Below are 72,089 nucleotides of genomic sequence, written 5' to 3'. Positions count from 1 at the left end.
ATTTTCTGAGCAATAAAGAGCAATATTCTTACATCAAAGTAACCTCCTTCTATCTGGGCACAAGCCAACTTGCAAAAACGTAGCCTATAAAACGACGATGCAACGAACGTGATTAGAACACGTAATAATAATAATGATGCATGGGGCACAAGGCCTACTCACATTACAGATGAGGATACCTGTGGAGACATGTGGAGACCTGAAACCAGAATTTTTTTAATGAAATAGAAGAGGATTTGAGAAGTCACTCAAAATGATCCCTAATTTTTCTTTCTGAAGCACTAATCATACTTTCTATGGCAAAATTAACCCCCTCATGTTGTTCCTTTTTAAATTGAGTGTTTTCAGACTTACCACTTCATTCCAATCAAGATGGCTTCTGGTGTGCCATACTTTTGTCATAAGTAAGACTGTTAGCGCTCTAGTTGTTCTTTAGAACACTCTGGGACATTCTGTCATTAGGCTATACACGGGTACATCTGGGTGATATTTGGGCTACATTTAGGCTCTTTTGTCTCTGGTGGCCATCTTGGGAGACTGTATGTCAGAATTTTTTAATGAAATTGAAGAGGGTTTGAGAAGTCACTCAAAATGTGCCCTAATTTTTCATTCTGCAGCACTAATCATACTTTCTATGGCAAAATATACCCCCTCATGTTGTTTCTTTTTAAATTAAATGTTTTAACAGTTACCACTTTATTCCAATCAAGATGGCTTCAGGTGTGCCATACCTTTGTAATAAGTAGGACTGTTAGCGCTCTAGTTGTTCTTTAGAACACTCTAGGAGGCTGCAGTAGAACACAAAGGAATCAACTGACAGTCTCTGTCCTTGTTGGATGTACATGTTTTACTGAGAATGTCAGACTTCATTTTCACATGACTGAGAAAGATAATGTGAATTTACAGAAAATATGCTTTCAGTTTAGCTTATAGATCCCCTTCCAAACCACTGTGGGAAAATCATGAGATATTAGTTTTCTTTCAAACAATATTCATGATATCACAGCAGAAGGTTTTTTTCACATGGTAAAATCACCTTGGAACCCACCACAATTCCTAAAACGAGTATGGTACCATCAACAAATGATTTATAATGTAACTAAAGTCCTAAAACCCTCTATTAACTACAATGCTTTTTAATGAGGTGCTATCATGTATATTGGTCCCAAGATGGCTGCCAACACTTCTTGGATGAAGAGCTGACAGCCAATCAGATCAGATGTGTGGTTAGGCTCCGCCCAGATATATATCTTTTTTGAACCTAAATTACTCAAAATCCACTGGAGCACATATATTGAGACCTAGCAAAGGCACATCGGGCTAACAGTCCCTACAATTTTGCCAAGTTTCGTGCAAATCCATTCAGCCGTTCGAGCTAAAAGTGAGGCCAACCGCCCTATGGAAATTAACATGGGAAAAACACGTTTTGGGACCCCCCTTTTTTCTCGGCCCCCCCTTGATGAAACCCCCCCAAATTGTCAGGGGCTGCTCAGAAACAAAATGTTCCATTTTCCTGAAAATTTCAGCCAATTCCGTCCACAAACGCCAAAGTTATTAGACATAGAATTTTCAAAAATCCCATAGAGAAAAAATCCTAACTATATATACCTACTGGCGACCGCCAGTAGGTAATATATATATATATATATATATATCTATCTATCCCTGGCGGTTGTTCCCCGGGTAAGGAGTAACTGAGCTGGTGGACTCTCTTTATATATATCTCTGGCGGTTGTTATAAACTCTGGAACTCCCTTCCTATCTACATCCACAGCATTGATAACGGTCGAGCTTTCCCCAAGGCTATTAAGACCCATCTTTTTCCTTCAACTCAAGCCTCCTTTCTGTCTTCTGCCTCCCCCTCGGTCTGCTATCAAGCACCGGGAGGCCCCTTTGTTGGGGCAGCTGTGTGCTCTATAAAACCTATATATACACATATATATATATATATATATATATATATATATATATATATATATATATATATATATATATACACACACACACACACACACACACATACAGTCACAAAATATTGGGAAGCGAAATCACTAGAAAAGTATCATGAGGCAGGACGTATACCCCGAGGACTTAGCATTATGCTTGCGCCGAGCTTTGAGAAGCCTAATCCTATGCTGTTAAAAGAATGGGTAGAATCGAATTTAGAAGCGTCAATGCGTTTAGTCTGCCTATCAATCAAATATGCGCGGATTGATCGTGAAACGGATCTCAATGAAATTAAAAGGCTGAAAGAGGAAATTGATGCTCTCACAGATACAAACAATAAAGACACCGTAGAAAAGCTGATCAAAGAAATGCACGGAAGAAAAACAAAGTTAGAAGATACAATTAAGAAGAGGAAAGTGTGGAAATTCAGCAGGGACAAAAACGATTACGATAGGTGTCAAGTATTCACATTTGCGAAAGAATATGACCAGGTAAAAAGACATAAATTAAACAAAATGACCCCAGCAACACAAGGATGCAATGCCAACACAAATCTGGCTTCAACATCGACAGTGGTACCAGAAAGCTCTAGTTCTGATGGAAGTTTAATTTCTAGCGATGAAGACTCAGATAGGGGGAGTACAGGACAAACCTCAGAATCACTGGGCCCTTTATCGTACGTGGAGGAATTGGAATATATTTGAGAACAGAGAATCCAGTCCCTCAGGCCGCGATACCAACAGAAACAACCGAAAGGAACAGGAGCCGGCGCAAACTTAGACAAAGCAACAAGAGGGCGGAGAAACTGGCAGCAGAAAAGACGCAATTGGAACAAATAAGAAAGAACACCAACATTGACCAGACAATCGTTAATCTAACCAAAATTGAGCTTAATTAGGCGGAGAAACAATTATTAGCCCTGGGCCTAAGCTATGGTCCCGAAAGCAACTTCGTCTTTGTGAAAACAAGAGTAGATGTATACAAATTCATCAGAAAATTAAAATTGACCAAATATTTTGCCATCAAAAAGCCTGACACAACAGAACAACGTAAGACACCACAACTGACTCAGGAAACGGTGGGCCTTGCAGTAAGAGAAATCCACTTGCTAAGGACATTACGCAATTTAAGAACTGAGGAAGCAAATGAAATGTTCCCAAACACACAAGATCTCCTACAGGAAGAAAATATCTTGGGAGGAAAGGGAGGAGATAGTCCCTTCAAAGCCCCATCAACGTTTGTCCCAGTAATGCCAAGGGACGCAGTGGATGTCTTTCATGACAGGGTGGTGGATGAATTAAAATCTCTCTACAAAAAAACGTGCACAAGCAAATCTAAAACTGGAAATAAAGAGAAACAATATTTTCGATTGATGGCCAAACTAAAGAAAAATGACTCAGTAGTGATAAACAGGGCAGATAAAGGGGGCAATATTGTCCGGTGGGACAAAAAAATGTATAGTGAAGAAGCTTATAGGCATCTTAACGAAGTGGAATGTTACGAAATTTTTCAATGGAGCAGTGGTCCATTAAGCAAATGAACAATATAAAAAAAGATCTCAATAAATGGACACGAGAAGGTTTGATCACCAAGGATGAAAATAAATTCCTATTGAACAATCACCCCAAGCTGCCCACATTGTATCTCATCCCAAAAGTTCATAAGGGAACCAATCCACTACAAGGAAGGCCTATTATTTCTGCCCAGAACAGTACTTTCGAAAATACGTCTAAGTACGTGGACTTCTTTGTACAGGAATTTGTCAGGACATTGCCCTCCTTCATACAAGATTCTAGAGACTTTTTAGCCAAACTGAACGAAGTAAAGTGGGAAAATGAATACCTGCTGATAACTTTGGACATTAAATCACTTTACACGTGTATCAAACATACTGATGGCCTGTCAGCAGTAGAATATTATTTGAATCTACGCAATATTGAATACTATGGTCATAACAAAATGTTTCTTAATATGATACATTGGTGCCTCTATAATAACAGGTTTTTATATGATGGCATAATTTACAGGCAAAAACAAGAAGTGGCTATGGGGGCATGCTTCTCCCCCAGTTACGCATGTTTACATGTGGGCTGGTGGGAGGAGCATGTCCTCAGGGGGGGGGGGGGGGGGGGGGGGGGAACATAAAGCCCTTTATGACCGTCATATTGTACGTCTATGGAGATTTATAGACATATTTATTATTTGGAAAGGTACAGAGGTGGAGGCAATTAAATTCATGGATATCATCAATAACAACTCCTGTAACTTGGAATTCACACACCATATAAATGCAACCACCATTAGTTTCCTTGATATCCAGGTCAACATCAAAGCAGGACAAATAGAGACAAGTTTATTCCAGAAACCTACTGCAGGGAATACCCTGCTTCATGCAAGTAGTTTTCACCCTAGCCATACCATAACCAGCCTACCCTCTGGCGAATTCCTCAGGGTAAAAAGAGCATGCAGTACGACACTTGCATGTGAGGAAGCTCTCATCTTAACTAAACATAAATTGTTAGAGAGGGGCTATAAGGAGAAAAATCTGGCAGCTACCCTGCGTAAAGTTGCCTTAATCAAAAGAGAAACCCTTTTACAACCGAGGGTAGATAGCAACATTGAAGAAACCTCCCATACATTGAACACATGTGAAGAAAAAGAAAGGTCTAACAAAACATGCAGGTTTATCTCAACCTTCAGTAGGCAATCTAAGTCATTAGATAAATTGTGAATAAAGAATGGCCAATAGTGATGACTGATGGTATCCTGAAAGACATTTACACTAACAAGCCCAACTTCACTTTTCGTAAAGCCCACTATGAAATCTGACTTGGTGAAAACCAGTCCTGAGACTTTTAACAAAGATAACTGGCTTTCTTTCCGTAATGGCTTTTTCAAGTGCTCCTCTTGCCGAGCCTGTAAATTTGGCTCCAATACCACAACATACACCAGTGCATTCTCAGATCGGCCCATAAAGATCAAAGGGCATTATACTTGAAAAACTGAGTATGCTGTGTACATTTTAACCTGTGTTTGTGGATTAAGATACGTCGGGAGCACTAAGCTCCCAGTACAGGCAAGGATCTTACAACACCTGAGGGCCACAGTAAATTCGGACCCTACATACCCTGTTGCTAGGCACGTAAAAGCGGAACATGGAGGTAATCTCAATGTTCTTAGCTATTTTGTGATAGACCATATTCCAAGTAACCAAAGGGGTGGAGACAGTGAAAAACAACTCCGCCGGTTAAAAACCAGTTACATAGTGAAATTAGAAACTAAGAGTCCACGAGGCCTTAACATTTATGAAGACCTACACCACTTTTTAGGTTAATTCTGAGACATTGTGAAAATTTAAAACTAGATAAACAAAAAGAGGAATACCACCATAAAGAATCAAGAGAATTCCCAATGGGGTGTGTGACTGACAAAACAAAAAGGTGTGTTAAAAATGGTCCTGGTTTAACTTAGTGGGAAGATAAAGAGTTGTTTTGATTTTTATTACACATGCTCGCCCACTGAGGCTAGAGCTTTTCACCATTAGCGAGTTTTGCTAACTGGGTCACGAGGAATTAGGATTGGGTGTGCCTTTTAGGGGGCACAGACCGTCCACTTCCTTGTTTTTGGTCCCGACGAAAACCTGGCATAATCCATCTAAGGTTGAAACATGTAGACCAGTACACATACAGAGATACTTTTGGCCGTAACTACCCTCATAGTAGCTCGCCACTTTTTTAATATGGTCCAGTTGCTTGTAAACAAAATTTATCTTCCCACTAAGTTAAACCAGGACAATTTTGAACACACCTTTTTTTGCACTTACACTCACAACCCGCTCTGCTGTATTTCAGGTTTTGTAGCACACCCTGGTGATGCTAGGCCGCCAGGGTGGGCCCTGATGATGAAGCATGTCGCCACTAGGCTGATGAATGAGGGGTTTTTAACAAAAGGATAAATTCTTTCCTTTTGTCAGTCACACACCCCATTTGGAATTCTCTTGATTCTTTATGGTGGTACTCCTCTTTTTGTTTATCTTGTCCTTTACCGGGGGAACAGGAGTACTCTCCGTTCACCTATGGTGAACACGATCCCTTGCTCTCCCCTTTGTTAGTCAATATTTAAAACTACACAGGATCATTTATATATGGGAGAGTTGACATGAATCAAAAGCTTTTACATTTTGAAATATATAGAAAACTCCTCATTTCTGTAAGAAAAGGTCTTAAATTTATTTATTATACGGTGTTCTAATTTTATAGGATACTGTGTAGTAAATGAATGATATTAATTTATTTATTGAAACCTTGGATAAAATACAGGACAAGATACGATCAATTCTAAGGGTTATGTCTATTAATCTCAGATGCAAAAACTGCACAGAACAATTGTAATTAGGTGGTGATAAAATGAAATGTCAAATCGAATTTGGGCAGTCACATTCACATAAGATCGGCATTATAAGACCAACAATATAGGAACCATCTGTGTTTTTAGTTGAATGTATTGGAAAATGTATTTGTACAGTTAGAAATTTCAACCATCAGACTAATGGTCATCTGCCCCCTCACCCTTGACTCCCCCTCTATGTTTAAAAAAAAATTCGGAGCTCATATAAGACTTTATTTCCACACTCCCGGCTGGAAGATGTGACGACTGAACTTAGATATGAATTGTTTTTAATCTTTTGCACTATGCACATATTCCGGTGGATTCCATGGACACATGAGAAGCTCAAACGACAAAACAAAATTATTACTGCAATATGTGATAGTTAAATCGCAGATCATTTGTTATATTTATTAAAGTAGGGAAACAGCAGGCATTGCATTTTTACCTCTGGATTAATATATAAATTGTTCTGCCATTCAGTATATTGACAGATCCATTTATAAAATTAGAATGTTCATATGTTTATAATGCAAACAGGTAGCATTTGATTAGATGGGATCGGTTTTCTGTTATTTTTGCGCTGTCGGATTAACTTATGTTTTGGAAGTATGTTGTTTGGATCCTTTGTGAAACCATGGCCAATCACAATGGGTTTTTTTTAAGTAGGAGGGTATTCTCACACAGAACACCAGCGAACAAGGCGTCAGGGAACGCCGAAACGTGTTTGGTTTTTGGACACAGCAATGCACGTAATATTTGACAAATAAAAATACCAGCGGCTGCTAAACTTAACAAGAGTCCATTTCTCTCATTTTGGTGAGCGCTGTGGGAAATGCGGCATGGAGAGTGGAACTTGGATATATATACATATATATATTCACTGAAAAAACCATAGGTTATAGACCATATATAGTTAGGAATTCGCATTTACAAAACCTTATTTTACTCACACAAAACCATTGAAATTCCATATATAGTTAGTTGCACTAACTATATATCGCGCACCCGCAATCCACTGCTGATGATGTCACATATTACATCATTCATGACATGGTCAGTGACATCACTGATGACATCACTGATGACATCTCAAATGACATCACTGATGACATCTCAAATGACATCACTGATGACATCACTGATGACATCTCATTTGACATTACTGATCACATCACTGATATCATTCATGTGATAATACGATGAACCTCTTCAGACTCTAATATAACCTTAGATACAATCAGTGTAAACAGACACTCACAGACGGTCACTCATCCATGGAGTTACTCACACACCTAGTCAGTCATGCAAAGAATCAATCACACCTCCATTTCCTCAACTATACAGTTATACAAACTTTACTTATTCAAACATATACTAACACATATTTACTCTCTTATACAATCCCTGATACAAGTTCACAATGATCCATACAGCCACTCACACATTCACTGGCTCTTATGCACAGTTATTTATATATGTCAACTCTCACATGTACTGTGTTTTACATATGTACTTACTTTGACATGTAGCACTGAGATATCCATTTACTCACCAATACACTCATGCACACAGTCAACCGCCCATACAGCTGTTTCCACATGCACTTTTGAAACCATACATCTAGTGAATCAACTGCTCACACATCTATGCACAGAGTCATACACCTCCCAGCCACCCACACACACAGTCTCCCATACAAATACTTGGGCAACCAATCAATAACCCATATAGTTACTCATATAGCTACTTATCAACACATGCAACAGTTTACAGAACAACAGACATAATGATGCACAAATTAAGACAGTTTAGTCACTAACCCATGCACTCAGTGAGACACATTTAATCACTCACTCATACAGTCAGTCATGCACCTACTAAATCCTTCATCCAGACACTTATACATCCACTCATTCTTCAATATGTAAGACATATTTTAACTTTACAGAAACATAGTCACTTGATGTTGTCATCAGTGATGTCATCAGTGATGTCATTTGAGATGTCATCAGTGATGTCACTGACCATGTCATGAATGATGTAATATGTGACATCATCAGCAGTGGATTGCGGGTGCGCGATATATAGTTAGTGCAACTAACTATATATGGAATTTCAATGGTTTTGTGTGAGTAAAATAAGGTTTTGTAAATGCGAATTCCTAACTATGTATGGTCTATAACCTATGGTTTTTTCAGTGAATTTTCAAGGTTTTGTAAATGCTAATTCCTAACTATATATGGTCTATAACCTATGGTTTTTTCAGTGAATTTAAGGTTTTGTAAATGCTAATTCCTAACTATATATGGTCTATAACCTATGGTTTTTTCAGTGAATATATATATATACATACATACATACATATATAAACATATATCATCTGTATATCTATATAAATACAAACATAAATGCATGCATACATATACTTATATGCATACAGATGCATGTTATTTACATGAAAGTTGAAAAAACACTAATAAAAGCAAAGCTAAAAATCCACCTCATTACAAACAGAATGGCTTTAACTTAAACGAGGGCGAGATCTATTGCATTTTCAATGCTTGTTTACTTTGGTTCCATCAAGAAGGCATTCAGATGTGTCACACATTTGCCATAAATTCTGAATGTTAGCACTCTAGTTGCACATTAGATCACTGTAGTAAAGCTACTGCTCACCAGGGACGTCTGCTGCTGGTATTCAAAGTGCATGTTTCAGTCTGCATGTCAGAATTTTTTTAACGAAATAAAAGAGGATTTGAGAAGTCACTCAAAATGATCCCTAATTTTTCTTTCTGAAGCACTAATCATACTTTCTATGGCAAAATTAACCCCCTCATGTTGTTCCTTTTTAAATTGAGTGTTTTCAGACTTACCACTTCATTCCAATCAAGATGGCTTCTGGTGTGCCATACTTTTGTCATAAGTAAGACTGTTAGCGCTCTAGTTGTTCTTTAGAACACTCTGGGACATTCTGTCATTGGGCTATACTTGGGGTACATCTGGGTGATATTTGGGCTACATTTAGGCTCTTTTGTCTCTGGTGGCCATCTTGGGAGACTGTATGTCAGAATTTTTTAATGAAATTGAAGAGGGTTTGAGAAGTCACTCAAAATGTGCCCTAATTTTTCTTTCTGCAGCACTAATCATAATTCATATGGCAAAATATACCCCCTCATTTTGTTCCTTTTTAAATTAAATGTTTTAAGAGTTACCACTTTATTCCAATCAAGATGGCTTCAGGTGTGCCATACCTTTGTAATAAGTAGGACTGTTAGCGCTCTAGTTGTTCTTTAGAACACTCTGGGACATTGTCATTGGGCTATACTTGGGCTACATCTGGGTGATATTTGGGCTACATTTGGGCTCTTTTGTCTCTGGTGGCCATTTTGGGAGACTGCATGTCAGAATTTTTTAATGAAATAGAAGAGGATTTGAAAAGTCACTCAAAATGTGCCCTAATTTTTCTTTCTGCAGCACTAATAATACCTTCTATTGCATAATATACCCCCTCATTTTGTTCCTTTTTAAATTAAATGTTTTAAGAGTTACCACTTTATTCCCATCACGATGGCTCCAGGTGTGCTATACCTTTGTAATACGTAGGACTGTTAGCGCTCTAGTTGTTCTTTAGAACACTTTAGGAGGCTGCAGTAGAGCACAAAGGAATCAACTGACAGTCTCTGTCCTTGTTGGATGTACATGTTTTACTGAGAATGCCAGACTTCATTTTCACATGACTGAGAAAGATAATGTGAATTTACAGAAAATATGCTTTCAGTTTAGCTTATAGATCCCCTTCCAAACCACTGTGGGAAAATCATGAGATATTAGTTTTCTTTCAAACAATATTCATGATATCACAGCAGAAGGTTTTTTCACATGGTAAAATCACCTTAGAACCCACCACAATTCCTAAAACGAGTATGGTACCATCAACAAATAATTTATAATGTAACTAAAGTCCTAAAACCCTCTATTAACTACAATGCTTTTTAATGAGGTGCTATCATGTATATTGGTCCCAAGATGGCTGCCAACACTTCTTGGATGAAGTGCTGACAGCCAATCAGATCAGATGTGTGGTTAGGCTCCGCCCAGATATAGATCTTTTTTTGAACCTAAATTACTCAAAATCCACTGGAGCACATATATTGAGACCTAGCAAAGGCACATCGGGCTAACAGTCCCTACAATTTTGCCAAGTTTCGTGCAAATCCATTCAGCCGTTCGAGCTAAAAGTGAGGCCAACCGCCCTATGGAAATTAACATGGGAAAAACGCGTTTTGGGACCCCCCTTTTTTCTCGGCTCCCCCTTGATGAAACCCCCCCCAAATTGTCAGGGGCTGCTCAGAAACAAAATGTTCCATTTTTCTGAAAATTTCAGCCAATTCCGTCCACAAACGCCAAAGTTATTAGACATAGGATTTTTTCTCTATGGGATTTTTGAAAATTCTAACTATATATACCTACTGGCGACCGCCAGTAGGTAATATATATATATATATATATTCATTCCTTCCTTCGGTTCTCTTTGCGCCCGGGAACTGCAGCGCTCAATGTCCGGTTCGTAGTCCCTGCGTCAGAACCACACCGCTTCCAATATAAACACAATTCCCCCTTAACAGGGCGAAAAACGGGACGAACTCGCGTGTTTAGGGTTATTTTGCTTTTTTTATTTGATTTTTAGGCCTACAGATAGAATCTTTGCAGATAAAGACAAACACTGATCTACGTGTTTCAGGAGAGCTTCTCCCTTACTCATAATCACCTGATCACAGGAAGTGAGTTCTTTTAAAGTGACATTGTGTCCTTTCCGGTGTTCCCATTGTCTCTTAGCATTCTGGAGGTTGTAGTTTTTATTAAAAAAAGGGTCTTTCACTGTAAGCACTATTTCTTGTTAATTTAGTAAACTTTTTCGTTATTTTCAACATTGTTCCTGTTATTTATTTTTCTCTCTCATCAGTCCAACAATTCTCAATTTCATTAGTTATTTCTGTACAGTTTTGGTTTTCCTAGTTTGTCAAAACTTGGTTTTCTCAACTTTTAATTTAACTGTGTGTTCAGATTCAGCTCATATTTTCCTTTGGTGGGAAGTCTTGATTTCTTTCTGACTTTGATTATTAATTTTTTGCATGGTGTTCTGTAATGGGCTGAATAAGTTTTCCACTCATTTGATCTATTTTCTTTGTTTCTTTTTCCTCTTCTTCTTGTTTCTTTCAGTATTATATGATGTTCCTCCATTTCATTCTTCTGATTTGTTGGTCTTTGATTTTTTCATTTTCTTATTATTTTTTAAGTTTTGATTCTTTAATTCTTTTGTTCTTCATTTGAGTTTTTTTTGTTGTTACTTTGTTTCTTCAAAGTTTACATTTCTCTTGAAGCTTTGTAACGGAGTGGTCTAGTTGTTAGATCATTTCTCTTCGCAAATGTATGTAAAGTTCTTCCGATTGGTTGAGTCCATATGGGTGCATTGTCCTTAGTTTGATGATGTATCGCGATTCTTTTCGGCGAAGTTCTCTCTCTGTCTCCACCTCTTTTCATCTGTGGAACTGTGTCTATTCCATAGAATTTTAGTTGTTTCCAGTCCCCTTGGTGGTGGTGTTCCATGTGCTTCGCGACAGCATTGGCTCGGTCTTTGTGTACCGTCTCCCTTACGTGTTCCAGAATACGTTTTTTCGACTCACAGATCATACTGCCCACGTACTGCAGTGGGCATGGGCATTCCACTATGTATACCACATATTGCGTCTTACATGTTATTAGTTGTCGGATCTCCCATGTTTTCATTTTTTATTTTGAACACTTTAGTTTGTTTGGCTATCTGGCACACCTTGCACATGTGGCATTTCACAAATCCTTTCGTTTTAAGCCAGTCACCTTCTTTCTTTTTTGGTTTGAAGTGGCTGTGGATTAGATGGTCCTTCAGGTTCCTTGACCTTCGGTATGTTACCACCGGGTGTTTTCCCACCACTTCTTTTACCATACTGTCCAGTTGGAGGATTTTCCAATTTCTTCTCAGTATGTCCATGACTTGTTTGCTTTCTACTGAGAAGTCCATTATTAAACGTATTGGTTCCTTCCCCATCATGTTATTTTTTTGTTTAGGCATTAGGCATTCCTCTCTTGATTTTTTATTGGCTTTTTCCCAACTTTTCAGAACTATTTTGTTGTTATATTTCCTCTTTTTAAATCGTTCTGCTGTGTGTTTCCCATGTTTTTGCCACTCTTCTTCTTCACTACATATTCGCCTGATTCTGAGAAATTCCCCAAACGGGATACTTGCTTTTAAGGATTCCTGATGGAAGCTCGTCGCTTCCAGAGTTGAGTTGGTAGCTGTACTCTTGCGATGTAGGGTGGTGTGGATCTGATTGTCTCTAGTGTAGATTTCTGTGTCCAAGAATACCACACGATCTTTGCTTGTTTCAAACGATTTCAGTTGGGTGATGCTATTATTTAAAATTTCGAAGTACTCTCGAAACTCCTCTGCTGTGCCATCTCATATTATGATTAGATCTATAAATCTTTTCCAGCTGATTATCTTGTTCAGAAATCCATCATTTTCAGGTCTCCACGCCACTTCGTTCTCCCAATATCCCATAGTTAAGCAGGCGTAGTTTGGGCTGAAGGAAAAACCCATTGCCGTGCCATTGCATTGCCGGTACACTTTTTCTCCAAAAAGGAAGATGTTTTTGTTCAGGTAGATCTCAATCATCTGTCTGAGCAGGTTGTTGTGCTCTTGATATTCTAGATTTCTCTCCTGCAAGAAAAAGCTGCATGCCTCCATGCCAAAGTCATTTCCTATAGTTGTATACAAGGATACAACATCCATCGTCACCAATAGATAGGACTCCTGCCTCGGTGTATTTTGTAGCATTTTTAGTATGTCCGTTGTGTCCCGTATATAGGAACTCAGATGTCTTACGTAGGGCTGTAAAAAGTAATCTATGAACTTTGCCAATGGCCCCAGCAATGATCCATTCGCTGATAGTATTGGTCGCCCTGGGGGGTTCTTTTGATCCTTATGCACAAAAAATGAATAATCAAAGTCAGAAAGAAATCAAGACTTCCCACCAAAGGGAAAATATGAGCTGAATCTGAACACACAGTTAAATTAAAAGTGGAGAAAACCAAGTTTTGACAAACTAAGAAAACCAAAACTGTACAGAAATAACTAATGAGTTTGAGAATTGTTGGACTGATGAGAGAAAAATAAATAACAGGAACAATGTTGAAAATAACGAATAAGTTTGCAAAATTAACAAGAAACAGTGCTTAAAGTGAAAGACCCTTTTTTAATACAACCTCCAGAATGCTTAGAGATAATGGGAACACCAAACAGGAAAGGACACAATGTCACTTTAAAAGAACTCACTTCCTGTGATCAGGTGATCGTGAGCAAGGGAGAAGCTCTCCCGAAAGGCGTAGATCAGTGTTTGCCTTTATCTGCAAAGATTCTATCTGTAGGCTTAAAAATCAAATAAAAAAAGCAAAATAACCCTAAACACGCGAGTTTGTCGCGTTTTTCGCCCTGTAAAGGGGGAATTGTGTTATATATATATATATATATATTCCTCCTTCAGCTTCAAAGAACTGCAGCAACTTTGGTTGTGTTGAAATTAAAATTCCTTTATTCGTGGAAAAGTACAGAGGCAGGAGGCTTCCCAACAGAGCCCTGATTACGGGAGGCAGTCTCTGATTTTTGCATGGCCCACATGGTTTACCTTTTGAACACGGGCTGTATTCTTTTACAGAGTGCGCAAGGGGGAAAAGTACACGACTTTAAAAGGAAGAAAGGCGCAATGGGCTGAAAGTCCTTATATTTCCATTATGCGCTCATGCCACCTTCTTGTCATACCCTTCGCACAAAATTAAGGTATGCCTCACTGCACAGTCTGTTTTTACATTACCATTGTTGATCATTAACAGTTGTGTACTTTTCCCCTTGCGCACTCTGTAAAAGGATACGGCCTGTGCTCAAAAGGGAAACCACGTGGGCCATTATAAAAATCAGAGAGACTGCCTCCCCTGATCAGGGCTCTGGTGAGCAGAAAGGTTGGGAACAGGAAGCCTCCTGCCTCTGTACAAATAACCACATTTTAATTGCAAAACAACCGGAGTCTGTGCACTTCTTTGAAGCTAAAAGGAGGAATGGGTGGAATTTACACCTGAAAGCCTCACACCAGAAGCACTGGCCACCCTGGGAAGGTGGGGTTCTCTGTGTGGCAAAAGGAGATGGGATATATATATATATATATATATATAATATATGTGTTAAAGGTGTTGTTGAGGGTTATCCCCCAAAAAGTAAAAAAATATATACATATAACAATACCACATAATGGATTGTAAAAACCCATGTTGTAATAATACCACATAATGGATTGTAAAAACCTATGTTGTAATAAAATGTACTGGAACGATCAGCGTGTTGGTAAAGAGTGAGTGGCAGCGTCGTACATCTGGGGAATCCACTATTTTCTACAGTCAGATTGTCACCAAAGGAGCAGCCAGTTTCATACACCCTTCTCGGTTTATTTCTCACACAGTTCTCCCTTTCCGCTACCCCTTGTGAGGTTTTCTGTATTCCACCCACCCTGCTATATAGATTTAACAAACCACACAAGGTCCTGAGCAGGGGTGAGGAGGCTACAGATGGAACAGGAAGCCTGAGGGGTGATTGAGCAGGGGATTGTGTGATTTACCTGGTCAAATGTTTAGTGAGTTTCACTTAAGACAATGTAAAACAAACCTAACAATGTCTATAAAAGGTTAGGGTCTCCTCCAGTAACCAAGACGAGCACTAGCCTGCTCTGTCCTAAAGAATTGCAATCACTGGGAGCGAGTGCAACTGAGGCCACAAAGAGAAAGAAGTACGTTGGCCAAGAGGCTTGTCCAAAGATGGTTCCCAATAGCCAGCACACATGATGACTGCTTGATGACAGATGAAATGAAAAATGTGATTTACTTTTAAATCTAAAATCAAATAAATTAAAAATCAATGAAAATTAAAGCAAAAATTATTGCAAAAATAAGAATACTTTATTTACTATGTACATTTTAGTTAAGTCACCACAGTGAGTGGCTAGCTCAATGAGCATGGGAACTCAGCTTCTAGAACTGAAGGTTATCTCTGTTGAGGAAACATCACTGTCCTGGGTATCATCAGCTAGAGCACCACAGGCTTCGTCCTCATCCACGGGGCTCATGGTATTAGCGCCGCCATAGACATACTCCAAGGTGTCATCCAGGTTCTCAGGTCCAAGTATCAAGTGCTTCATCTTCACAGTAGAGACCTGTAGGTACAGATGGACAGAGCAATTTTAGGAGCATCAAAGAGATGGAGTTTACTTCAAGTATGGCCCCTCCACTCTGGTCCCAAATAAATGTAAATGAGGAAACCGGTTTGAACCAATATTTTGCATTTTGGTAGGCGGTGGTCACCACAAGAGAAGGTTGGTGTCAATGTCGAGAAATAATGCAAATCTTGGATTCACAAATTACTGACATTTAGTGAAATCTTCTACCGTAAATAAAGGGTGTGAAAGGGGGATTCCTAGTACAGATCTCAGTGGTTTCAGTAGTTGAAAGACTATTGACTTTGGGTCATCATCAGAAGTCTCAAGTGTGGGATAGAAGTTTTGAGTTGGTGCTTTGAAGGGCAAAGCCAGATAAGCTGGTGCCATACGCTAACAATGAATGCTGAACACTTACTTTATTGGTAGCCCCTCACAGATCAACCAATGCACCTGAATTCTGTACTGCATAGAGTCATCCTCAGTACTGCAGTGTGGGAGCTCACAAATTGATTTGTGGATGAAAGAGGCTCTAGTTCCAGTACTGGGAGCCACACAGAGCATTGCTGAATGCACCATAATCAGGTCCTGCAACACCTAACCACCCTATGCAATTGCACTACTGAGTTACACACATCTGTGCCTTGGTACATTAATTCTGGTCTGCTCTGGGACCTCTATAGTGAACGGGTGTACCCCCTCCTTTACAGTTACCGTATTGTGAGGAAGGACAGCAATGGAAGTGAATGTCATGGACGTATCTCAATAGTCATCGATTCAGTAAAATCAGCTTTAATGTTCCTAGAACATTACAGGTGTTGGAAGCAATGTGGGACCTTGAGCAAAAGGCGTACGATCAATATCTAAGGCAAAAAGCCAGGTTAAAAGATATTACTTCCAATTTTAACTTTAGCATCTGTTGGGTCCTCCACTTATTTATCTTTTTTTTTTTTTTTTTTTTTTAACTGCCCGAACCCTTCCGCACTTTATATTAGCAAATTGCCATCTTTGGTCTCCGTCAGCACTCTCCCTGTTGGTGACTCCCAGTTGTTAACGGGAGGTCCAAGCATGCTTGCAGATGCAGAATATTGAGGCATTTTTTTTGAGGCAACATGGTATTAAACATTGTTATACCAGCTTGGCCTGACTAGTTCAGAAACCAAGGGGGCTGCTACCATCAAGACTCAGAACACTCTGTCTCAATCTTTGACTCCAAACGTTCACTGATGATGTGTGCCCACCCTTTAGAATGCCTTGAATCTACCTCACTTCAAGAAGAGTATATTCTGCAACCTGAAATCGCGGTTTCACCTTGATCCTTCACAATGCTTTCCATTCAGACTACCTTCAGATCCAAAGTGAATATTTACTAAGCAATTGGCACTTCAAGATCATTTTTGATTAGTGTTACATTGATTATGCAGTTGCTAGGGAACTAAAAAAAAAAAAATTCTGACCATAAATCCCCTCAAAGTATTGTCACCTAGGTATGTTTGAAGATGCCTTTAACGACAACGCTAAGACAGTTGGGGATCTTGCTATTGATATTTCCTCATGCATGCAAGACTCAGTTAATTATTTCGATATTTTAAAAGTTGCATCCTTAAATGAAGGTAAAAAGTGGAAATTCCTAATGAGAAGAAGACTATCTCCTCAAATGGAATTAATGTACAGATAATAACATTAAAAAAAGGGGAACTTGAATAAGACTGCTAAAAAGCCAGAAAAGGAAAACCTTATCTACGTGACTTGAAAAAAAATCCATCTAGCACATGGAAGAGCAAACAAAGTTTCAGCTCCAAGGGTTAAAAAGATTTTGCCAAAAAACTAAAGAAACTGTTTCCCACCCAGATTGAAGATCTACAAACCTTAGTAATGGTGGTTGAGGAAACTTTGGAACCAGCCAGCAGATTGACCCTAAGGCCATTTTTTTCAACAATCCTAAATACACAGTGGATTTGGATATTTTAAGTGAAGGCAATAATTTGTAACAGGAATTAAGAACAAAAGAGTTGAGACTGGAGGGAATGTTCTTGAAGCCAAATGAGAAAATTACCAGATGCTGCCACTTGTAAGCCTCCTCCCTGCCCCTGAACGGAGCTTACTTCTTCGGATTTTCAGGTAGACTGTACTGAATGTATTGTATACTATTTATCAATTAACTTGAAATCAGTACAATTTACTACAACACATAATAGCAAAATAAATTTGATATTTCAATGGCTCATATCTTTTAAGTCTTCCCATTTGGTCTGGCATTAAAGAAACTGACCTCATCCGGAGTCAAACTATTACAAACAACTTTGGATATGGAAATTGACTGCAAACTCCAAACTTTTCAGGGACCCAACTCGCACTATGTCTTATTTCATCCTTTCTGAAAATGTACAGCGGACGCCTCCACACACATTCTAAGAAAACATGGGGATAACTCAAATTGTAGATATTCAAAATGGGCGCTACGACAGAATATCCAATTGGTAGGCAACTGGTCCTGGATCTCAAAAGTTTGCAGTTCTAATGAAAACTCATCAGTTTGAAACTACTAATAAGAAAGCACTTTTTGGACCGAGAAAATTCCAAACTATTTAACAAACTTGCAATATTTTCTTCACAGGAGACTTTATTTATTCCCAGATTAAATCCAAATGATCTTCTGAATCAATATATATATTATCCCAAATATATACATCCCAAAATATATTACTAGTGAATTTTCAACCCCATGGTCTTATACATGGCTGTACTTTACCCCAAGTGTTTTCATTATGTTTCACTTTCCAACTTATTTGAAAAAAATATTTTTCTTCTGAAAATAGGTGAAATTTATCTGCCCATTTTAATGTGTGGAAATGATCCAGTTTTATCAAAACTTACTATTTGGCTGCAACAGTAGTTCAAAGCTTTAGCTAAATATGCCATTGATTATAGTGCAGAAGTACATGAAAGCAAATCTAAATCATTGATCTTGGGAGCAAGAGATTTACATTCTCCTTGCCAATGTACAATACATAGTAAACTATTTGAAATTGTCAAAAGTTAGCAGTATCTAGGACCAATCACATAAGTAAAATCAAAAACTAGGGACTATCACATTTCTGTACTCTAAAAGCTAATTCTTTTTCTCTTTCAGAAATAAAACACAAACTCATTTATTTCTATGATAAATTTCTCATCAGGTTTTCAGACAAGTTATCCTTAGGGTTTTATGGACCACCATTATGCTGGCCTAGGGTTCTACATAGTTTCATAGCCAACTCGTATTTCATGGAGCAGACTGCTTTATGATCCAAACATCAATCCATAGCACATGAAATCATTTTTTTCAATGACCAAAAAAGTGCTCATCTTAAAACAAACTGATTTCTACTATATACAATGTCAATTCAAATGCTCATTTCCACCATATCCTTTCCAATTTGAAATCATCGAGGAGGCTTGCATCTCTTCACACACAGCTAAAGTGGCACGCTAGTGTTGAGAACTTAAAGTGAGCATTCCATGCACCAGGTCACATGAGAGGCCACTGGTCAGAGTGGCCTGTTGGTCTGCCATCGAATGTCAGGATCTATGGACACCAGCCGCCCCTGTAAGCCCAGTACTGAAGCTTGACTTTAGACAACAAAGAGGTCGGTGCACCAGCACAGTGCAAGGAGCTTGGCTGGCTTCCCCATCAGTGCAGGGACGATACACCAGAACCATGGATGAAATGCCTGCTGTTGCTAATAACTAAGACAGACAGATTGCCTTGTGAGATCCCATCCGCACTCACTGGAAGAACCCCTTGGCTCAGCTGCAGTTTGGGCTTGCTGCCTTAAGAAGAGCCCCCTGAGATCCAAGTGCTATTGCCCTGCTGGACCACTGAAGGGCACATTGCAAATAAAAATATAATCCAAGTTCAGCACATTGCTCTTCCAGTTTGCTGGGTTCCCTCGCTACCAGTAACGCCCAGTTAGCAACTTTATAGTGAGAATTGCTTCCTACCACATCTTGGTTTGTGCGCTTTGTCAGGCTGCTACTAATGAATACCTTGATCACATTACTACCAAGAAGCTATGGCATTCCCTCCTTGCTCCCACCCTTTATGGTGATACCCACAAGTCTATTCGGATTTCTCTCCAGCACCAGTAGCCAGGGGCGGCTCTAGGCTCATGGTGGCCCTGGGCAGGGAGCGTAGATAGGGGGCCCCGGAAGAGGGGGTCCGGGCGGGGCGGAGCACGGAGGCCAGTGAGGAGGGGGGGGGTCAGGGTGTTTGGCTGGGATTTGGTGGCCTCTGGCTCTGTTCCACTTCCAGAGGCCACCAAATCCCGGCCAGGGGCCACCACACAAATATGTATCCATCCTCAGAGGATTATTATATCAAGGATATATATTGGCTTGGTGGCCTCTGGGATGTGGTGGCCCTGTGCAGGTGCACAGCTTGCACATGCCTAAGGCCGCCCTGATCTGATGCACAGGCTGCCTGGCTCCAAATGACACACCTTGGGCACTGCATGTGACCAGGACATCAGAAGTCCTATTCTTTTTCCAAAAGAAATACAATTGCCTGTACAATTGAATTTCATGAGTTTTATGCGTTTAACCCCACTCACAACCATGAGTCAGCCTGAACGGTTTAGCCTTTCCACCTTGTGAAAGTCAGTCTTGAAAAAGAGGTCAATTGAAAACGTCGTTGGTGGCTTTTCCTAATACCGGCTTCCTCTGCTTTTCAAGAGGATGTGTGTAGAAACTGTGTGGACACATTGGAGCATCTAAAAACTAAATTATTAACAGGCCTGCCAAGTTACTATGAAACCCTGGGCTCCTTAGCACATGTGCAACTGTTCAAATGTGTACCTTTACCCATCAAAGCAGTACAATCTACATGTTTCACGGTCTGCTCTGGTGACACACAAATGTCACAGAAATCATCTCACCTACTTGAGTGGGTGTCCTTAAGGTGACTTCGGTTTGGAGCACAACTGCGCACCTCCACCCTGGTGTAGAGGCTGCTACAAGGAGTGTTGAATCTCAGACCTTTCTTGCGCATGCTGAACGCTGAAGCATTCTGCAATTTAGAAGTAGTCCCTGACCTAATGGACATTGGGCCAGAGAATGTAGGAGCTCTTTCTGCACTAGGACCTTTGGTACAGGGCTTCCTCATTGGAATAAAAAAAATCGTACCCTAGCAACTGTGCATGGTTTGTACTAGATCATGCTAAAGGACTCAACGACTCCTGCAAATGTGTTGCTGTGACACACCTACATTGTGCTGCTAAAGTGATGGACGGTGGCCGCTGGTTCTAGGCACCTTCTAGGCACTTCACCATCCCCTTCTATTTTCTTGACAACGTACAGCATAGTGTGGAGTGGAAATGCCCTGCAGATTCTTACCATGGCATCCATATCTTGTGCGATTAACTGCTAGATGGTTAGGGGGGGGGGGGGGGGTCTAATGCCATGGAGGTACTGGCCATCCTACCCCACTTGCCATCCTACCCCACTGTCAAAACACTGGATGGTGGTCAGCACTGAGCAGACTATAGGTGCTTGCCCCAGAATCCAAATGCGTTCAGTTTAAGTATTCGATGATAGGGGTGGGACGAGCGTCGTATGGAGACCAACACGCTCTTCCTTGCAGCACTATCAATTCCCATCGGCAATAGTATAGATAGCACATATTTACCTCCCATGGCACAGTCATAAACAACACACTACCCACAGTGGCACACATTGGTGAACCAGAGCTTGGGTTTCCGTAAAAACCCATTTCTAATGGGTATGGACTTGCCATAAAAGGTCAGGTGCAGTCAAGGACTGCTCGCAGACTCATAGGTGTGGCGGAGTCTTCTCCAATATAGAATCACATCACCAGAATCGCATCCATCAGAAGAGGTATGATCACCCATCACCATATCAGTGATATATCTGATGAAAATATACATCACATTAATGCCTCTGCTTTTGAATCACCAGACATGTTAGCGACAAATTATACTAATGAATTCTGAGAACTCAGCAATGCAAATCAGTCATAACCAGTACAGAATGGCATGCTAACATAGAGGCCAAGATAAAAGCCATAGAAGTGACCTTGACACCTGAGAACCCGACAAGTGTGCCCATATGTAGGAATCACCCACCTCGTCATCAGAGGGATCCGAGTCCAGGTTTGCACCATCCAGTGATCTTGCAACAGTGGAGATGGTTTCCTACAAAGAGACAGAGCAGGGACAACACAGCTGTCACTTCACATTGTGCGTTGCTGGATAGTAGCACAGACTATGAATGAAATGAGACAATAGAAACATCTGGGCATGTCTGTCACCCTGTGTGCTTTGCAAGGAGAGTATAGAAATGTCTGGTGAGGTCCTTATTCCAGAGACTGATCCAATGAAATAGGATAGGCATTCCTTCAGACATTCCATGCATCAATGTATGAGATCTAGATAAGCTAGGAAATATTAAACAGCCCATGCAGTGAGACAGGATAGACATGCCAGGGGATGCTCTGTATTTCAAGCAGTGACACAGCGGGATAGGTTAGAAGTGCCATGAGATGTTCCAGATTCCTTGTAGAGATTTATTACATAGGATTGACATGCCAGGAGATGTTCCTTGTTCTACATACCATGCAGTGATACAGAGAGACAGGACAAACATGCCAGGGGAGTTATATATTTCATACACTGAGACAATGAGCTAGGACAGAAATGTCCAGAGCGCCACTTCTTCCATTCACAAATACAGCATGACAAAAGGATAGAAATGTTTTGTTTCATGCAGTAATTCCATTAGATCTCAGAAAGGTAATCATGTGTTCTGCTGTCCGAGGGTTATAAAACTAACTCACCTTGACACCCAACTCGATAGAATTGAAGCGCTCCACTTTAATGCAACTCTCTGTCCCAGCCATCAGTTCTTCGTGAAGCTCATCACCTGACTTAGTCATCAACTTCTTATCAATTGAACTAGTCCTATAGGCTCTGGGCTTATCAATCGAGCCAAACGCGCATATTACCAGTTCATTATCATGGCAGATGTTTGTGCCGATCACAGACTCCTTACTAAGAAAACAACCTGTGCTGATCGTGGGATCGCCATCGAGAGAGTCTTCTGTGCTAACCATGGGTCCGTTATCAATAGAACCTTCCCTGTCAATAGTAATGATCTTCTCAGTGGAGACCCCCATGCTCATCATGGGATCAGTAGGGCCATTTGTGCAGACTACCAGCATGTTGCCTTTGCTGATCGTGGATAAATGATCAATGGAGACACCTGTGCTGATCACAGATTCTTTATCAATGATTAGGTCTGTGCTAATCACACCTGTGCTGGTCCTGGTTTCCTCATCAATAGAGTCTTCTGTACTGACCATGGCCTCCTCATCAATGGAACCAGTCCTGCTGGGTTTGTTATGAGCTGAGGTACCGGTGCTAACAGATTCCAAATTGATGCAGATATTTGTGCCGAATGCAGAACCATCTGTGCTGGATAAGGGTATAAAATCAGAGACGTCTGTTCTGATGGTGCGCTCATTTTCAATGAAGCCATTTGTACAGACCATGGAATCCTTATCAATGAAGACCTCAGTGCTGGCGGCTGGTGCCTTATCAAAGTAAATGTCTTGGCTGGTTGCAGATTCCTTATTGATCGAGACTTCTGCTTCGATTATGGGCTCATTATCATTTGAGTCCTCGTTACTAACCATGGGCCCCTCCTCAGTACAGACTTCCGTTCTGATTGTGGAATTATCCTGGAGTAAAACATTGCTTCTGATCATGGCCTCCTCATCAACAGGACAGACTGTGCTGATCATACTCTCCTCATCAATAGAGACATCAGATATGATGGTGCCCCCCTCATCAAGAGAATCTTCTGTGCCGACCAAGAGTTCATTATCAATGGCAACATTGGTGCTCATCACATATTCCTTATCAATGTAGATGTCTGCGCTGATTGTAGATTTCTGATCAATATTGGTACCTGTTCTGATATGGACGTAATTATCAATAGAGACATCTGTTTGAATTGTCAGCTCTTTATCACCTGATCGGCTTGTGCAGACCACAGGTTCCATGTCCATATTGCCAGCTGTGCACATAGTCGCCTCTTCAGAGACCTCTGTTGCGACTGCAGCTTCCTCATCGATGGAGCAGGCTGTACTCGCTATGGGCTCCTCACCAGCAAAGACACTTGTGCTGATCAGGGGTTCCTTATCAATGCCCAAGTCTACAGTAGTGGAAGATTCTTTATCAAACTGGCCAGATGTGCTGGGAGAGGGCTCCTCATCAATAGAGACATCTGTGCTGACCATGGGCTCCTCATCAAGAGAGACATCTGTGCTGACCACGGGCTCCTCCTCAATGGAGGGGACTGTGCTAACCATGGGAGGCTCCTCAACAGATCCAACTGTGCTAACCATGGGAGGCTCCTCAACAGATCCAACTGTGCTAACCATGGGAGGCTCCTCAACAGATCCAACTGTGCTAACCATGGGAGGCTCCTCAACAGATCCAACTGTGCTAACCATGGGAGGCTCCTCAACAGATCCAACTGTGCTAACCATGGGAGGCTCCTCAACAGATCCAACTGTGCTAACCATGGGAGGCTCCTCAACAGATCCAACTGTGCTAACCAAGGGAGGCTCCTCAACAGATCCAACTGTGCTAACCATGGAAGGCTCCTCAACAGATCCAACTGTGCTAACCATGGAAGGCTCCTCAACAGATCCAACTGTGCTAACCACGGGAGGCTCCTCAACAGATCCAACTGTGCTAACCACGGGAGGCTCCTCAACAGATCCAACTGTGCTAACCACGGGAGGCTCCTCAACAGATCCAACTGTGCTAACCACGGTAGGCTCCTCAATAGATCCAACTGTGCTAACCATGGGAGGCTCCTCAACAGATCCAACTGTGCTAACAATGGGAGGCTCCTCAACAGATCCAACTGTGCTAACAATGGGAGGCTCCTCAACAGATCCAACTGTGCAAACCATGGGAGGCTCCTCAACAGATCCAACTGTGCCAACAATGGGAGGCTCCTCAACAGATCCAACTGTGCTAACCATGGGAGGCTCTTCAACAGAACAAAGTGAGCTAACCTTGGGAGGCTCCTCAATAGATCCAGCTGTGCTATCCATGGTAGGCTCCTCAGTAGATCCGCCTGTGCTAACCATGGGAGGCTCCTCAACAGATCCATCTGTGCTAACCATGGGAGGCTCCTCAACAGATCCAGCTGTGCTAACCATGGTAGGCTCCTCAGTAGATCCGCCTGTGCTAATCTTGGGAGGCTCCTCAATAGATCCAACTGTGCTAACCATGGTAGGCTCCTCAGTAGATCCACCTGTGCTAACCTTGGGTGGCTCCTCAGTAGATCCGCCTGGGCTAACCATGGGAGGCTCCTCAACAGATCCAGCTGTGCTAACCATGGGTTCATCAATACAGCTAACTGTGCTAACCATGTGAGGCTCCTCAGTAGATCCGCCTGTGCTAACCATGGGAGGCTCCTCAACAGATCCAGCTGTGCTAACCATGGGTTCTTCCTCAATACAGCTAACTGTGCTAACCATGTGAGGCTCCTCAGTAGATCCGCCTGTGCTAACCATGGGAGGCTCCTCAACAGATCCAGCTGTGCTAACCATGGGTTCTTCATCAATACAGCCAACTGTGCTAACCATGTGAGGCTCTTTAACAGAACTAAGTGTGCTAACCAGGGGAGGATCCTCAACAGATCCAACTGTGCTGACCATGGTAGACTCCTCAGTAGATACGCCTATGCTTAATATGGGAGGCTCCTCAACGGATCCGACTGCGCTAACCATGGGAGGCTCCTCAACAGATCCAACTGTGCTAACCATGGGAGGCTCCTCGACAGATCCAGCTGTGCTAACCATGGGAGGCTCCTCAATACAGCTAACTCTGGTAACCATGGGAGGCTCCTCAACAGAACTAAGCATGCTAACCTCAGGAAGCTCCACAATAGCTCCAACTGTGCTACCCATGGTAGCCTCCTCAACAGATCCAACTGTGCTAACCATGGGAGACTCCACAACAGATCCAACTGTGCTAACCATGGGAGACTCCACAACAGATCCAACTGTGCTAACCATGGGAGACTCCACAACAGATCCAACTGTGCTAACCATGGGAGACTCCACAACAGATCCAGCTGTGCTAACCATGGGAGGCTCCTCAATACAGCTAACTGTGGTAACCATGGGAGGCTCCTCAACAGAACTAAGCATGCTAACCTTGGGAAGCTCCTCAACAGACCCAACTGTGCTACCCATGGTAGCCTCCTCAACTGATCCAACTGTGCTAACCATGTGAGGCTCCTCAATACAGCTAACTGTGGTAACCATGGGAGGCTCTTCAACAGAACTAAGTGTGCTAACCTTGGGAGGCTCCTCAATAGATCCAACTGTGCTGACCATGGTGGACTCCTCAGTAGATACGCCTATGCTTACCATGGGAGCCTCAACAGATCCGACTGTGCTAACCATGGGAGGCTCCTCAACAGATCCAGCTGTGCTAACCATGGTAGGCTCCTCAACAGATCCAGCTGTGCTTACCATGGTAGGCTCCTCAACAGATCCAGCTGTGCTAACCATGGGAGGCTCCTCAACAGATCCAGATGTGCTAACCATGGGTTGTTCATCAATACAGCTAACTGTGCTAACCATGTGAGGCTCCTCGTCAGAACTAAGTGTGCACACCATGGGTGGCTCCTCAACAGATCCAACTGTGCTAACCATGTGAGGCTCTTCAACAGAACTAAGTGTGCTAACCTTGGGAGGCTCATCAATAGATCCAACTGCGTTAACCATGGGAGGCTCCTCAGTAGATCCACCTGTGCCAACCATGGGAGGCTCCTCAACAGATCCAGCTGTGCAAACCATGGGAGGCTCCTCAATAGATCCAGCTGTGCAAACCATGGGAGGCTCCTCAACAGATCCAGCTGTGCTAACCATGGGAGGCTCCTCAACAGATCCAACTGTGCTAACCATGGGAGGCTCCTCAACAGATCCAACTGTGCTAACCATGGGAGGCTCCTCAACAGATCCAACTGTGCTAACCATGGGAGGCTCCTCAACAGATCCAACTGTGCTAACCATGTGAGGCTCTTCAACAGAACTAAGTGTGCTAACCTTGGGAGGCTCATCAATAGATCCAACTGTGCAAACCATGGGAGGCTCCTCAACAGAACTAAGTGTGCTAAATAGGGGAGGCTCCTCAACAGATCCAACTGTGCTGAGCATGGTAGACTCCTCAGTAGATTCACCTGTGCTAACCATGGGAGGCTCCTCAACAGATCCGACTGTGCAAACCATGGGAGGCTCCTCAACAGATCCGACTGTGCAAACCATGGGAGGCTCCTCAACAGAATTAAGTGTACTAACCTTGGGAGGGTCCTCCATAGATCCAACTGTGTTAACAATGGGAGGCTCCTCAGTAGATCCAGCTGTGCTAACCATGGGAGGCTCCCCAACAGATCCAGCTGTGCTAACCATGGTAGGCTCCTCAGTAGATCTGCCTGTGCTAACCTTGGGTGGCTCCTCAATAGATCCAACTGTGCTAACCATGGGTTCCTCATCAATACAGCTAACTGTGGTAACCATGGGAGGCTCCTCAACAGGACTAAGTGTGCTAACCTTAGGAGGCTCCTCAACAGCTCCAACTGTGCTAACCATGGTAGACTCCTCAGTAGATTCGCCTGTGCTAACCATGGGAGGCTCCTCCACAGATCCAGCTGTGCTAGCCCTGGGAGGCTCCTCAACAGACCCAACAGTGCTGACCATGGGCTCTTCATCTATCGAGCCAACTGTGGTAACCATGGGCTTCTCAATAGGGCCGATTGCGCTGACCACTACTTCTTTCCCAGTGGAGACATCTGTGCTGATCACAGATTCCTTATCAATAGGACAGACTGTGTTGAGTTGTACTTCTTTAGTCCTAGAGCAGACTGTGGTTGTCATGCATTCCTGTTCAGTGTTCCCGTCTGTGTGTGGCGCCGATTCTGCATCCATCAAGTGCTCGGGGTGGCTTGTCAATGGTTTGCCATCAGTGCCGATGTTGAATGTGGTGATTTCATCCATGCTCAGCTCCACCTTAGAAAGCAAATAATTTTTTTAATGAGAAGTAAGAATAAAATGTAAAGGGCAGCGAACACTGTATGACACGTGCTCAGTGCAGTGACAGAGAAGCACACACCTGGGGACATTATTTGCTTTATGGACAGTGAAAGAAGATTTATCAATATTGAAATAAATGTGCACTTTAATCTTAGTTGGCATAAAATAAATTAATCTTTTTTACCAAGCATGCTCACTTTTGCACAAAGTTATGTGTATTAGATTGAGAGTAGTCACCTAAACACCCCACCCACCCCCCCAAAGAAGAAGAAAGAATTAATGCGAGATGGGGACAAGGGGACTAGATAAAGGAGAAAATATCTATAAAGGACAAAATGTACATAATATATAGCAATTCTTGGTATACAATAACAAATCATTTTGAGGACCTTCGAGAAAACCTCCAAAGAGTAAACCACTTAGATTCCAGCAGGGGTAGAGTTGGGCACTGGATTCCCCATGAAACCAAATGGCCCAGTCTGCAGGCTTACTGACTGATGAGGAATCTCCAGTAACAGAAGGCACCAGAGCCAGCACCTGCTCTTTATTCCATGCAGAGATGGAGTGAAATAGAAGGATAGAGTAATGTCTGAGAGGCTCTTGGTATCATGCATGAGAGAAGTATTGAAATGAGTAGAATATTTTATATTACAAGCAGTGTTACGGTGAGAAGGAAGAGTAGAGTGTCCTCTTTGAGCACGCAAGTGGCTTATAAAAAGCTACAACAGAAAAACATACATGTCTGATGTGTCCTTTTTTTCTGTTCAGAGATCCAGTGGGAAGGACAGGAGTTTATGGTGGTATGCCCACTTTGGCCCGCCCCAACTGACATTTTGCTGCCTGTACTACAGGGCTTATTCAAACAGCACTGCAGTTATAGGTGGTAAAATGCCTGTGGACACAGCAGTGAGGGCAAGAGGGGTACGCACGGGTAAAAACAAAACTAAAAAGCAATTACCGCTGGGCAAACACAGAGTATGTCTGTGGTGTTCCCCTGGTGAAATGCCCATAAATTGTGTATGGTGATGTATATATTCATGGGGGGGTTCCTCCTAAAGGGCAGAGGAGCACTGCCCCGACTGCCTTAAGCACAGGAGACAAACGCAAATAAATAAAAATGCATAGTAATGCCATTTTATTTTGCCACTGGTACGGATCACAAATGTGAAGGTGGGGCTGAATTCTGTGTTGGCAGGATGACTGCTGCCCCCACCAGTGTGCACATCATATCGGCCAGCAGTCTTGCGACGGCCAAGCTGACATGCGCAATGCCGGGCCCCGGGGAAAGAACAGTCGCAGACTAGTCTTCCCCCGGCGTCCTCCGCGCAGGATAGGGCAGGCAGGGGAAGGGGATGAGTTAGGGGGTGGGTATATAGGTGCAGGGGAGGAAGGTAACTTCCTCTTCCTGCGCCTGGCACCATCGGGAGGGAGAAAAGAAAGGGAGTGTTAGCTCAGGGCCTGTGTTACTCAGTTTAGCAAGTTAGTGTATTTTTCTGGGTTTGTGTCTCGTCGTCGGGGGCGGTTTGTGCGGCAGCCGTTCCTACACACGCCAGAAGCGTGAGTTTTGGCAAGATGTCGGGCGTGACGTCCGAGGAGGTTCGGGCGGCCCTGCTGCTGCTGGCGCGGGCCGGTCGCGAGGACCTGCTACAGCCAGGGGTGTTGGGACAAGCATGGGTGGGGCACGCGCGCGGCCTCGGCCGGGGTCAAAGCCGTGGTTGTGGCTTGTCTGGAGGACGAGCCTGACACACACGGCCAGGCAGACAATCGGAGGGGGGGAGGAGCGCCCAGGGACCCGGCGAGGGGCGGGAAGCGTAAGAGCCTGCCCCCACGGCCCTACCCCCCAATCGAGTTCCTGCCTGGGGCCTCCGGGGCTGCTGCTGGGGTCTGTTCACACACAGCTTGGTGCGGGGGGAGAGGGGGGCAGGGGGACAGCCTTTTGCCCCCTTTGCCGGCTGTGGGTCCTGGGGATGTGTCCAAGGCCACTGAGGTAGAGGGACAGGCCGATACCTATGCCATTGGGGAGGGCCTGAAGGGGGAGACTGAGCCTGTGGAGGAGGGGCAGAGGGAGGAAGCCCCCATTGACCTGTCCACCAGCTCCAGGGCAGGCACCCCTGCCCTGGCGAGGCAGGAGTCGGTCGGGGAATCTGCGGATCGGGGTGGGGCGGCGGTCCTGGTTCCCATGGGTGGGGTGCCCGGGTGGGCTCCTGGGTTTGGACAGGGTGGTTTATTCCCCCCGGGAGCCGAGTTTATGGGCTACTGCCCGCCCCCTAAGATCTGGGGCGCGCTAACTTGGGAGGACAGGGCCAGGGAGGAGAGGATAATCGAGCAGATCCGGGATGTCCGGTGGGCAGCGCAGACCAGGGCGGGAGCGGTGTGGGGTCATGAGGTTGAGGGCCCCCCCACCCCGACCTCTGAGGAGGAATGGGAGGTGGAGCTGGAGGAAGAGCTTAGGAGAGTCAGGGCTAGAAAGAACGTGGAGGAACACCCCCCCCCAGAGAGCTATGGCGGGCGTAGGCCCGATGGTGCTGGGGCCCACTCAGGCTGGAGCGACCTGAGGAGCGGGAGGGGATCCAAGCCAGTGGCTGTCGGCAGAGCCCGGGGGTGGCTGGCGGGGCGCAAGATGGCTCCAGAACGTAGGACAGAAGCAGCAGGGTAGTCTGAGGCGGCTGTCCCTCCATCGAGGGCTCGGTCTCCTGCGGCACATGTGGAGACTGGAATGCGTGCGCATGGTGGTGTGCAGAAAGGTATGAAGAGAGCTGTGAAGGAGGTGGAGAGTGTGCGTGTGGATCTGGAACCGGTGCTCGAGTTGGATTATGGTGCGGAGAGTGATGAGCTGGAGGACGGGGAGGTGCGGGATGACAGAAGGCTTAGGGGGCGCTGCGGTCAACGGCGACATTGGTGTTTTGCAGGCCCCGGCGGCGATGAAGACCAAGGCCGGGACGGCAGCGGTCCAGGTGGCGGTTCCCAGAGGACGGCCCAGGGAACGGACCACGGCACTCACAGGTGAGGGATCCTGGTGGGCAGCCTGGGATGACGGTCCCTGGGGGAGGGGGGGGGGGCGCAAGAGGCCTTGCAGGTCAGTGGGAGTTGCGGATGGTTCGGTCCGGGAGTCGGCGAAGCCATCGGGCAGTCCACCTGAGGATGGTGAGAAGGTGGACGGTAAGTCTGTGGCGACGGGGATGCAGATGGACAAGGGGGATTGTAAAGAGGAGAAAGGTGTGAAGAAACTGCCGTATATGGGTTTGGCTATGCCATTGGGTTCGCATCTCTCAGAGAAACTCAGGGCACGGATTTGGAGGCATGAATTTGTGGATGTCTTTAAGCTACTACATAGGGAGGTGCAGGCAAAGGAGGGGTCCAAAGAGGAGGAGTAGGAGCTGACTAGGCACCCTAGGGTGTCAGTGACAATGGAGAACTGGACGTCAGCATTCTTGATTTATGCCAGTATTTACTGCAAGAAGTATTTGGACAGGGCGATTGCGCTTTTCAAATACATGGACATCATTCGCAAGGCCCTGATGCAGTTCGGGGGTTTTGCCTGGCTGAGTTATGATGAGGAGTTTAGAGCCAGGGTCAGTGTGAATCCCGAGAAGAGTTGGGGGGGGAAGTTGTTCAGGAACTCTGGGTGCAGTGGATGGTGTCCACGCACTCCACTGCGTCCAAACACACGGCCAGCGGCTTGCCGGTTGTGTATTGGTCCTTTCCGCCGCGTCCCGCCCAAAGCGGGGCGGTGGGTGGAACGGTGCTCAACACCACCGTCTCGGGTCAACAGTCCAAGCCAGGGGGATATTCTAAAGGGGCCTGTTGGAGCTACAATAAGGGGTATTGTTCCAGGTATCCCTGTAAGTTCAAGCACGAGTGCTCGAAATGCGGCTGGAAACATGCCCTTAACTCAGTGCCTCACCCTCGCTACGCCCTACGAACAGTGGAGGAACGCCAGAGGTCGGGGCCACCCTGGACAGAAGGGCGCCTACAACGGTTAGGGTGGAGGCGATGGCCCCGTGGCTCTCGTGCTACCCGGATCAGGAGGCGGCGGCACGGCTGTTCTGGGGTTTCACAGAGGGTATAAGAGTGGGCTACCAAGGTCCTAGGGAGCGCCGGTGGGCCGACAACTTGAGATCTGCTAAGGAATTGCCTAGTGTGGTGTCTGCTAAATTGAGGAAGGAGGTTGAGGAAGGAAGGGTAGCTGGCCCATTTACTGACTGGCCGGTGGCTGATCTGATTATCTCTCTATTGGGGGTGGTGCCAAAGAAAGAGGAGGGTGAGTTCAGGATGATACACCACCTGTCATGGCCGGAGGGCCAGTCTGTGACCGACTTTACTGCAGAGGAGGATTCTAGAGTGCTCTATGCGCCGGTGGACGATGCGATCCGTCTGGTGAGGGTGTGTGGGGCGGGGGCTGAATTGGCGAAATGCAACATCAAGTCAGCCTTTCCGTTTACTGCCTATTCATCCGCCGGATTTTTCGCTCTTGGGAATGCAGTTTGGGGGGGGCCATCTACGTGGACAACGTTTTGCCCATGGGATGTGCCATCTCCTGCGCTCTTTTCGAGCTATTCAGCACTTTCCTGCAGTGGGTCATGGTGCGAGTCAGTGGGTGCCGTGAGGTCACTCACTACTTGGATGATTTCCTCTTCCTGGGGAGGGCAGATTCCGGGGACTGCGGCAGGGCCCTGTCGCGATTCCAAGGGATGGCCTTTCAGTTTGGTGTGCCTCTGGCGCCGGAGAAGACGGCTGGTCCCAGCTGCTGCTTGACGTTTCTGGGGATCGAGCTGGACTCGGTACAGTGGCTGGCATGCCTCCCTACGGCCAAAGTGGCGGAGATACTGGCATGTTTGGAATGGGCGGTTCAGAAACTTCTGGGTTTCCTTAACTTTGCATGCAGGGTAGTGCGTGCAGGGCGGACGTCCTGGCGGCGGCTCGGCATGGCCATGTCGGGGGCAGTGCTTCCACATCACAGAGTCAGGATTTCCATGGGGGTGAGGGCCGACTGGAGGACCTGGATTGCATTCCTGCAGGACTTTAACGGTGTGTCCCTGGACTTTGATGAGGAGAGGGCGGTCTGGCAATGCCAAATTTACTCTGATGCAGCTGGGTCAGCGGGGTTTGGTGTTTTCTGGGACGGAAGGCGGTGTGCGGAGAGCTGGCTGCCTCCATGGATCAAACAAGGGAGGACCATTGCTTACTTGGAGTTCTTCCCTTTACTGGTGGCACTGGAGGTGTGGGGGGAGGAATTTCGAAACAGGTCGGTGCTCTTCCATGTGGACAATATGACGGTTGTGGAGCTGGTGAATCAGAGGGCAAGGGACCTGAGAGTGCTGCGGCTGTTGCAGAGGTTCATGTTGGCTTGTCTGCGGTTGAATGTGGTGTTTCGGGCAAAGCATGTCCCTGGAGCGAATAATGACATTGCGGATGCTTTGTCTCGTTCGCAGTGGCAGCGGTTCCGGCACCTGGCACCGGGAGCGGATACATGCAAGACCGAGCTGCCGGCCGGCATCTGGGCCTTGGGGGAGTGAGGATGATTGGCCGGGTGGAAGGTTCTGTTGCAAAGACCACTAGGAGGACGTATCGTTTGGCATGGTCTGAATTTAGTGCTTTCATGGGCTGGAATCTGGATGGTGTCGTGAGTGTTGAGTCTGAGGTGGAACAAGGGCTGAGACGATTTGTGCTGGACTGTATTGACAGGGATTTGACTGCGGCTACGATTTCTAGTAAATTGGCAGGGATATCCTTTTACTGTGCCTTGTTTCTGGGTTTTGATCCGACTAAAGATGTGATCGTGAGCAGGATGTTGCCGGGTTGGGGCAGGGAATGCAGGAGTGGGGGGGGGGGGGGGGAAACTTCGGGAGGCGGTTACTTTTGAGATGTTGGTCCGGCTGGTTGGGGTGTTGCCGGAATGTTGTTATGACCTGGTTGAGGTTGGCCTTTTCCGTTTGTGTATGGTGTGGATGTTTTTCAGGGCGTTCAGGGTGTCTGAATTGCTGGGTACAAGGAGAATGGCTGGCAGGTTGTTCGAGGAGATTAGAGTGGATGGAGGTCGCTTGGGTATCTGGTTGCGGTGCTCGAAGACTGATCAGTTGGGCAGGGGTAAGTGGGTGTGGCTGAATGAGATGGAAGGTGGGGCGGTATGCCCTGTGTTTGAATGGCACACTTTCCTGGGGACGGGGAGTGTGGTGCGTGGGGAAATTTTTTGTCATGCGTCAGGCGCGAGAATGACGGCGGGCCAATTATTGGCAGTGTTGCGCAAAGCTTTGCGGCAATTGGGTCTTGATGCGTCTGGTTTCGGGACTCACTCCTTCAGGATTGGGGCTGAGACAGCTGCGGCCAGGTTGGGGTGGTCCTGGGATAGGATTAGTATAATTGGGCGGTGAAAGTCACGCTGTTGTGAGAGGTATGTGAGGAAATGAGATGGTCCCAGGTAGGCGTTTGTTTGATCATGATTTCCTGTTTTTGTTTCCATTATCTTTTTCTTCGTAGGTTGCGTGGGTGGACCGGGAAGTATGACAGTGACATGGATTGTTGGGCACTCCTTCGTGGATTGGGCGTCCAAATATGCGGAGCAACAGGTTTACGGCCGTAACCCGGGACTGAAAGGACACTTGCACAAGGTACAATGGTGGGGCAAAGGTGGAATGCGATGGGGGGCACTACTGCCCTGGCTCGTGAAGATGATCCCACAGAGGGGATGCCCTGATTTGTTGATAATACATCTGGGAGAAAATGACTTGGTGAAGCTGTCAGGTTTGGCGCTTTTACAGCTTATGCAGAGGGACCTGGAGGTGCTGAAATCTAAGCTTGCAGGGACCTGCATTGCCTGGACAGAGTTGGTCCTCAGGAAAGTGTGGAGAGGGGCAATGAAGCATGTGGCGATCGAAAATGCACAAAGGAAGCTCAACAGGGCAATGAGACTATAATGTGGTGACAAGGACATCAAAGTGATTGCACAGGAAGGGATTCGACTCGAGGAACCTTTCGTTTTTAGGGACGACGGAGTATACTTGTCACAGCTGGGCAATGCATATTACATGATGGAGATGAGAGATGTAGTGAGCAAGCTATGGAATGAGGCTATCTGGTGTTGCCGGGAGTGAGTGCGGGGTGCTTGGTGCGGGCTGACAGACCTGAGAGGAGGGGTGGGGCAGGGAACCGCCCTACAGGGGGTTCCCTGGTTGGCAGTACTTTGAAGGGACAGGGGGGGGCAAGAGCAGGCACACCCATGCCGGGGGCGGGGGAGGTGGAATTCGAATGGCGGATAGAGGCATGACTGGATGGACGCAAGGAGCGGGCTGGATGACCAGTGATTGAGGGGCAGGAACAAGGTATGGTATGGAGCTTGTAGGGGTTTGTGATGAGGTGGAACGGGTGAAACGAATGAGAAGGGAGTGTGAGTGGGGGTTTGATGTTATTACCCGTTTATGTTTATTGTTATGTACAGATTACGCAGCCTGGTCTAATAAAATGGCCTTTTACGCTGACACACTGCGTGGTCTGTTTATTGCGCAATGTAGTCCCAGCCATCCCAGGGCTGTGAATCGGCCGACACACCCCCAGCCTCAAAAAGAGCGCTGGATTAGCCTACACCAACCAATCCTGGAGCTGCTCTCATGCTGAAAACAGCATGAGAGTAGCTCCAGGAGTGGTTGGATTTGCGTTCCAGAGGGCATGAAGGGAAGTCCCACCCTTTCCTGCTCATGGAAACCACCATCTCTGGGAGAGAAGTTTTGCACGGGGGGGGGCAGCTGCATCTATGGCGAGTTGTGTGCCATTGCGACCTACCATAATTATTTATTGCTAGCCGCAACTACGTTTATTTTGCATGCAGGTAGAAGGTCATGTCTCCAGTGTGCTTTATTTCATGGAGTGACGCAGAAGGATAGAAATGTTTAGTGAAATCTATAATGTATACACAGATATATTGAGATGGATGGACATGTTTGACGCGTACTTAAATCTATGTGTGACACAATGAGATAGAAGGCTGAAGTGTATGGTGATGTTCATATTCCATGCAGTGATAGGGAGACAGAAGGATAGATATGTATGGTATTGTTCATAATCCATTCAGTGACAGTGAGATAGAAGGGTAGAAGTATTGGGTATTGGTCATATTCGATACAGTGACAGTGAGAAAGAAGGATAAAAGGGAATGGTAATGTTTATATTGCATGCAGGGACGCAGCGAGAAAGAAGTATATGGTATTGTTCATATTCATAGCAGTGACAACGAGATGGAAAGATAGAAGTGTATGATAATGCTCGTATTCCATACAGTTACACAGATATAGGATAGAAGTGTATGATGATGTTCATATTCCATGCAGTGACAGTAAGATAGAAGGGGAGAAAGTGTATGGTGATCTTTATTTTACCTACAGTGGGATAAAAGGATGGACACATCGCAGGTGTTCTATTTCCATGCAGTGAGATGGAAGGGGAGAAAGTGTGCGGTGAGGTTTATATTCCCTGCATTGATGCAGTGGGTTAAAAGGATCGACATCGCCCGGGCATTCTTATTCCATGCAATGAGACATGGACATGAAAGTGGGGGGGTCATTTATATATTTCTTGCAGTGATGCAGTGAGGTAAAAGGATGAACATGTCCCAGGTGTTCTTTATTACATGCAGTAATGCAGTGAGGTGGAGGGTTGCGGTGATGTTTAAATTCCATGCAGTGATACAGTGAAACATAATTGAAGTGCATGAAGATGGTTATATTCCATGAAGCGACACAGTGAGATAGGATTGAGAAGACTCAGTTTTTTTTCATGTAGTGATGCAGTGAGAGAGATGTATATGGCGATGCTTATATTCCATGCAGAGATATAGTGAGGTCGGTGGTCATTTATGAGGTGTCTTATTCCATGCAGGGAGATGTAAATGAATGGTGAGGATTATATCCCACACAGTGATATACAAGGATGTCCCAGGTGTCCTTTATTGCATGCAGTGATGTAGAAGGTTGTGCTGAGGTTTATATTCCTTGCAGTGAGAGAAGGATGGACATGTCCCAGGTATTCTTTATCCCATGCAGTGAGGTAGTGAGATGGAATGTATGAAATTTATATTTCATGCAGTGATATATTGAGATGACCGGACATGTTTGAGGTGTTGGGGGTTTCACGCAGTGACGCAGTGAGATAGGACAGAAGTAAATGGGGAGGTTTATAGGCCACGCAATGACATCGCGAGATGCAAGGATTCAGATGTATAAATGTGCCCTGTAGTCCAGGAAGTGATGCAGTGAAACAGGGTAGAAATGGATGGCATGTATAGGTGCCATGTGTGGATGCAGTGTGGCGAGATGGACAAATGAGGGGATATTTCACGCTTAAACACAAAGTCAATAAATGAAACTCCTACCTTGGTATTCATGGCTTCTGGCCCAACAGACTCCACACTGATGCAGCTGATTGTGTTCATCAATGATTCTTGGTCAATGGAGCCCTTTGGGCTGTTTGAGTCATTATCAATTAAACCATCCGTGCGTAATGGTAAGTGCTGAACAGTGGATTCTGTCCTGAGAGGCGCTGCTTCCCCAGCGGAGACGTTTGTGCTGAGAGGTGCAGCTTCATCAATTGAGCTTACTGAGCTAATCTCCAGTTCATCAATGAATCTTTCTGTATCGATTTTAGCTTTCTCATCAACAAAACTATGCGTGTTGGTAGGAGCTGTCTCATCCGTGGGGCCGTCTGTGCTGAGAGGCGCTGCCTCATCCGTGGGGCCGTCTGTGCTGAGAGGCGCTGCCTCATCCGTGGGGCCGTCTGTGCTGAGAGGCGCTGCCTCATCCGTGGGGCCGTCTGTGCTGAGAGGCGCTGCCTCATCCGTGGGGCCGTCTGTGCTGAGAGGCGCTGCCTCATCCGTGGGGCCGTCTGTGCTGAGAGGCGCTGCCTCATCCGTGGGGCCGTCTGTGCTGAGAGGCGCTGCCTCATCCGTGGGGCCGTCTGTGCTGAGAGGCGCTGCCTCATCCGTGGGGCCGTCTGTGCTGAGAGGCGCTGCCTCATCCGTGGGGCCGTCTGTGCTGAGAGGCGCTGCCTCATCCGTGGGGCCGTCTGTGCTGAGAGGCGCTGCCTCATCCGTGGGGCCGTCTGTGCTGAGAGGCGCTGCCTCATCCGTGGGGCCGTCTGTGCTGAGAGGCGCTGCCTCATCCGTGGGGCCGTCTGTGCTGAGAGGCGCCGCCTCAACAATTGAGCTTACTGAGCCAATCTCCAGTTCATCAATGCATCTTTCTGTATCGATTTTAGCTTTCTCATCAATAAAACTATGCATGTTGGTAGGAGCTGCCTCATCCGGTGGGCCATCTGTGCTGAGAGGTGCTGGCTTATCCATGGAGCCAGCTGTGCTGAGGGGCAATGGCTCATACGTGGAACTGTCTGTGCATTGGGAGACTGCCTCATCCGTGTGGCCGTATGTGCTGAGAGGTTTTGCTTCCCCAGCGGAGACGTCTGTGCTGAGAGGCACTGCTTCATCAATGGATTGTTCTGAGCTAATCTCCAGTTCCTCAATGCAGCTTTGTGTTTCAGTTTTAGCTTTCTCATCAATAAGACTGTGTGTGTTAATTGGTGCTGCCTCATCGGAGAAGCCAACTGTGCTGAGAGGTAGGGCCTCATCCATAGAGACGCCTGTGCCGAGAGGCGTCGCCTCATCCGTGGGGCCGTCTGTGCTGAGAGGCGCTGCCTCCCCAGCTGAGAAGTCTGTGCCGAGAGGCACTGCTTCATCAATGGATTTTTCTGAGCTGAGAGGGGCTGCTTTCCCAGTGGAGACATCTATGCTGAGAGGCGCTGCTCCATCAATGGATCGTACTGAGTTAATCTCCAGTTCATCAATGGTGCTTTCTGTATCAATTTTAACCTTATCAATAAGACTGCGTGTGTGTATAGGCACTGCCTTATCTGTGGGGCAGTCTGTGCAGAGAGTCACTGGCTTATCAATGGAGCAGTTTGTGTTGGGAGACACTGGCTCATCGAGAGAACCATCTGTGATGAGAGGCATTGCTTCCACAGAGCCATCTGTGCTGAGAGATATTGCCTCAATGGAGCTGCCTGTGCTGAGGTGCATTGCTTCAATGGGACCATCTGTACTTAAAGGTATTGCCTCAACTGAGTCCTCTGTGCTGAGAGACGCTGCCTCCATGGAGCAGTCTGCCTCATGAATGGGGTCACCTGCAGTCATAGTTACTGCCCCAATTTTGTCGTTTGTGATTATAGGTACTGCTTTAACGGGGCACGCTATGCTGAGAGGCACTGCTTCAATAGAGTCATCGACACAGTGCTCTGTGTTGATGGACATTGCCTTGATTAATGAATCTGTGCCAATAGGGGCTGCCTCATTACTGGAGCCATCTGTGCCATTCGGGACTACCACATGAGTGAAGTTGTCTGGGCTGACGGGCACTGCTTGATTTGAGGACCGTTCTGTGCTCCTAGGGATGGATTCAAAGGAGCTATCTGTGCTTATAGGTAGAGCTTCATCAGTGGCATCCTCTGTGTCCTCTGTGCCGACAGGCACTACCTCAAAAGAGCTGTCTGTGCTGATAGGTACTGCCTCAAAAGAGCTGTCTGTGCTGATAGGTGTTGATCCATCAATGGCACTGTCAGGAACAATGGGCACCGCTTCATCAATGGACCGATCTGTGTTGATAAGGACTGTTTCAAGGGAGCCATCTGTGTTGAGAGCCACTGCCTCGTCAATGGATATGTCTGTACTAATAAGCACTGCCTCAGTGGCGTAATATGTCTTGACATGCACTGCCTTATCATTGGAGACTTCTGTGCTGATGGGCATGACCTCATCAATGGCGCCGTCTGTTCCGAGAGGCGCTGCCTCAATGGCGTTGTCTGTTCCGAGAGGCGCTGCCTCAATGGCGCCGTCTGTTCTGAGAGGCGCTGCCTCAATGGCGCCGTCTGTTCCGAGAGGCGCTGCCTCAATGGCGCTGTCTGTTCCGAGAGGCGCTGCCTCAATGGCGCCGTCTGTTCCGAGAGGCGCTGCCTCAATGGCGCCGTCTGTTCCGAGACGCGCTGCCTCAATGGCGCAGTCTGTTCCGAGAGGCGCTGCCTCAATGGCGCCGTCTGTTCCGAGAGGCGCTGCCTCAATGGCGCCGTCTGTTCCGAGGGGCATGACCTCATTAATGGTGCCGTCTGTGCTGAGGGGTGCTGCCTCAATAGTGCCGTCTGTGCTGAGGGGTGCTGCCTCAATGGGGGTGCCGTCTGTGCTGAGGGGTGCTGCCTCAATAGTGCCGTCTGTGCTGAGGGGTGCTGCCTCAATGGGGGTGCCGTCTGTGCTGAGGGGTGCTGCCTCAATAGTGCCGTCTGTGCTGAGGGGTGCTGCCTCAATGGGGGTGCCGTCTGTGCTGAGGGGTGCAGCCTCAATGGTGGTGCCGTCTGTGCTGAGGGGTGCTGCCTCAATGGTGGCGCCGTCTGTGCTGAGGGGTGCTGCCTCAATGGTGGCGCCGTCTGTGCTGAGGGGTGCTGCCTCAAAAGAGCGGTCTGTGCTGATAGGTGTTGATCCATCAATGGCACTGTCAGGAACAATGGGCACCGCTTCATCAATGGACCGATCTGTGTTGATAAGGACTGTTTCAAGGGAGCCATCTGTGTTGAGAGTCACTGCCTCGTCTATGGATATGTCTGTACTAATAAGCACTGCCTCAGTGGCGTAATATGTCTTGACATGCACTGCCTTATCATTGGAGACTTCTGTGCTGATGGGCATGACCTCATTAATGGAACCGTCTGTTCTGAGAGGCGCTGCCTCAATGGCGCCGTCTGTTCCGAGAGGCGCTGCCTCAATGGCGCCGTCTGTTCCGAGAGGCGCTGCCTCAATGGCGCCGTCTGTTCCGAGAGGCGCTGCCTCAATGGCGCCGTCTGTTCCGAGAGGCGCTGCCTCAATGGCGCCGTCTGTTCCGAGAGGCGCTGCCTCAATGGCGCCGTCTGTTCCGAGAGGCGCTGCCTCAATGGCGCCGTCTGTTCCGAGAGGCGCTGCCTCAATGGCGCCGTCTGTTCCGAGAGGCGCTGCCTCAATGGTGGCGCCGTCTGTGCCGAGGGGTGCTGCCTCAATGGTGGCGCCGTCTGTGCCGAGGGGTGCTGCCTCAATGGTGGCGCCGTCTGTGCCGAGGGGTGCTGCCTCAATGGTGGCGCCGTCTGTGCCGAGGGGTGCTGCCTCAATGGTGGCGCAGTCTGTGCCGAGGGGTGCTGCCTCAATGGTGGCGCCGTCTGTGCCGACAGGCACTGCCTCGTCAATGGAGCCGTCTGTGCCGACAGGCACTGCCTCGTCAATGGAGCCGTCTGTGCCGACAGGCACTGCCTCGTCAATGGAGCCGTCTGTGCTGACAGGCACTGCCTCGTCAATGGAGCCGTCTGTGCTGACAGGCACTGCCTCGTCAATGGAGCCGTCTGTGCTGACAGGCACTGCCTCGTCAATGGAGCCGTCTGTGCTGACAGGCACTGCCTCGTCAATGGAGCCGTCTGTGCTGACAGGCACTGCCTCGTCAATGGAGCCGTCTGTGCTGACAGGCACTGCCTCGTCAATGGAGCCGTCTGTGCTGACAGGCACTGCCTCGTCAATGGAGCCATCTGTGCTGACAGGCACTGCCTCGTCAATGGAGCCATCTGTGCTGACAGGCACTGCCTCGTCAATGGAGCCGTCTGTGCTGACAGGCACTGCCTCGTCAATGGAGCCGTCTGTGCTGACAGGCACTGCCTGAATAGAGCCATCGGTGTTAAGAGGGACTGCCTCGATGGAGCCATCTGTGCGGAGGCACTCCACTTCGCTTGTTGAATGGACTATGGTGATAGGCACTGGCTCGTCATTGGGGTGATCTGTTCTGATAAGAGACTCCTGGTCAGAGTCTGGCACCACCTAAGGAGAAAGAAAGAACGAGGCATGTTACCAAGATGCAGTAAACAGAGTAGTTTATTGAATGCATTAGTAAGACCGATACAAAGGGTGAGGGGTTGTTTGCACGTGTATAGCACCATAGGAGAATAAAAATGTCTGGAGAGGAACTTAATCCTGTGCATTGAATTACAAGCATTACAGGATGGTCGTTATTCTACAAGATAAAACACAATTTGTTAGAACTTGGATTTCTGGTAGGCAGAGGTATGCGCCCTGTCCAAGCAGGAACCACAATTCTAGTCCGGTAAAGTCAGATACACACAGTAAATTAACCTGTGCTCACCCTTTGGTAGCTTGGCACAGATCGAGGAGGCTTTGTTTAAGAGGCAATATGTAAAGTATTTGTGCAACACTTCAAATGGTAATCATGAAAACACCACAAAAAGACTACACGGTTAAGAAAAATAAGGTATAACTTCATAAAGAAAATAAGACAAAAATGACAAAAATCCAATAAGTCAAAGTTGAGATATGAATTTTTAAAGATTAAATTTTAAAAATGCACTTAGAAGCAGAAAGCGCTTAATGAGTTAATTGGTCGGTCTGAACCGGGCCAAAGTCAAAAGTTCAGGTGACCTTGATTGAGCACGGGCCGGATCCAGGACCCACACAGGGCTCGCTGAGCAAAGTACCTTAATCCTCTTCCCAAACAATGAGATGTGGGGTGAAGCAGAGTGATGTATGTGTCAATCCCACAGAGGAGAATGCATTGATTTTATGTCAAGACAGGAGGCTAGCGTTGGGCATTAACTTTTATTGCCCACTTCTGAGCAGCACCATTAAAAGCTCATGGAATCCGTAAACATCACAATCAAAAAAGAATCTTCAAGTTCATGTATATCATGTGACCACCATCTTCCTCCTCTTTGGTTTGCTGCTTCTGAGCAGATAAGAATTGGCTATTAAGTTGGTTTATTAGAAGTGCTTTTGTAGTTTGACTGTTTTTAAATGAAGTTATTTTGAGTTGATACACCCATAAATTGGGTATGTTTGAGTGCCGATTGTGTTTGTTTTAAAGTATGTGATACATATTTTAAGATTAAGTTATTTTGAATTATAAGTATGATTAGGTATCTAGTTGTTTAGAGATTCACTTTTTAGCTTTAAGTATCCCTTTTGGAGGCCAAGCGGTAAGTTTGAGTAAAAAAAAAAAAAAAAAAAAATTTCAATGCCAAGCTTGTGTGTAAAGTTGGTCCTTTCAGTAATAACGACAGGACAACAGCCGTATGGTTGCAGGGATTAATTATCTATAATGGGGACCAGAGAGCGCCTAGCCGATTCACTCCTGGCTCCGGCACTCGCGCTTCTCCAACTGGGATGCGCGCGCATCCACAAAATGGCTGGGGCGCGTTGTCATCACGCAACATGAGTCAGCTAGAGCGCTGACATTACATATCTCCCCTTTTTTTTCCACCACTGAAACAAACATGAAACTTTATAGTCCATCGCTCATATCATAGTCCTGGAACCTGGATGGTCTCACCACCGCTCTCCTCCCTCGGGTATGTTACCGGGGTGGCTGTAGCTTCTCTCTCCTGAGTCTCTCCACTACCTTCTATCTGGCTCGGTTCAGCTGGGCTCCCCGTCGACCTCCTTGCACTCCTCTCCATCTCTATTCTGGGGGTACCTCTGCTGCCCTGCTCCTCGTTCAGGTCTCCATCTTCCGTGTCCACCTCCAAGTTGGAGAGTTCATTTCCTTCATTGGGCTCCCCTGCCCCTTCCAGCTCACCAGAGTTCCACTGTAATATTTTATTGCAACTTGCCATGCGGTCTTGCGACCATACATTGCCATCGCTTAATAGGGCAGCTCTATCATACACCTCCTTGACCTGAAGGGGTCTACTATATTTGCTGTTCCCTTTACTTTGCATTACTGCCAACTTGACTCCCACCCATTCACCTTCCTCTAATCCAGTGTCTCTCACATTCCTTCGTAAGTTATAGTACTTGGCGTAGACAGCTTGTGCTCTCTCCAAGTTCGCCTGAACCACTGCCGGGGACCATTTTCTGGTTACCGTTTTCTCCTTCCATGCTCGGTTGTCCTTCGTGAAAGGACCTATGCCCCTCAGAATTTGGAAGAGGCTATACCCTGTTCCCGTAGGGGTGATTCGGTTCGCCCAGATCATTTGCCATATTTCTTTCTCCCAATCCTTGTCACTCATTATAGCCACCTGTACCGATCCCATCACCACTCGGTTAAAGCGTTCGACTAGACCGTTACCAGCCGGGTGATATATGGAGGTGTGTTTGGATAGGATGCCATTTCTCTCCATGAATTTAGTCTATTTTTCTGAGGTGAACTGAGGACCGTTGTCGCTCAGTATGGATTTGGGAATGCCTTCTCTCACGAACGTATCATTCAGAAACCTTAGAATTGTCTCTGTGTCTATTACTTCTTCCACCTTCACTTCTGGCCACTTGGAGTACCCGTCTATGAGAACGCGCACATATTTCTGGGTTCCTTGTCCATCCAAGATCGGGCCCAAGATATCAATAGACAGTTTTTCCCACGGGTTCTTCGGGGAGTCAAATTTTCCCAACGCAGGTCTCAAAGGCTTAAGCGTTTTGTCCGCTCCTTGGCACTGGATGCATTCCCTGACGTATCGTTCAGCTTGCAAGTCCGTGCCTGGCCACCAGTATCCCTGTTTGGTACGCAGTTTTGTTTTCCCGATCCCCAGATGTCCTTCATGGAGTATCCCGGGGGGGGGGAGGGGCTGAGATGAGTGAGATGGGAGAGTGATCGAGTTCCCCAAGGCAGTATCACGGCAGCAGACACCAACTCGCAGTCCGTGGCTGGCATCATAAGATCGATTCAGGAGGGAGTATGGTGGGCAGCTGACGTGTGGGTGTACTGTTCAGTACCCGGGTTCCACACTCTCCAGACATCACACAGGCCCAAGGCCAGGGACCTGTTCGAGAGGATCCTCGCCGAGGAGGCCCGAGCCCCAGATGGCGGCCTGTCTTGTCCCGCAGGGCTTGTTGAACGGCGTTGAAGTCCCCTCCTAGTACCGTAAGACCCTGTGGGAGGGAGGAGATCACTTGTGTAAGACCCTGAAGTGTAGGAGGTAGGAGCGAGGGGGGGAATGTAAAGGCATAAAAGGTTCAGGGGGCATCCCTCAATAGTTCCCAAAACCGCCACGTATTGACCTTGTGCATCCGATTCAACGTTAACAACGGTAAAGGGCAGCCCCTTCCTTATCAAGCTGGTCACCCCTTGGGAGCCTCATGTGAACCCCAGAGTGCCAGACCCTATCCAAGCCATATAGAGCCGGGTAGTTACATTGTGTACCCAGGAGGTGCGTCTCTTGGAGGAAGAGAATGTCCGGCCTGTGGCGGTGAGCAGCGCGGAGGACATCTGTGCGTTTGATTCGGTCAAGCGGCCATTGACGTGCTAAGAAAGGATGTGGAGAGGCCTAGTAAGGATAGAGGCCATCTAATGGAGGAACTGTGGAGGGTCAGATGACTACGTGGATCCCTTCCCAACCAGGGGAGAACACCTCCCTTCCCCCGGACCCGGGATCAAAGTCGTGATATTCGGTGGTCAGCCCATCAGTCTTGGGAGTCGGTAAAAGAAGGTAGGTAGCTGCCAGTAGGAACCCCCAATGGCGGCCCGTAGGCGGCCAAAAATAAAACACCCATGAAGGACAGGATCTCCATGCCCATTGGGAGTCAATTGGAGGATCGTAAGTAGCGTGATGAACTGCAACCCGTGGCCCGTAGGCGGCTAAAGAAAAACTGTATGAAAGGTGTGCACCGCACGTCAATTGGTAATCAGACAAAGAAACATAGGTGTGAAGAAAACTAGCAACCAGCGGCAACACACAACAAACTGTCAAGGGACAACGGTCCCCTGCCCCACCCAGACCCCCCCCACCCCCAATAACCCCCACCCTACACTTCTGAAGTGGAAGCATCTGTCGCCCAAAACCCCAACTTTTAACTACACCCCTAAAGGGCGATTCGCTACTCTAAAACGGTTAGCTAAAATCAGGAGCATGGCTGGGTCTGAACCTATATATATTCAACACAAATGCCCCAGCTTTTGAGAGGTCACACGCATTGCTCGCCCTCCGGCAATATTCAAAGCAGCCCGCTTTCCTACTCCATGTAGTGATTGTTTGGCCGACGCGTTTCACGGCATTCTCGCCGCTTCTTCATGGGCTGCAGCGACAAAGCACATTACCTCACCACTGATTGGTTGAATCTTTTATTACATGCTCGCACTAGATTGGCGTTCAGTTTTTGGTTTGAAATGCATGCTGGACCATGCTCTATTGCGAGCATGTAATAAAAGATTCAACCAATCAGTGGTGAGGTAATGTGCTTTGTCGCCGCAGCCCATGAAGAAGCGGCGAGAATGCCGTGAAACGCGTCGGCCAAACAATCACTACATGGAGCAGGAAAGCGGGCTGCTTTGAATATTGCCGGAGGGCTGAGCAATGAGTGTGACCTCTCAAAAGCTGGGGCATTTGTGTATGTGTGTATATATATATATATATATATATATATATATATATATATATATATATATATATATATATATATATATATATATATATTCTGCTCCAAGTTCGCCCAGCTGGCGAAGGTGCACTCCGGGCTCAGCAATGCCTCGTGATTCCTCCCCGCACACAGACGCAGCCTGACGCGTTTCGCCGTGATGGCTTTCTCAAAGGCTGTATCCCTCAGTGGCACGGCAGCGTTAGCAGTCCCCATTAATTGAATATGCCGCCTTTGGATAGGTTGAGCTCGGAGGAGCCTCCCTCAGCATACTCCCACAGGATTGTGGTTAATGTAGTCCTGCATAATCTACCCTGGATGGGTGTCGTTAAACAGAGGATTACCAATGCACGCCCTGGATGGGCTCTGCGCGCTGAAAGGGATTGAATACCGGCACTGGTCCTATTCTGCTTATTTCCTTGCAGCGGTGCACCTTCCGTGGCAGGGCATGCCACGTGTATATTCTGCTCCAAGTTCGCCCAGCTGGCGAAGGTGCACTCCGGGCTCAGCAATGCCTCGTGATTCCTTCCCGCACACAGACGCAGCCTGACGCGTTTCGCCGTGATGGCTTTCTCAAAGGCTGTATCCCTCAGTGTCACGGCAGCGTTAGCAGTCCCCATTAATTGAATATGCCGCCTTTGGATAGGTTGAGCTCGGAGGAGCCTCCCTCAGCATACTCCCACAGGATTGTGGTTAATGTAGTCCTGCATAATCTACCCTGGATGGGTGTCGTTAAACAGAGGATTACCAATGCACGCCCTGGATGGGCTCTGCGCGCTGAAAGGGATTGAATACCGGCACTGGTCCTATTCTGCTTATTTCCTTGCAGCGGTGCACCTTCCGTGGCAGGGCATGCCACGTGTAATCACGAGGCATTGCTGAGCCCGGAGTGCACCTTCGCCAGCTGGGCGAACTTGGAGCAGAAATATATATATATATATATATATATATATATATATATATATATATATATATATATATATATATATATATATATATTCGGCTGCATGCCCACAATGGAGATATTTAGAGTAGATAAAGAAAACACAGGATGTTTCAAGTTCAGGATGGCAGTCTGTAGGTACCCCTCGGCCGAGGGGTCCAGCAAGGCCAAGGGAAGGCCCCGTTCTCGGGGTCGGAGGTATATTCCCTGTCACCGGACTAGGGGGGTAGAGTGAAGGCATTAATCTGGGAGCACCGATCACACCCCCTCCCCCCCACCTACCCCTAGCCACGGATCACAGAGCTCCCAGACAGGTCAGAGTCCGACATGGCCCTCCGTTGGGGAAGCATCTGGCTCAGGGGCACTACCCAGGTCAATGAGGGAGGACCCCACAGCAGGAGAGGAGGGCCCCCCGGCTCAATGTCGGACTTGGGGAGCGCCGGGACCGTGTCCCCGGTGAGCGAGAGGTCCTCTCCCAGTGGGACCCCCGTAGTCTGGATCCAGTTTGGCACCGCTGCACCTTGGGTTGAAAGTTTCGAGCCATGGGCTGGGGTTCGCACAAGGCAGGAAGGGCAGTTCCTCCGTGAGCCAGGTCCATGCCGCCTGCTGGGTATCAAAGAAAAAGATTTTTGCCTGGAAATAAACCTTAAGACGGGCCGGGAAGAGGAGCCCGTAACGAACACCCATGGCTCTGAGTTTCTGTTTGACCTTATCGTAGGACCTGCACTAATTCTGCACCTCTTTAGAATAGTCTGGGAAGACAATGATTTTGGAATTTTGGAAGTGCACTGGACCTTGCACCCTGGCAGCCTCCAGAATGGAGTCCCTGTCCCTTAAGTTGAAGACGCGAAAGGATAATGGGGCGGGCGGGAGCCCCAGGAGGGGGTTTAGGGGCCAGTGAGCACGTTCCACCGCGAACCAAGAGGAGAGCTTCTCCTTGGGGATCCAGGACCGGACCCAGGCTTCGATGAAGGTGTGGTGCGTCCCTGTTCCACTCCCTCCGGAAAGCCCAGGAGGTGCAGGTCATTTCTTCGGGCCCTATTTTCTGCGTCTTCAGCCCTTCGATGCAACTCCACGGTTTGTGCTTGTAGGCGGGTCACCTGAGATTTGAGAACGCCCAGGTCATCCTCCACCGTGGAAAGACGGGATTCCAACTCTGATCTTGGTCGTGGTCGTGGTCGTGGTGTTACGGCGCTCTTACCGGATCAGCGCCACATCCACTCACACCTCCCCAATCTTGGTCTTCACCTACGCATGTGATGCACTGATCGCCTGCAGGATAACGGGTAGGTCCCCTCTGGCCGATTCAGGTGTCTCAATGCCGATCCCGCCCCTGGGTCGCGAGCAGGCCCGGTGAATTGGTCCATTTTGGTTTGAGTCGAGGGGCCAGGAGTCTGAGGGGCTCTGGTTCCTGCCCATATCCCCGTGGAGTCCAGTACAGGCGCTCAACGGAGGTGGGGAGGGGGGTACCTAGCAGCGCCGAAGCTCTCTCAGGTGGCGTCATCTCCAGAGGCAATCCCAGTAGGCCCAGGGCCCCCGGGCTCCCCCACCGATCGCAGACCCCAAGGTGCCAGGGCGGGGGATGGGGGGCAGGCACACACAGGCTCCACCCGACCAAGCGGCCGAACTGCCCCTCTCCGATTCGCAGTGTGTCGTTCAATATGCCATCCGGGGGGGGAGCCCTCCAGTTCGCATATCAGGGCAGGCCAGGGATCCGAGGGGGCCCTTGAAGATGGGCAACTCTCTCTCTTCAGGGCCCAGAGGGTCAGGGAAGGGTTCCTACTGGCAGCTACCTACCTTCTTTTACCGACTCCCAAGACTGATGGGTAGGCAAAGCGAAAAGTCAATCCATAACTCATGCTAAGCGTCACTAATGGCAAGCATCCAAAACGTTGTTGCATTCAGTCAAGGTACAGTTGCAATTTACCACAAGATGAGCAGCCATTTCGTAGTAGAAGGATCAGTAATCCACCTGCAATCGCCAGTAACAAAGGAAACCCTCCGAAGACGCTAGAAAAGATTGAATGAATAAAAGCCGGTATTACTCCAAATATCGTCTGAAAAGAAGTCACAAGGCCGGATCCCACAAGTTAAAAAAAAATTGCCAGGCCTTTGGTATCAGACGCATTAAATATTTGATGTATAAGCTCCCAAAGTGAATTGGGAGGTTAGTGTTCAGAAGTGACAATCTCACCAGATGTTCTAGCCACCTGCAACTCGAAGGATGCTAGAGCTGAAGTGAGGGCCAGTTCTTGAAAAAAAAATAGCACTTTTTGCCTGCTTGATTTGTTGAAATCTGTTTTTAAAGTAGGAATGGAAGGCCAAATGGAACCATCTACTTTCCCATGCGGGGTGGAAGTACATTGCTACAACAAGTAACACGGCGTGAAACGGTTACTAAATACGGGACCCGTGCCCGTAAACCACAGCAGTCGTGGTTGTTCAGAATGAGATAACTGCTGTTAGTAAGCAATGTAAAATCAGGAATTATTGAGGGGATGGGAGTTCCTTTAAAAAAAAAAGCAAGCAAGATTAGGCGCAGAAACATTACAAGCTTAGTGCAACTGGACGCGTTTACAATTCAGGGAATGTCCTACTGTGGAATCGCAATCCTTCCCTGTTAGAAAAACGTCCTTATCCTCCCTTTGACATCTGTAAGTGAAAGGAAGCGACCATAATTCATGGAAAAATGCACTACCCAGGGTTTTAAAGCGGTCTATAGGAAAAGATTTCATACATGATTTAAAATGAAACCGAGAATGGTAAATTAATTAACTAAACAGCAGAGTCCGTCACCGCCACAGAGAATGGCAAGGGTTCCAACTGTTCAATGTGTAATAGCATGTATGTAGCATCTTTCATGGACATACATCTCTGTTTATCAGTCAGATTAAAAGGTGCAAATAAAGCAGAAGCACTTAAATAATCCATGCAACTTTTCCCATTTTAAGAGTCTGTAATGTCCATGCAAACTGCATTACTGATCTTAATTGATTTTGACCATGACACAACTTTAAAGCTCCCATGAGCAGTGGGCTGACGAGCCTGGGATCCCGCACCTACGCGCCTGAGTGGTACTATACCTGGCAGATATTGGCAGCCTTCAGCAACCCCAGTACACAGCCTATCCATGCTGACGAGGGGTGATACCCCGAACCACGTGTCCAGGGATGGCGAAGACAGCGAAGCTCGAAAGATGATGCATCACGAACACTTTACTATATTGACCAGAGTCCTTAGGGGCGACACCGCCGGTGTGTGAGTAGTGTGCGACCCCACCCCCATTTGTGACCATGACACAACACAGAAACATCATTCTGAGCAATCTCAATAACAGATATAACAATATTATCCAAGGTATAAATGCTTGAAGACAGTGTATTGATGCTATGGTTGACTACAGCAAGGACCTTTCCCAAATTTGCCTGATCAATTTGGTGCAGACTAAAAGCTGCTTCCATCTATGAAAGTTTCCAAATTTCATTGTATGCTGCATAGATAAACCTTTTATTTCTTGGGGCTCTAAAAGTAAAGATAAAATCAGCCAAATTGGTGTTCAACAAGTGTGACAAGTAATGTTTTACTGACGACAAAGTTGAATGTTCCAACCATTGTTGGCACAATTCACCCACCGAGTATGTGGTGACTATGTGAATTTTGAAAGCTAGGATCCAGCTTAGTCTGTGTGAACCCTGGAGTTCCGTTATAAGAAAGCAATTGACATGCATTTGAACTTGTTTGCCAGACTAACCAACTGGATTGGTAAATCTCAGAAAAGTGTCATTTCGAAACAAAGCTTGTATTACATCAATCATATAATTAGTTTGTGCTTGCCAATTTTCATATTCTGCTAAGGAGAGGATGGATGGGATGGTAACATTTTTAACAGTCACCAAGCCAAAACAAGTGGTCTGGTGTACTGTATCATTTAAAAATCAAATTGGAGTTGGAATCAGGCAGGCATGATGCAGAGCATCAGTACACAACCTGCCAAGCTTTAGTCCCCAAATAGATTTAAAATCAATGCTATCTTTCCAGTGCTCATAACCCTGTTTGGCCAATTCCGTTCTAAAGAATTGGAATAGATCAATTTAGTATGGGTAAGAATAAATTTGAGCTGCGATGAATGCAAAAAAAAAAAAAGGAAAAAAATGGATTAGACGTGTTATAAATCGGTAAAATAAGAAAACTTATAACGAAGTGTTATAAAACTCCCTTGGATGGGAGTTGGACAATGTTTGAGTCCATTAAGGGTAATTAAAAACAGGTCGTAATGTGCAAGTTTGATGCCCATAATATTTATAACAGAATAAATCAGCATAATTGGCAGAAATCAAACACAAATCTTCAGCATGAAAAGCATCAAAGTATTTCAATTCAGAAAACAAATGAATGTACAGCTTGCACATTCCAATTGTCAGAATATATGTCCTGTGTTACCACATCTTCTAAGGAGACGAAAAACACGTATGGTATTTCAAGGACTTCAGTCGGGCCGTGGTTTTCAAAAGCTACTTTATCCCATACAATGCCATCTGCAACTGGGATAGCAGAAATGTTAACAAGAGTTTGATCACGTTTCATGATATAGGACGATGTAAGAGGTGCCAGAACCCCGTCGACCAAGTTTACAGCAGAGTGTTCTGGCAAATAATGACCATTGATCAGTAAGAAAAACACGGTCACAAATCCAATCGACATGAAGAGGAAAATCAGGCTAAGTAACAACCTGATATAGGTCCAGGGTGGGACCAGCTAAATCTTCTTGATCCAAGCGAAAAGTACACAATTTTTTGGGTGGAACTGTTAAAGTGGAAGACGAGGAGGACGAGTCAGAAGAGAATCTGGCATGATCTCCGAAGTAACTGCTTGCAGTTCTGTTAATTAGAGATGGTAGTGCTATATCTGCGTGATGTTGTTGAGGACTGTTCGGCACCTCCCTATCAGACTCATCTGTAGGGTAAGTATACTCAACGTCTTTATTGGAAGATGGAGGCAGAACAGGTGAAAGGTCAATAGCAGTGTCCATCACTCCCTCACCTGCATGGACATCAGTGGAATAGGATGAAGTCAGCGGATTCAATGAAATTGCGTTGCACAAAACTGCAGGAGAGCCACTATTCAGAATCGGCCAGATGGTGCAACCAGACATTGTCCACTGTGATGTATTGGTTGTCTTTGCGACCAAGTAAAGGTGGTAAAATGACTGTACTAGCACCCTTCAACCCAAGTACTGGAACCGGTGCACGATAAGAGGGATCACATTCTTTTTTGTTCTCCAGATTTTCTCGCACCAGATCTCCAATCTTAGGAAGCCAGCCGGCTACTGGAACTAGCAGTGCTGCATCATTGGAAGAGGGTAAATGTTCAGTTGCGTAGCTGTCACAGGTCTTTTGTAGGTCCTGTAACATAGTAGAATGATTATCCACTTCAAAGTTTGCGGCAGCTGTCACAATGTCTAGACCATCAAGGTCAGGCACAAACATTTTAATGCCAAAGAGTATTTTGAATGGGGTCTGCCCACCCAGAGATCTCCTAGGGAGATTTAGTGCACATTGAACCCCATACAAATGGGTCAGCCATTTCCTGCCAGTAACTAAGGGCCAGATGTATGAACACATTTTCCCATAGACACAAAATTGGTAAAACTGTTAGATACATCTGGCCCTTAGACTCTACCTGTCAAAGATTGCTTTAAATCATGGTCATTCACTCCACTATCGAATTTCCCTCAGGCCTATATGGGGAAGAAAACTGTACCTGCACCCACATTGACATCATCGCTTCCTTGTACTCCCTAGAGGCGAACACTGGGCCCTTGGTCATAATGGAAGGTGCCACAGGCAAACATTCCCACAAAGACACGCAATCTCTAGTGACATTACGAGCGTCAGCACTGTGTTGTGGCCAACCCCAAATTAATCTAGTGCACAAATAAACTGTAAGCAAGATATATTTCTATGCAGTATCAAAAGAAAATGGACTGCAGTGATCAAGACTCACAGCCGAATGGCTGATTGCGTATACACAGCTGTGTTTGAGGTGGGCGTGAGACCGGAGATGGATTAATTTGTTGACAAATGTCGCATGAAAGTACATAATTACGGGTTTGTTTATATAAACCACGCCACCAGTAGCGTTGCTGTAAAAATGAGACAGTTGCAGGCACTCAGGCATGTGCAGAAACCATGCCTTTGTGTGCGCCAACGATCAAAGCAGGTCTGCAGTCCTTGTCGGGAATCAGCAGATCCCCAATGTTGGACTTGGCCCTTTTCCCGGAAATTTTTCGCTTTTTGCTTCCCCTAATACCAGATGTCCGCCCTTGCACTGTAATTGTATAGGCCCTGTGAGGTTGAAATACCCTGGGTTATATTAAAACCCATGCTAGATGCAGGTGCTTGACTTCCCTCAACATGGCTGCCACTGACCCCTGCTACTGCAGCGTGGTCTGTATAGGCGCACTCTAGTAGCCAGGAGCTGGCTGGAACCCTTAAACAATGTTGCCATACCAGACTGTCAGCCTGCCCATAGCTAGAATGAGGGAAGCTCCTGGAACCTTCCAGAATAGGGGAGGCACCAACTGCCACTGCCAACTGACACTATATAAAGAAAGGGAGGGAAACTTTCTAGTCAGTTGGGGCATCACTAGCCTGGTGAACCGACACAGGAGTTTAGGCGGGAGGGCCTAGTGAGGAACCTATGCTACTGGGAGGGACAGGATTTAGGTGCTGCCTCTTAAGCTGGGTGAGGTGTCCTAAGCTAGCCTCCTAATCTGGCCCAGTGGTAGGGAACCCCAGAGACCATCTGCAGTGACTGAAGAGAAATTCTTCAGGCCTTTAACTCATCACCCCCCTCATCAGTAACTTCAAGAAACGAGCAATCAAGGGCGCAGAGCCATCCAAGCGCCAAGAAGACTGCTTTCTGGGAGCAGGTACTGGACTGTGCTGCCCTGCGCATCCCCTGCCTACAATTGGGCCATCCTGTATGTCCTTGACTGAACTGTGGGCCCAGCGCTGTAAATTGCTCCCAGCCTGCTCTTCTCTGCCCGTGTCAAGCGCTGTGAAGTAATTGACTCTGCCAAGTGCTGTGAAGTAATTGACTCTGCCAAGCGCTGTGAAGTAATTGCCCCTGCCAAGCGCTGTGAAGTAATTGCCCCTGCCAAGCGCTGTGAAGAAATTGCCCTTGTCAAGCGCTGTGAAGTAACTGGCTCTGTGAAGAGCTGTGAAGTAATTGACTCTGTAAAGTGCTGTGAAGTAATTGACTCTGCCAAGCGCTGTGGTGTTCCTGAAGCGCTATACTCCTGAGACGCTCCTGCTGTCATTGCCCTTTTTGTAGCGCTGGAGACTGTCGATAGAGTGCTGTTATTGCTAAGCACCAATTGGCCTTCAGGCGCTGTGTGTCCCCTGCAGAGGCGCTGCAGAAGCACTTACCGCTGCGGCCCTTGCCGCCTTGCCAAGGTCTCAGACGCGGCATCGGAGCGCTGTTGTGTGCCCCGGCGGCCCTCTGTACCAGGAGAGGGCCGCCACCGTGTTGCTGTGGGCCGCGCCCGGCCCAGGAGAGTTGTTGAGTGAGGCGCTATCACCCGGTGCGCCCAGGGCCAAGATTTACCGCCGCGGCCCTTGCCCAAAACGTATAGAGTCCCTGCGGCGGCCCCCGGGACCAGAAGAGGGCCGCCGCGAAATTCCAGTCAGGCCGAGGTAGGCCCGACGAGGCCCGAAGCCGGGGAAGCCGTTCTGCCGGCCTCACGTGACGGGGTTGCGACAAGCCACAACCCCGCCGCGCAGTGGGTGGCCACATGGCCAAGCCTCTTCGCGACCGCCTCTCGATTGGTACCCGGGCCCCAGACATCACCCTAGGCCCGGGAATGGGGGGAACTATGACCGGAGGGCTCCGTGAGGAGTAGGAGTCCTCCCCCTGCAGCCAGAACCCATCGACAGGGGCCAGGAAGGCCCGGGACCGGGGCAGACATCTACGTAGGGGGCTCGGGAAGTGCACCGGAGCCCCCGCCCGCCACGGACATCGCCGGAGGGCTCAGCAGGAGAGCGTGAGCCCCCACCATTCCCCAGAGACGCCGCAAGGGCCCTCCAAGGCCTAAGTACAAAGGTAAACCCCCGGGGAGGGGGCGGAAGGCCGGAGAAGGCCCAGAGTTCGCCCCCCCCCTGGGGAAAGTGGAGGTTACGCCCAGTTTGCCCTCGTGAAGCCCACTGAATACTGTGGACTGGGCAGGAGCCCTGGAATGACTGGAGAGCCCCAGGGAGGCTCTCGTGACTACCCCACCAGAAGCGTTAACCCCTTATTGGGGAGTGGTGGTTTCTAATGTGGCCTGGTTAAGTAAAATGGTTGTAGTGGCCACAAGGGAATGTTCTAAATGCCTGAGCCCGGTTTCTATGTTTAATGAAATGTACATTTTTACCCGGTAATGGGTTCTCTTTGCCTAATGAAAAGTGTTACCACTGCAAATTAACTGTTCAACCCGTAATGCAAGGTTTTCTCCTATGAAATGTTCCTTGCTAAGTGATGCCAGAACTACAAGTATGTAATATTTAATATTTGACAGATTTATCTATTTAAATATTTATGGCTGAGTAATGCAGTGTTTATTCTCTCATGAAATGTTCCTAGTGTACCATATTTACAAGCTGAAATGTTCATGGTGCACCGTATTTACAAGCCTGAAAGGAGAGGGAGATTCACTCCACTGTACTGAATTTTCTTGCAGAGGTAGGCTTCCTTAGTATTCTGATGATCTGATCTAGGTTGCAAGCCAACCGGAATTCACAAGAAGAAAAGCTTGTCACAAATAACTAAAGGTGGTGTTCTTTGGAGTTCCAAACCACAATTATAACACAAACGCATATTAAAAATACTGTTAGCATTGCTATTGAACCATATACTATAAAAAGCACTGTCATGTTACGAGGCAAATTAACCCAAGCCACCCGCTTTTTCAACTGAAGCTAAATAATTATATATCAAAGATCTCTCGGATTAGGGGTGGACCTCAAAACTTAGCATATACAGAGAGATGTTCTACATCTCAGCTGACGTTGCAAACTCGTCTCTGCATTTTCACTCCGTATCCTTTCCCCAACTCTTGTGCTCAGTTATAGGACTAAACGTGTGCTAACAAACAGCAGCTGCGTTCTTGTTTCATGTCTAGGTGAGATTGTCTGACCACAGAGTACAACAAGGGGCATTTTTGTTTGAACTGAACTGGTCTAGCATGTTCAGACTAAATCCCAGGAAAAGAACCGAACACAAAAAAGGTTCTGTGTGAAAGTACAATGTGGCATAAAGAAAACTTAGTTATATAGTAAAGTATGCAAAAGAAAATGTGGCCTAGAACATGCAGTTAGGCTAACATATGGAAAACTACCATGGGCCATGCATGAAACAAGACACTGACACTCCCTTTGGTCAGGCTGATAGAACTAAACATAAAATACTAAATATAAGAAATGTAATCAGAAGGTAAACACTCCAAGCACAGTTTAGAATTTAGAGTTACTGAAAACGAATAGAAGACGATGTCAATTTAGAATAATAATCAATTAATGGTGCTTCAGAGAAAGTCAACCTAGCAGAGCATAAACCGCTGATTCTTACCACTAAATCAGGACACTCTACTGAGCAAAATTAGAGCAGCCTGTGATGCAAATAAAACTCTTATAGGTAATAACACTCACAGTACCCGACAGTCCTAATGTAGCAACCAAGAATGTTGTGATTCTGTTGCCCACTTCTTTCAAGAGAAGGTTGTGAATATTTTTAACCATCTCATGATATCAAATATCTCTACATTTAAAATACAGTGTCCTAACTTGTAGCCAGAGAGCTAGATTTTAACAATTTCCATCCACCGGCAGTGGACTAGATAAAAAACTGATCATTAAATCAGGCTCCCTAATGATCCAGGTCCACCTAAAATATTCAATATGGGACCAGAACCATTTGCACGTAGACTAGCCAATATCATGGCAGTCATTTGCAATCAATGACTGGAAGTTCTCCCACTCTTAAAGAAATCCAATCTTGATACTAAAGCGCTGAGTAATTATAAGCCACTGTCTAGGCTACCCTACCTAGAAAAGATGGCAGAAAAAGTACTTAATCAGCAACTAACTGCCTATATTGATAATAACCACCTGCTGAATGATACCCAGTTTGGCTTCAGGAAACATCAGAGCGCTGCATCTGCACTGGTGGCAGGAATGGAAGAAATAAGAGCCACTCTTGAAGTAGGGAATGCTGCTCTGGTGCAGTTGGATCCCTCTGCAGCTTTTGACACAGTAAACCAGAGTATAGGAATAGGGGGAACAGCACTCAGACTTCTTCAATCATTCCCGATAAATAGGCAGCAAAGAGTCTCAATGGGCGATTTTACCTCCCAATTCTATAACCAGCCTTGTGGGGTTCTGCAGTGTTCATCCCCGAGCCCCATATTGTTCAATCTTTACATTCCCCCCACTTGCTAAACTCATTAAGTCCTTCTAATTTTTCTTGGCATCTTCTGCAGGTAACACGCAGATCGCTGTGTCACTCACCAAAAGCATTAATGATTCCGGGGGCTGCTCTAGGGAATGTATCCTGAAGTAAACAAATGGATGGGTAATAAGGCTCTGAAACTGAACTCCTCCAACACTGAGGTTATCTTCTTTGGAAATAACCTTTCATTTTGGACACACTCTTGGTGGCCCTCGGAACCGGGAGCATTTCCTGCCCCGGCCCCAAAGGCAAAAATCCTGAGGATATTGATTGACAAAGATCCGAAGCTGCAGGACCATATCTCAAAGGATACCTCAGCTTCCTACCACTCGGAGACGGATTTAAAAAATGAAGAAATATCTTCCCTTCGAACTACTGAAAACTGTGGTTAGTTCATTAGTTCTGGCAAGGCTTTACTATCTTAATATATCCGCCGGACTCCTAAAAAGCTGCAAACCCTGCAGAATACCACAGCATGCTTTCTCCGTAAGTTGTAGATTTGAATCGGCCAAGGGAGCCATTAGGGCACTTTTCTGGTTTCCAGTAAAATAACGGATTACGTTTAAAGCTCTATGCACACCTTTCAGGACCCTACATGGGAACGGATTGGTTAGTTTCAGAGAGCATCTTAGAATGGTACACTCCGAGCAGGTCTCTTCGCTCAAGCACGTCAAAAAATCTGGCAGCTTTTCCTTTTAGGAAAGCTACATGGGGTGGAAAAGGTTTATTCAGATAGATGCCTTGCTTTAGAATTTTTTGCCATGGGAACTTAAAACTTCTACCTGTTTACTAGGGTGTAGGAAAGCTCTTAAAACCTGGCTCTTGGTCCCAAACTAGGAAACTTCTGGGTTTCATCATCTGTCTGGTCTGCACAGCGCCTAGACTCCTCAGTGCATTCATTTGTGCTCAAAAAATATTTTTCATTAATTCATTTATAGTACCAAGAGGTATTCGGCTGGAAAACAGGAGGCTGTAACTCAGCAGTTGGGCTACAGGAATCCAATTCAGAAGAACATGCTGATGCTGGATATGAATAAACGACATCCATTGTAGAAGACATATTAGAGATAATTAGTGGATCATTTAAGCGGTCAACGGAGGACTCGGCCTCCACTATTCCCCACCCCCTTAGCTGGGAAGTTTCAGCATTGCTGGCGCTCAGTGGCTGTAAAGAAAGGTCTTGAGGAAAGGAAGGACGTTCCGTGAAACACTATGAAGAAACGGCACATGGTGTAACTGGACATGTTTGATGGAGACAAATCGCTCGTCTCTAGGACTTGGGAGTTGGGACAAAATAACAGTGTGTGTACCCTTGACACCAAGGACTGGAACAAGAGTACAGTAGGTAGGAACGATTTAATTTTTGATCGCCACCTATTCTTGAATCAGCTCCCCAATTTTTAGAAGCCAACCAGAAAACTTGGATTGTCAGTACACAAAGAATGAGTGTCAGGCAAGTGTTCGTGAGATTGAGCTTCCTAAAACTTTTGAGGATCCTGTAAGACAGCACAAGAGTCATCTAAGTGAAAGGGTGCAGCTGCCACCACAACATCTGGACCGTCAAGGTCTGGAACATACATCTTGATGCCAAAAAGCACCTTGTATGGGGTCCACCCACCCAGAGATCTTTAGGGAGGTTATTTAATGCGTGTTGAACTCCATGGAGATGGTTCAATCAACTATGCCCTGTACCCAATACCCTTGCTGTTAAGTACTGTATTAAATCACAGTTCATTCTTTCCACAACAGAATTTCACTCTGGGCTATATGGTGAAGAATAATGTACTTGTAAACCCATGAACTTCATCGAATCACTGTATGCTTTTGATGTGAAAGCCAGTCCAATTGGAATGCACAGCAGGCATAAGTACTGATTAAGACCTGCAAATCTTTACTAACAGTGAGAGAGTCAGTCAAGCGCTGTGGCTAAACGTAGAGCAAGAAATCAACTGCAATCAAAAGAAACGTGAACACAATATCTGAATTTAGTGGACCACTGTTGGAAATAAAGAGGTGAGTCTGTGGGGGCCGAGACCCAGTATGACTTTTGATCAGTTGACATCTCACAACAGAGAACATACTTTCTAGTTCGCTGGTATAAACCCTGCCACCAACAGCGTCACTGTAAGAGCGAAATAGTGGCAGTCACTCCAGCATGAGCAGAAGCTACACCTTCATGTGCCGCTACAATCAGATCATGTCTGCAGTCAGCGTTGGGTATTTCTCCATTACCAACATCTAGAATGGTGAGAAAAGGAACATTCTGGTCAATGAAATCATAAGATTAAGGAAGCCCTTCGATAGAGAGGTGCAGTTTTTAAAAGCATTCATTTCAGCCAAGACATCTTTGTCGATATGGGTTTTCGAGCGTGCCATTGCTGCAATTTTAGCTGTGGCTAAGAGAATTCCAGCCAGAGAATTCTATAAAACATGTGCTCCCACACATTGATGACTCAATGTATATAACATCTTATGTGGCAGCCTGTCCTTAAGATCCGCCATCTTAGCCCAAAGAGGTTTGTGCTGGATTGTGCTACCCTTGGAATCATGGATTTCATTTTGCCTCCAAAAATGTAAATGATCATTGAAAGATTGTATGCAGTAATACAAATCACACACAGTCAATGTGGGGAATTAAGGATCTCTATTTTCAAGTGCATGAAGCAAAACCTTCAGTTCTGCTAACTGCGCAGTACATGTAAGTGCCATGTTTCAAGTACGTCAGATTGTAAAGATCTAAGAGTGTCACTGTGGTCGGACACTCAAAAAGAAGCTGAAAAATCAGGGCCTATTAAGGGGAAAAAGTCGTTTTTCTTATATGTTGTGCATGATCAAGTATATTTTTTTGCCAAAATTAAAACTCCCAGCAAGGAAGCGCACTCTGAGGTTACAATTGTGCACACTTCTCCAAAAAGAGAGGCAAGACATTTCCCTTCATTTTTCAGTTCATATCCCATAAAAGAACACTCAAAAAAGCTATAGTTGATTTTTTAAAGTTAAACCTATAGCCAAGTCCTGCAAAGCGCAGTATTAGGTGATCAACTCTCGATAAAAGGGGGTTTAATTCATCGTCCGTCAGAGTCATGTCATCTACGTAGAACACAGAATCAGGGTCAATTTCATGGAGGTTCTACACAATTTAATTCAATCTGCTTTATTCAGTTAAAATACTATCATAAAAGCATTCGAAAAATAGATCAGCATAATACATTATTAATCAGTACCATAAGCATGTAAAACATTGTATAAATTACACATGAATCTCATTGTAATTTTAATAAAAAGGCAATGAAAATTAATGTTTAGACATATACATCTATATATATATATACACGAACGTATGTCTGTTTGCCCCTTATGCATTACTACACCATTCATCTGATCGCCATGAAACTTTGGGAAGTTGTTGAGTACACTCCCGCGAAGGTTTCTGGCAAAAAATAAGTAAATAAAAATGAGTTACATTTCGGCCCCCTGCGCCACCCCCCACCGCCATCAACAAAGCACAAGGACAATCGCTGCAAGCGTGTGGACTACATTTGGAGAGTCCGTGCTTCTCACATGGACAACTGTATGTGGCCAGCTCACGCGTCAGAAATCCTGATTTATTAGTGTACGCACCAGACGGAAAAACAAAATACCATGTATCCACAAGCACTCGAATAAATAACCAGAATTAAAAGACTTTAAAATGTTTTCCATATTAAAATGAATAAGTTTCAATAAAAATGACACAATGTAAATTGAATGTTATCATAACAAGTTTCCCTAAATTTCCTTTCTTCTGAGATTGCAGCAACGCACGACGGGTAAGCTAGTAGGAATATAAAATAGATGTAATCATATCCAGAGATTGAGAAAAAGATAACAGGCCTGAGAGTCACCCAATGGATATATATCCTGTATTGTTTCATACACTAAGGCCTGGAGGTGTGAATTTATCTTTCTTCTTTTAATTGCCAATTGGATATGGGCAACCACTGCGTAGCATAATCATTTTCTAGGAGACATAATTCATGCCACAAAAACTCCCTGGCTGTTCTTACAGCCCATAGGAAATTGGATGCAGCACATTTGAAATCCCAATGCACTAAAAGCGGACCAGTCACGGCTCTCAGGAGCCAAATTGTGACTGAAAAAACCATTGGAAATATGCAAAACAGTTTTATATTTTTTTTACAGACATTGAGCGCCGTACTAGGTTTATTTTGTACCGCATTTGTGCGTGTAGGACTATTCAAATGTCCAATCTTAGACAATGCAATATGAATTATCAGGTTTCATAACTGGAAAAAAGAGGACTCTTCATTTGGAGATACACAGGGTGCAATTACTCTCTGGCACTTCAGCTGGAAAGAATGTCTTTAACAGGTGCTTCCGCATCCCGTTTAATAGGATACTGTGGTTGCACCCAAGGTGTGGACCTTATAGGAATATGAAAAGGGTAAACCTCATCCCAACCAGTACGATTACGATCAAGTGCAGGGGCCAACGCGAGAACCCATTCAAATGCATAGGCATTTATTTATTTTATTTATTTATTTAATTTATTTATTTAAGGTTTTTGTAGAGCGCGTAGTCACCCGTGAGTATCCCAGCGCTGAGCCTAGTAAGTCAAGAGGAGACGGAGTACAGGGAAATGCAGAGAATTCAGGGGAAAAGAAGGGTTTTCAGCGATTTTCTGAAGTTAAGGAGGTTGGGTTCTGTTCTCAGTTTCAGAGGTAGCGCGTTCCAGTGCTTCGCTGTGTTCACAGAAAAGCGACGACCTCCTGTACGGGCTTTTTTCACTCTGGGTACTACGATGAGGTTCTCGTGGTCTGATCGGAGTGCTCTGGTAGGTCTATAGGGGATAACACAACTTTTAGGGATGGGAGGGCCTTCATTATGGAGAAGTTTATGTGCCAGGCAGAGGGCTTTGAATACCACTCTTTCTCTGACAGGAAGCCAGTGCCGTTTCTTCAAGGCAGGTTTTGCTGATGTTCTGGCCGGGGTGTCCGTGAGCAGCAGGGCAGCGGCATTCTGGATTTTCTGTAGGGTGTGAAGGGTGGCTTCAGGGCTCCCAGGTAGATAGCGTTACTGTAGTCCAACCTGGACATAATCAGGCCTTGGATCAACAGTTTCCGGGAGTTGAAAGGAAGCAGGGGGAGCACTTTCCTACATGACCTAAGAAGGCCGACACAGATGCCAGCCGTTTTCTTTGCCTGCGTTCTAAAGGTAAGGTCTTTTTCTAACCATATTCCCAGGCTCTTGACCTCCGTCTTGGGGATAGGGGGTTCACCCAGACAGGCGGGCCAGATGTTGGGAGGTAGAGAGCCCTTTTTGTCCTAGGAGCAGAATTTCGGTTTTTGACCCATTAAGCTTGAGTGCTGAGTCGTTCATCCATTGGTGTATTTTGGAGAGACAGCCATGTAGGTTGGAGGGTTCTTGCTTGGGGTGAGAAAGAGTTACCACCAGCTGGGTATCAGCAGCGTAACTGATGATAGTCACTCCAAATGGGGTGACCACCTCCTCCAGTGGGGCCATGTACACGTTGAATAACCTGGGGCTCAATGACGAGCCCTGAGGCACACCACACCGGAGGGGGATAGAAGAGGAGCGGCTGTCATTCTCCAAGACTTGGAAGGAACGTTGGCAGAGAAATGATGAGAGCCATTTCAGAGCCTTGTCCTTCACTCCGATGTTTCCCAGGCATTGAGTTAGAACCTGGTGGCTGACAGTGTCGAAGGCCGTGCTGAGATCCAGGAGGATCACTGCCACTGATCCTCCTGTGTCAAGAATGTCTCTGGCCTTCTCCACTGCAGCAAGGAGGGCGGTGTCTGTGCCCTGACCTGGACGGAAGCCCGTTTGGGAGTTCTTGAGCAGATGGTTAGCTTCTAAGAACAATGACAGTGTAGGATCCTTTGTGTATCATCTGATCCATTGCCCCTTTAATAGTGTTTCCCCCTTTTAATCTTATGTTCATTCTCAATGTGCACATGCATTTACTGTAAGGTTCTGTTATGGAATTGTTTATCTGTAAAAGACTTTTACTGGTTATTTTGAGAGAGGAGCTTGGAGCTAAGAGTACTGTGCTGTTCTGCTAATAAATCAACCTCCCATTTTCCCTAGATTCTGCCTCAATTCTTTACAGACAGCTTTTTGTTCACTAGTTTCTCATGACCTTACCAATCCATGGGAGGAGAGAGATGGGTCTGTAGTTTGCTAGGTCCTCAGGGTCTAAGGAGGGTTTTTTGAGAAGTCCTTTAACGACCGCCGCTTTCCAGCTGGGAGGGACTTCACCTTGGGATAAAGAGGTGTTGATGAGAGCGGTAAGCGGGGGCACTATGGTGTGGGTGACTTTTTTGAGAAACCATATGGGAACAGGGTCACTGGGGGAGCCACTCTTAATTGAGGCAAATGTGGCGGCTACCTCCTCCGTGGTAGCTGGGCCGAAGGAGTCAAGTGCAGAGCAGGTGGTTTCGGGGAGGAATTCATCCGAAGAGGAGAGTTACCCTTATCTCCTTCAATGAAGCCGGATTCGGTGGGGGGTAGAGAGGCAAGAATTTTTTTGATTTTTTCATTAAAGAAGGTTGCTAGTTTGTTACATTTGTCCTCCGCTGCATTGAAGTCCAGGTGTTTTACTGGGGGGGTCGGGGACATGGAGGAGTTCTTTCAGGATAAGGAAGGTTTTCCTAGTGGAGCAGGAGGAACTTTTTATTTTTTCCTCATAATATGCACTTTTGGCGTTACGGAGTGCTAGTTTGTATGCTCTTATGGATGTTCGGAATACGTCTTTTTTTATTGGCAGACTTGTCCTTCCTCCAAATGCGTTCCGACTTTTCAGATTCCTTCCGTAAAGCGTTCAGTTCAGGGGTGTACCATGGGGCGGGATTGATCCTCTTGGCATGTTTGAGGGTGCTGGTTCGGGGAATAAGGCTGTCTAGAGATTGGGTAAGCCAGTCATTGAAATCTATATCCGCAGTTTTGGGATCCAGGGAGGGGAGGGGGGTGGATTCCCTTAGCTTAGCTTCCCAGTCTTCCGGTACAAGCTTGTGCCAGCGTCTGACGAGGGTCCTAGCTTTATGTGGTTGAATCGGAGTAATTTTGAGATGCCAATCCATGGGGATCAATAAGTGGTCTGTCCATGGAAAAGGATGGGCGCCCGGGTTTTAAAATTTTGAATATTCGTAAAAATAGGATCCAAAAGCTGGCCTTTCGTGGGTGGCTTGTGAGTTCATGAGATGCAGGTCAACCGAAGAGAGGTCCGTCAGTAAATCAGCTGCGGAGTTGTCGGTGGGGTCAAGGAAATGGAGATTGAGATCCCCTAGGAGAAGGAAATTGGAGGCTGTGGTTGCTTTCAGGGTGACGTAATCCATCAGTGTGCTGGGGAACTCACCGAGTGGGCCTGACGGCCGGTAGACTAAAAGTCCGGAGAGGGAGATTGCAGGCGAAATCTGTATAGTGAAGTGGCAGCTTTCACAATCTTTGATGTTGCCATTGTCAGTCCTGCAGGTGAGGTGATCCTTGTAGAGGTTAGCTAGCCCGCCTCCTCTACCGAGAGGTGTATTTAGGAAGCGTATTTGGTAGCCAGGGGGAACGGCATGCTTGACCTCGTCTGGAACAAGGTGCAAAAAAGGATAGCAGAATGACATCCTGTTAGCAATGGGATCCCTGGCTGGCCAGGGCTTGCGCCGAAGTCAGTCAGAGACCACCACTCCTAATTCAGGGCAAGGGAGTTACACGCCAAGATAACCCCTGCTCACCCTCTAGGTAACGTGGCGTGAGCAGCAAGGCTAAACTTGGAGGCGATATGAGTTAAGTATTTGCACACGCACCCCAGCAACAACACCCAAGGCCCACCACAAAGGAAACTCCACACAAGGTTATATATAAAAATAGCCTTTGTATTACACCAAAACACATTAGATAAAACACACACTTTGCAATGTGCCAGAGGCACGGGCAGAATTTACAGGGGATATTTACAAGACAGGGCCACCTGGACCACTGTCAGGAATCAGAAGTAACACTTTTAGAAATAGCACTTAGAATGTAAATCACTGTAGCACAAAATATAAAAATAGAGCACACAACCAGTAACTACTGGTAACCAGGACCTCACTAGCACCACCTGCACTAGGAGAAAAACAACCACCTAAGTATCACAATGCCTGTAGGGGTGTAAGAACATAACATATGATGCAATGCATAACATTCATTCAGAGGTGTAAAGAAGTACAATTGCGCCAAACTCACAGAAGTCACCACCTGTGACTGTCCCTAGGCCAACTGGCCTTGTTGGGGCTAGGACGCCCTGTGTCCAGGGCCCTAAACGTAGCAGTTGCCCACAAAGTGCTGGGCAACTGGCGCAACAATGTTTGAGCCTGCTAGGGCTCAAGAACAACAGCGGGGCCAATGGGGGAGCCTCGCTGGGCTCTCAAAGAATTGACTGGGTCCTCAGGAGCTTCTCAGGCTCCTAGTAAATAAATGGCCCCTGAGCCTCTCTGGGCTCTTAAAGATACTTGTGGCGCTTGAGCCCCTCGTGGGCTCTCAAAGCAAATGGCACCCTCAGAGCCTCTCTGGGCTCAACACACAACGCGGGGTCCTGGAGCCTCGGGGGCTCTAAATAAACACATGGGCCCCTGAGCCTCTCTGGGATCCTCAACAACAGAGACCGCCTGAGCCTCTTGTGGGCTCGAAATGCCAATGCCCCCTTTAAGCCTCTCGGGGCTCGTCACTCGAGAATGCCCCAGGGGCGAAGATCAGGCTACTTGGGGGCGGCGGACACCGGCAATGTGTCCCGACGCCCTCCCTCTCTTGCCACACACTACCACGGGGCTTCGGCCTCACACCCCCTCCTCCCGGTCAGCTCCACTCACCGGCTGTCTGCGGGGGGAGTGCTCCTGCTCCTCGGGGCTCTCCGGAGCTGCGGTGCCTTCCTCGAGTCTTCTCCTCTGCGGCGGGGGTGTCCTGGGAGGCGGGTGGGCTCCCGGCCTCCCTGGAGAGCAGCAGAACTTCCGGGGCTCTCCCTACACTCGGGAGCCCCGGGGGAACCAGCAGTCAGCTTCCTTCCTCGTCTCGTGGCTGCGGTGCGGCGGGATTTCCGGTCCTTCCCCCTGGGCCGCGCAGCGATTGGCTGGCCTGGTAATCACTTCCGGGTCGTCGCAGGCAGTGCGGCGGCCCGGCGGGGGGACAAAGAAAGCAAATGCAGGGTGGGCACCGGCTGCGAAGATAACGCGCTCCCAAGCGCTAGCACACCATAAAGGGCTTCCAAGCGCTAGGGGCATACAAATACAGCGCTTCCTGCGCTAGATGCCCAACAAAGCGCTCCCACAGCTCTACAGGGGAAATCAAGCGCTCCCAGCGCTTAAGGGAGAAACAAAGCGCTTCCAGGCGCTTGGATGCCACAAGTCCAGCAATAGTCCTTGTAGGCAGGCAGGGGGAGCAAGGCTGGGCCAGGGGCCAGCTCACTGGCCCTCCAGGCAGGGAGGCAGTCCAAGTGGCGGTTGCTCCTGGCCCCAGCAGCAGCAGCCCCCTCAAGTAGGATCAGGAAAGAACACTTCTGTGGGGACACAGCCCCATTTTTATACACCTAAATCCTTTGTTTGGAGGTGCAGGGTGGGGGAGAAACCAGTCGCAGCTGGTTTGGGAGTACCCTTGATGGCCCAACCACCCCTTTCTTTCACTGGCAGGGCTAGGGTCATCAGTCATACCACAGGGGGGCGGAGCCAGCATTGTGTGGGGAAAACCCAGCCCATCCAGGACACAGGTACACTCCTCCCACACATCACTCATGCTAATCTCCCACTCACCACCGGGGCAGACCCATCCAGACTCCTGGAGCCAGGCTCACCAGCCTGCTCCAGCCAATCACACGCCAGGCATATTTTACACTAATATGCCAACTCCTGGAAATGGCATTTCTACATATGACACACTCATGCAACACACACCATTGCGAAGCATTCACTCTCACGAGTTCACACATATCAAATTCGAACCTGTACACCCCACGCATCAGGAACTACCAGGGACACATACATTCCCCATGCATTCCTATGGGAGGGCAGGCCTATCTCATCACATGCACTCAGCGTGCGCATGCACTTTCCACTGGGACACAGTGAAAGTGCGCAGAACCCAAAAATCACCATCACCAGGTCACCATTACAAGCAAAAAGTCTAGGGGTGAACCTGCCATAAGGGCCAAGTCCAACACATCCTCACCCTGGGGGCATGCAAGAATAAAGAGGAGGGGGGAAGAGTTGATAGATGAACGATATTGTGCAAATTAGGTTTGTTGTAAATGCAGGATGTATTGTTGACTGAAATGCCAATAAAAATTATACTTAAAAAAAATGAATAAAGGGGGTGGGGGATAGGAAATTGACCTCTGTCAAGAGAATGTCATTAGATGCAATTAAGTTGTCCCAGAATATTGCTTTAATGGAGCGTATAATATCACCTTCAATTTGAATATCTAAAAAGGTATAGTCTGTCCAGAGAGGCTACGCAAGTATCCACGGTTAAAACTTAATAAATGTTTCAGTTGCTTTCACCACCAGACATTGGTGGAGATTGCAGCATACTTTGGTGACTTCTTCTGCACTGTTCCAGGGAGTCACCGCCCATCTCCTGTTCAGGAGGAGGGTTTTCACTGTCTGGGGCATATTTAGCAGTTAAAGCTGCAGATTTATTTTTCTGAAAAGGGGCTTTATATGGAGGTGACCTATCCTTCTCCTTTATCTTCACGTCAGACAAGAGCTGTGTCTTCCTTGGTTGTTTTACATACTCTTCCTTTTCTGGGGTTAAATCTTACTCCTCTGTTATACGGTTGATCTGATTATCCTGAAAGGAACAAGGAAACATGCATCATATGACAGATTCATGTCTGGAGTCTATTTTAGTGTGATCACAAAAGTCTTTCAGAGGACTCCGGGGATGGAGAACCTCCGGTGTGGCCTAGATACTGAGGAAATGTAAATTTTATGGTCAAGAAATGTTCCCTAACGTGTACCCCACCGTCTCCATGTACCAGCTTAAAGTGCATGTAACTTCCCTCCTGTGCCAGCCATGAAGACGCAAATACATTTGCGTCCAACGTTAACATGTCCTCTTTCAGACCCGCCATGAACGGGCTGAATATTCCGTTTCTAAATATGCCATGCCAACGTCTTTTTGTGGTATACTCTACACGTTTTCCAGCCCAGGCGAAGTAGGCCCTGAATTCTGTCTTCAAGCCTTTTCCTGCCTTCTGACTCTGAATGCCTCAGCCTGGTCTGCCTCTGTACCCGTGACCTCTGCCTTACTCCCTGCGCGGCTCACGGCGCTTAGCTCAGCCTGCTGCCTGCCAAGACTGTATTCAACCTTCAAATTATCTGCTCCGCTCCTCGAAAATGCATTCCTACCTACTAGTTTAAGTAAACATCCTCCCAGCTGCAGAGCAAAAGGGCCCGGCCTTACTGTCTCCGTGCAAGTAATTCATAGCCTCTGTTACCATGGTAGGCCCATGCCCCCTCGCATCTCATGCAGACACTTAGACGCTTATACACGCACTCACAGTCAGTATAGAATAGCTTCTGCCCCGGAGACCTTTTCCTTCTAGATAATATGGTTCCTAAACATCAGATATCAGATATGATAGAGGTACGAGTTGATCTGACATGCCAGACTTCTGTCTCTTTCCTCTAGTGTAAATGTCAAATCCCCTGCACCCTCCAGTTTCACGTCAATTACACGTCATGCAGCTGCGCGCGCATCCAGACCTCAGATTTCTGCTGACATTGCCAAATTCTGCTATGTATCCACCCACTTGTGACACTTACATGTGACGTTTCTAGCACACACCTCTATGTTCACGCCTAGTTCACGCCTTCTGATTACGTATTGCTACCACGTGTGTGCTTTTATCTTGTTTTATCTTGTTTCTCTCAGCTGTTACGCCTACTGTATTGGTTTCTATTATATGATTTAAGTATATAAGCTATGTATTGTCAATAAAGTATTGCTCTATCCCTTCCTGCACCCCAGTGGTGGCAGGAACATGATATCCGGTACCATAACCATTCCTTTTTAAGGAATAAAACCCCTAAGAACTCTAACACCACGGACTCTGCGTCTTTCTTTCCGATTGAGTTATTTTTGTTTAAGTACTTACCTGCATAAAAATTAAGACTGTAAATCAAATATTTACCACATATTTTGGCGCCCGAATAGGGACCCCTCCCCCACCCCACGCGCCGGTTGGTGCGTCGCAACCTTTGCCCCCTGCCATCAGTCAAGACGGACAAGTACGCGTACCCGCAGGACTTCCTGTATCTCCCTCTGGCCCACGGAGGTGACGGAGACTGCGATCAGCACCCAGACAAGGCGGTGAGGAGTGCGGAGGATCCCGACCAGAGCCTAGCCGAAAGAAGCAAGGTCCGAGGTGTCAAGAGGCCCACCAGTTCCGAAGTATTCACGTATCGAGTCGAGTCCAGTCCGGTCCAGTCCAGTCGAGTTTTCCGAGGCGTTCAGTTCCGTGCTTCCCGGTGAGTACCATTGCTGGGGACGCATCTAGACGGGTACATTATTATGTATCCGGTAAAGACGGGTTTGGGTACACAAACACGGTCTGCACTGTTTTAGACAGTGTATCTGTGCTGTTTAGCAGTACATCAAGCATTCAAGTTCTTGCACTGTTCTCAGCAGTGTATCTGTGCTGTTTAGCAGTACATCTAGTATCAAGGGTAGTCATATGTGTTCAAAATGTCTCATGTGATTAATGTCGTGGTATGAGTGACTGTTTGATGTGTATTACTACGTTTCTGTGTAACTAGCTGTGTTCAGAGTAAGTAACAAGTATCCAGTATCCAGTACTAAGTAAACAAGATGCCGTTTTTCAATAAATTAAGGCAGATAGGAACTAGGAAAGGGATGCTAGAGGAAGAAATTCCTATCCCCCCTAGGGACACTCCTGGAAATTTTATGTACCATAAGCATGGCCTAGACGCCATACTGTATCTAGATTTATGGGTCGATTATACAAAGCACCTAGAAGAAAGACACAGGTGGCCCGTTACAGGAACATGGGATCCCGAGTGCATTCTGAAAGTGGAAGAAGCGCTATGGAAAAAGAAAGCCAGACAATCCCAGAAAGATGCCATAGAATTTTGGCGTAAAGAATCACATAAACGTGCCGAAAAGGCACTCCGAAAAGAAGATAAGCATAGAGAAGAGTCGGACGAAGTCCGAGAAAACGAATTAGCTAATGAAGGAATTCGAGTAAAAGCAGAACAAGTAGACCGTATGCGAAACAATCTTGAAAATGGCATGTATTTAGTGGCCGAGGGTTTGCCTAAAGCCACTTCAGAAATACCGAAAGATCTGCCGCCACCATTGGTCCCAACTAAAGTAAATCACAGGACTACAAAAGACATATTCTTGGCTTCCTATCTAGACGATGTAGCTCCCGGTTACACCAATCCATCTGCCCGCGTGCCGCCTGTTGACGGTGACGGAGGTGGCAACCCACTTCAAGACAATGTCCCGCCATTTCCGCCACAAAGTTCACCCGTTCGACAGCCTGTTCCTCCACCTCCACCACTTCCCACACCTAAGATTAAGGTACCAAATTCGTTTGTGCCTGATACAAATAAGAGACAAATTCAGGTACACGTACAGACTCCGCAGAGAAATGATGCTCAAGCCTCAGGAGGTGCGACAGGGGGTCTCCAGACCCCGCCAGCAACACACAGATTAAACTTTAGGGACATGCTGAAACAACGTACACCCCAATCACCAGGGGCCAACATGCTCAAAGAACCCCTTCCAATTTGCAGATACGATCCAGTACCCGGTAAAGACGATAGAATGTTGTTAGCATCACTACGCATACGACAAGCTACAGATTACCTAGTGTTATTCCCAGGGATGGCTGACCACCTAGATAGAATATATCATTTTGTTCAGACTGGGGAAAATCCTGAAAGTATTAAAGACGCCATGGCACACCAGAAAGTTGACACTCAAGCATATATATTACGTTTCTTCATAAATTGCTTAATAAGAGACCGAGACAGGCCTGAAGTAGACCAGGAAGAAATGGAAGCACTAAACCGATGGGGTCAAAATATAGCCGAAGGAAAACATGATAAGCTTAATTGTATAGCAAGCATGTACAAGAAAATCAGAAAAGAAGTAGTAGAAATACACAAAAAAGAACAAGAAAAAGAAAGAGAAAATGGAGACTCCTCCGAGGAGGAGGGGCCTGAAGAACCAGAAACGACTATAGAAAGGATAGCGTATGTAGGTAAGGGAAATTACCTTAGGAAAGGCATTCGCCCAGAAAGCAAAAGAGTTTTTCTCTCCAGCATAACAAAACCGAATTCTCCTGAATATCTGTTTCAAGATACCGATAAAATGCTTCAAGAACGAATGGGGTATCACGTACTAAATTCTATGGATGAACAAGAACTAGCCCGGTCAGCAGTACTATGGGCTGACAATCCTAACATATACAATGATGACACAGTAGCACAGACATTTCTGAACCTTTCCCCAGAC

General features: G+C 46.5%; 1 protein-coding gene across 1 annotated transcript; it reads right to left on the bottom strand.

Moving 5' to 3' along the window:
- Positions 1-15,353: 15,353 nt before the first annotated feature.
- On the bottom strand, positions 15,354-27,411 carry LOC147717867 (uncharacterized). The gene is made up of 10 exons (XM_086920576.1): positions 26,617-27,411; positions 26,149-26,400; positions 25,886-26,052; positions 25,432-25,561; positions 25,147-25,368; positions 25,003-25,074; positions 24,885-24,966; positions 22,462-24,560; positions 21,752-21,820; positions 15,354-15,629 (listed from the first exon to the last, which is right to left on the bottom strand). The coding sequence occupies exons 1-10, from the start codon at positions 27,409-27,411 to the stop codon at positions 15,441-15,443; spliced, it is 4,077 nt and encodes a 1,358-aa protein (XP_086776702.1). The 3' UTR covers positions 15,354-15,440.
- Between the last annotated feature and the right edge of the window lie 44,678 nt (positions 27,412-72,089).

The sequence above is a fragment of the Lissotriton vulgaris genome, chromosome 5 (assembly GCF_964263255.1).
Source record: "Lissotriton vulgaris chromosome 5, aLisVul1.2, whole genome shotgun sequence".
NCBI classification, from domain to species: Eukaryota; Metazoa; Chordata; class Amphibia; order Caudata; family Salamandridae; genus Lissotriton; species Lissotriton vulgaris.
The sequence above is the reverse complement of the archived record's forward strand: the minus strand, read 5'-3'. Positions and strand labels throughout refer to the sequence as shown.

Coding starts and splice junctions, on each gene's coding strand:
- LOC147717867 (XM_086920576.1), bottom strand. CDS start 27,411: ATGGTCAGCACTGTTGGGTCTGTTGAGGAGCCTCCCAGGGCTAGCACA. Junction 26,401..26,616: donor CTGTTGAGGAGCCTCCCATG/GTTAGCACAGTT, acceptor GAGCCTCCCAAG/GTTAGCACACTTAGTTCTGT. Junction 24,967..25,002: donor CTGTTGAGGAGCCTCCCATG/GTTAGCCCAGGC, acceptor GAGCCACCCAAG/GTTAGCACAGGTGGATCTAC.